Source organism: Salvelinus alpinus, chromosome 24 (genome assembly GCF_045679555.1).
Source record: "Salvelinus alpinus chromosome 24, SLU_Salpinus.1, whole genome shotgun sequence".
NCBI classification, from domain to species: domain Eukaryota; kingdom Metazoa; phylum Chordata; class Actinopteri; order Salmoniformes; family Salmonidae; genus Salvelinus; species Salvelinus alpinus.
In genome coordinates, this window is record NC_092109.1 from 2,580,453 (window position 1) to 2,641,400 (window position 60,948).

At 43.5% G+C, this 60,948-nt stretch overlaps 1 long non-coding RNA gene across 1 annotated transcript; it reads right to left on the minus strand.

Moving 5' to 3' along the window:
- Positions 1-24,346: 24,346 nt before the first annotated feature.
- Positions 24,347-55,853, minus strand: LOC139552006 (uncharacterized). The gene is made up of 4 exons (XR_011670363.1): positions 55,428-55,853; positions 39,220-39,595; positions 26,522-29,439; positions 24,347-26,406 (listed from the first exon to the last, which is right to left on the minus strand). It is a non-coding gene; the product is annotated as an uncharacterized lncRNA (long non-coding RNA).
- Positions 55,854-60,948: the final 5,095 nt, after the last annotated feature.

Sequence of the window (60,948 nt, forward strand, 5' to 3'; positions counted from 1 at the left end):
TCCCCGAGAACCCCGCTTACCACCTCCGGAGCGATATTCTGGGGATCCTGGAACCTGCCGGGGTTTTATATTATTACGCTAATGTCAGGAAGGGCGCTCTCCTGGGCTACGGCAGTTTGGGAGCAACAATCCTCCATTTGTCGTCATCTGGAAGATTTCATGACAGAGGTGAGGAAGGTGTTCGATTCTCCGGTATCTGGGAGAGAGGCGGCCTGAACTACTTGAGTGACGTCAAGACTCCCGTAGTGTGGCAGTGCCTGGAATCCGGAGTCCCTATTCGATACCTTTCTTCACGGATTCTCAGAGGAAATAAAAGACGAGCTAGCAGCTCGGGAGTTACCGCTGGACCTTATCGCCCTTACTCTTAGGATTGATGGGCGTCTACAGGAACGCAGGAGTGAGAGGAGGCCTTGGGCACCTTCGTTCATCCGATGCTGCTCATTCATCTCCAAAGGAATCCGTAAGTCCTCGAAGGCTGTATTTCCAAGAAGACACGAAGCCACCCGAGTTCCCTCGAAAATCATCGGCGACGGGTGAGTCAGATACACCGGAACCTATGCAACTGGGCAGAGCTAGATTATTGCCTAGGGAACGTTCACATAGACTAAGTTCCAACAGTTGTCTGTACTGTGGGGCTGCGGGACATTATATAGCCACCTGCACAGTTAAGAGAAGTATTTATTTAGTAAGTACAAGCACTCTGGTGAGCCAGACTGGGAATCCACTAATTCCCATCAACCGCACTCCTTTTTTCGTGATACTGCTGTGGGGAGAGCAGTCTAAGTCTCTCCGGGTGCTCATTGACTCTGGAGGATGAAAGTTTTACGGACGCTACCCTAGTTTCTGAATTAGGTATCCCCACTCAACTCCTCTCTGTTCCCATGGTTGCTAGAGCACTGGACGGCCGCTCCATTGGTAGTTACCCACAGCACTGTTCCTGTTAATCTGCAGGTTTCAGGAAATCACAGTGAGGTTATACAGCTTCTCCTCATTGAGTCCCCCCATGTTCCTGTTGTGTTAATGACATAGCGATCAAGAATTGTTACCCTACCACTCCTCTCCTCGGCTTTCAAACCTCTCCAGGGGGCTACCATCTTCTCCAAGCTGGACCTTCGGAATGCCTACCACCTGGTTCGGATACATGTAAGGGATGAGTGGAAGACAGCCGTCAACACTGCCAGTGGACATTATGAGTACCAGGGCATGCCGTTTGGACTCACCAACGCCCCTGCGGTCTTCCAGGCCCTGTTAAACAATGTGCTCCGGACATGTTAAACCGTTACTTGTTCGTTTACCTCGACGTTTACCCTCCATATTCAACAAATCCTTCAGTGCCTCCTGGAAAACCAGTTACTTGTGAAAGTGAAGAAATGCGAGTTCCACCGTTCTACCCTCTCCTTTCTGGGATATGTCATCGTTGAAGGAAATGTGCAGATGGACCCGGAAAAGGTGAAAGCAGTAGTGGATTGGCCCCAACCTACGCCCAGGGTGCAGCTACAACGTTTCATGGGGTTTGCCAATTTCTACCGGCATTTCTTTCGAGGCTACAGCACCCTGGCGAGCCCCCTCTCGGCACTCACCTCTCCCAAGGTACCATTCACATGGTCCCCAGCGGTTGACAGAGCCTTTGTGGACCTGAAGCGTCGGTTCACTACGGCCTCCATCCTCGTCCATTCGGTTTGTGGTTGAAGTCGATGCTTCTGACGTTGTAATGGAGGCTATCCGTCCAGGACCAAAAGCTCCATCCCTGTGCCTTCTTGTCCCTTCGTCTCAACTCTGCAGAAATAAAGTACAACGTCGGTAACTGAGAACTCCTGGCGGTCAAGATGGCACTGGAGGAGTGGAGACACTGGCTGGAGGGAGCAGAACATCCGTTTTTGGTTTGGATCGACAACAAGAATTTGGAATATCCCTGAATAGGCAAGCGCTTTAACTCCAGGCAGGCCCGGTGGGCTCTGTTATTCACCAGATTCAACTTACATTTACATTTAAGTCATTTAGCAGACGCTCTTATCCAGAGCGACTTACAAATTGGTGCATTCACCTTATGACATCCAGTGGAACAGCCACTTTACAATAGTGCATCTAAATCTTTTAAGGGGGGGGGGTTAGAAGGATTACTTTATCCTATCCTAGGTATTCCTTAAAGAGGTGGGGTTTCAGGTGTCTCCGGAAGGTGGTGATTGACTCCGCTGTCCTGGCGTCGTGAGGGAGTTTGTTCCACCATTGGGGGGCCAGAGCAGCGAACAGTTTTGACTGGGCTGAGCGGGAACTGTACTTCCTCAGTGGTAGGGAGGCGAGCAGGCCAGAGGTGGATGAACGCAGTGCCCTTGTTTGGGTGTAGGGCCTGATCAGAGCCTGGAGGTACTGAGGTGCCGTTCCCCTCACAGCTCCGTAGGCAAGCACCATGGTCTTGTAGCGGACGCGAGCTTCAACTGGAAGCCAGTGGAGAGAGCGGAGGAGCGGGGTGACGTGAGAGAACTTGGGAAGGTTGAACACCAGACGGGCTGCGGCGTTCTGGATGAGTTGTAGGGGTTTAATGGCACAGGCAGGGAGCCCAGCCAACAGCGAGTTGCAGTAATCCAGACGGGAGATGACAAGTGCCTGGATTAGGACCTCCGCCGCTTCCTGTGTGAGGCAGGGTCGTACTCTGCGGATGTTGTAGAGCATGAACCTACAGGAACGGGCCACCGCCTTGATGTTAGTTGAGAACGACAGGGTGTTGTCCAGGATCACGCCAAGGTTCTTAGCGCTCTGGGAGGAGGACACAATGGAGTTGTCAACCGTGATGGCGAGATCATGGAACGGGCAGTCCTTCCCCGGGAGGAAGAGCAGCTCCGTCTTGCCGAGGTTCAGCTTGAGGTGGTGATCCGTCATCCACACTGATATGTCTGCCAGACATGCAGAGATGCGATTCGCCACCTGGTCATCAGAAGGGGGAAAGGAGAAGATTAGTTGTGTGTCGTCTGCATAGCAATGATAGGAGAGACCATGTGAGGTTATGACAGAGCCAAGTGACTTGGTGTATAGCGAGAATAGGAGAGGGCCAAGAACAGAGCCCTGGGGGACACCAGTGGTGAGAGCACGTGGTGAGGAGACAGATTCTCGCCACGCCACCTGGTAGGAGCGACCTGTCAGGTAGGACGCAATCCAAGCGTGGGCCGCGCCGGAGATGCCCAACTCGGAGAGGGTGGAGAGGAGGATCTGATGGTTCACAGTATCGAAGGCAGCCGATAGGTCTAGAAGGATGAGAGCAGAGGAGAGAGAGTTAGCTTTAGCAGTGCGGAGCGCCTCCGTGATACAGAGAAGAGCAGTCTCAGTTGAATGACTAGTCTTGAAACCTGACTGATTTGGATCAAGAAGGTCATTCTGAGAGAGATAACGGGAGAGCTGGCCAAGGACGGCACGTTCAAGAGTTTTGGAGAGAAAAGAAAGAAGGGATACTGGTCTGTAGTTGTTGACATCGGAGGGATCGAGTGTAGGTTTTTTCAGAAGGGGTGCAACTCTCGCTCTCTTGAAGACGGAAGGGACGTAGCCAGCGGTCAGGGATGAGTTGATGAGCGAGGTGAGGTAAGGGAGAAGGTCTCCGGAAATGGTCTGGAGAAGAGAGGAGGGGATAGGGTCAAGCGGGCAGGTTGTTGGGCGGCCGGCCGTCACAAGACGCGAGATTTCATCTGGAGAGAGAGGGGAGAAAGAGGTCAGAGCACAGGGTAGGGCAGTGTGAGCAGAACCAGCGGTGTCGTTTGACTTAGCAAACGAGGATCGGATGTCGTCGACCTTCTTTTCAAAATGGTTGACGAAGTCATCTGCAGAGAGGGAGGAGGGGGGGGGGGGGAGGATTCAGGAGGGAGGAGAAGGTGGCAAAGAGCTTCCTAGGGTTAGAGGCAGATGCTTGGAATTTAGAGTGGTAGAAAGTGGCTTTAGCAGCAGAGACAGAAGAGGAAAATGTAGAGAGGAGGGAGTGAAAGGATGCCAGGTCCGCAGGGAGGCGAGTTTTCCTCCATTTCCGCTCGGCTGCCCGGAGCCCTGTTCTGTGAGCTCGCAATGAGTCGTCGAGCCACGGAGCGGGAGGGGAGGACCGAGCCGGCCTGGAGGATAGGGGACAGAGAGAGTCAAAGGATGCAGAAAGGGAGGAGAGGAGGGTTGAGGAGGCAGAATCAGGAGATAGGTTGGAGAAGGTTTGAGCAGAGGGAAGAGATGATAGGATGGAAGAGGAGAGAGTAGCGGGGGAGAGAGAGCGAAGGTTGGGACGGCGCGATACCATCCGAGTAGGGGCAGTGTGGGAAGTGTTGGATGAGAGCGAGAGGGAAAAGGATACAAGGTAGTGGTCGGAGACTTGGAGGGGAGTTGCAATGAGGTTAGTGGAAGAACAGCATCTAGTAAAGATGAGGTCGAGCGTATTGCCTGCCTTGTGAGTAGGGGGGGAAGGTGAGAGGGTGAGGTCAAAAGAGGAGAGGAGTGGAAAGAAGGAGGCAGAGAGGAATGAGTCAAAGGTAGACGTGGGGAGGTTAAAGTCGCCCAGAACTGTGAGAGGTGAGCCGTCCTCAGGAAAGGAGCTTATCAAGGCATCAAGCTCATTGATGAACTCTCCGAGGGAACCTGGAGGGCGATAAATGATAAGGATGTTAAGCTTGAAAGGGCTGGTAACTGTGACAGCATGGAATTCAAAGGAGGCGATAGACAGATGGGTAAGGGGAGAAAGAGAGAATGACCACTTGGGAGAGATGAGGATCCCGGTGCCACCACCCCGCTGACCAGAAGCTCTCGGGAGCTCTTCATCATTTCCTGTCACCCAGGGTCCAAGAACGTTAAACCTGATGCCCTCTCTCGCATGTACAGTCCCGCTGCAACATCCTCTGACTCCGAGACCATCCTCCCTACCTCATGCCTTGCGGCTCCTGTGATCAGGTGTATTGAGACCCTGGTCCGCAAGGCACAATGTTCCCACCCTGCCCATGGAGGGGGCCCGGCTAACCGGTTGTTCGTCCCTAATTCTGTCCGGTCCTGGAATGGGCTCTTTCCTCCAGGCTTACCTGTCATCCGGGTTCCCTTCAAACCCTGGCCTTCCTCTGACAACATTTCTGGTGGCCCACAATGATTCCTGACACATCTGCCTTCATCGCTGCATGCACCATTTGTGCTCAGAATAAGACCCTTCCGGCCTCCTTCAGCCAGTCCCTCATCGCCCCTGGACGCATATCTCCCTGGACTTTGTCACTGGGCTCCCTCGCTCTGATGGCAACACCATCATTCTGAAGGTAGTGGATCGGTTTTCAAAGTCTGCCCATTTCATCCCTCTCCCCAAACTACCCTCTCTAAAAAGCTCTGTGACACTTTAGGGCCCACTCATTCAGACTGCTCTTACTTTCTCATTTTTCAGAATACAAGCGTGAAGCAATTTCTAAAGACTGTTGACATTTAGTGGAAGGCATAGGAACTGCAATTTGAGTCCTAAGTCAATGGATACTGTAATGGCATTAAATAGAAAACTACAAACCCCCCCAAAAAAACTTCCCGAATGGATGTTTCTCAGGTTTTTGTCTGCCAAATCAGTTCTGTTATACTCACAGACACTATTTTAACAGTTTTGGAAACTTTAGAGTGTTTTCTATCCAAATCTACCAGTTATATGCATATCATATCTTCTGGGCCCGAGAAGCAGGCAGTTTAATTTGGGCATGCTTTTCATCCAAAATTCTGAATGCTGCCGCCTACCCTAGAGAAGTTAAGGGCCTGAGCTACAGGCAGTTAGATTTGGGTACGTCATTTTAGGCGAAAATTGAAAAAAAGGTCCGATGGGTTTTAAGCAATGGCTTTTTTCTGGCCACTCTTCCATCCGTAAAGCACAGCTCTGTGGAGTGTACGGCTTAAAGTGGTCCTATGGACAGATACTCCAATTTCCGCTGTGGAGCTTTGCAGCTCCTTCAGGGTTATCTTTGGTCTCTTTGTTGCCTCCCTGATTAATTCCCTCCTTGCCTGGTCTGTGAGTTTTGGTGGGCGGCCCTCTCCTGGCAGTTTTGTTGTGGTGCCATATTCTTTCCATTATTTATTAACGGATTTAATGGTGCTCTGAGGGATGTTCAAAGTATTTTTCAATTTTCTATACCCCACCCCTGATCTTTACTTCTCCACAACTTTGTCCCTGACCTGTTTGGAAAGCTCCTTGGTCTTCATGGTGCCGCTTGCTTGGTGGTGTGGCTTGCTTAGTGGTGTTGCAGACTCTGGAGCCTTTCAGAACAGGTGTATATATACTGAGATCATGTGACAGATCATGTGACACTTAGATTGTACACAAGCGGACTATATTTAACAAATTATGTGACTTCTGAAGTTAATTGGTTGCACCAGATCTTATTTAGGGGCTTCATAGCAAAGGAGGCGAATACATATGCATGCACCACTTTTTTGTTTTATTTAACCTTTTCTCAATATAGGGGGTGCTGTTTCAACGTTATCATTTATCGTTCCCAAATTAAACTGCCTCGTACTCAATTCTTGCTCGTACAATATGCATATTATTATTACTATTGGATAGAAAACACTCTCTAGTTTCTAAAACCGTTTGAATTATTTCTCTGAGTGAAACAGAACTCGTTTGGCAGCGAAATTCCTGACGGGTACTGTAAAATCTGAAAATGTTGACCCTGTTCTAGGATCAGTTTAAAACTCTGTATGTATCCTATGGGTCGACATGAACTGCACGCGCCTTCCCCTGGATGTCAGTAACCAATGAGAATTGGAATGGAGTTTCTAGGCAGATCTCAGACCTTAGAAAAGGCCATGGCATGGGGGGTGCACTCTTTTCATTGTTCGTCATTGCGCAGAGCAGGACCTCAGCATGGCGTTCGGAAAAGCTCAAGTTATCGGCCTTAGATATATCCGTCTGTGATTTAATTCGATATAGGTGTTAGAAACATCATAACGAAGTTATTTTAAACCGAGTTATATCAGTTTATGCGAGTATATTGCGATTTTCGGAATTTCCTTAGTATTGCGTTTTGAAGATTTGGGCATGTCTGCGCCACATGGCTAACATTAGCTAATATTTCCAAAGTTGAAGAGGACGTTTTACAACCGAGCAACGATTCTTTTGGACAAAGGACAACTTGCCCAAGATTCTGATGGAAGCTCGTCCAAAAGTAAGAGCTATTTATGATTTCATTCTTATTTATGTGGAAAAATGTAAAAGGATTTGTCCGCCATTAATTTCGGCACTGGTCTGGCTGTAACGCACACTGTATGTCTAGTAACGTTAATTTTAAAAATCTAACACAGCGGTTGCATTAATAACTAATGCATCTTTCATTTGCTGTCCAACCTGTATTTTTTAGTCAAGTTTACGATTATTTATCGATTAGATTAGGTGCCTCTCCAAGATGGCGCCGGCCAGAATGCCTGAAATGTTGCTACTGATTGTCACGTTCCTGACCTGTTTTATGTTATTTTTGTATGTGTTTAGTTGGTCAGGGCGTGAGTTGGGGTGGGCATTCTATGTTTTGTGTTTCTATGTTTAGGTCACTTGTAATTAGCCTTATATGGTTCTCAATCAGGGACAGGTGTTTGACGTTTTCCTCTGATTGAGAATCATATATAGGTTGGCTGTTCACACTGTTTGTTTGTGGGTGATTGTCTTCTGTGTCTGTGTATGTTGCACCACACGGGACTGTTTCGGTTTGTTTGTTCGTTTGATGTAGTCCGTTCCTGTTCGTGAGTTCTTCGTGCATTTATGTAAGTTCCATGTTCAGGTCTGTCTACGTCGTTTTCTTATTTTGTAGTTTGTTGAAGAGTTTTCGGTTTTCGTCAGTACTTTAATAAACTTCATTATGTCCAAATATCACGCTGCACTTTGGTCCAATCCCTACTCCTCCTCTTCGTCTGAAGAGGAGGAGGACACCCGTTACACTGATCACATTGTATAACCACGATTTGTGGCGCTAAATATGCACATTTTCGAACAAAACCTATATGCATTGTGTAATATGATGTTACAGAACTGTCATCTGATGAAGTTTATCAAGGTTAGTCAAATTATATATCTTTTGCTGGATTGTTACGATTGCTAACCTTTGCTGCTGGTAAATGTGGTTGTGTTTCTGGCTATTGTGGTAAGCTAATATAATTCTATATTGTGTTTTCGCTGTAAAACACTTAAAAAATCTGACATATTGGCTGGATTCACAAGATGTTGGGCTTTCATTTGCTGTACGCTGTGTATTTTTCAGAAATGATTTATGATGAGTAATTAGGTATTTGACGTTGGTCTCTGTAATTATTCTGGCTGCATCGACGCTATTTCAGATTGCAGCTGCAATGTAGAACTATGATTTATACCTGAAATATGCACATTTTTCTAACAAAACATATGCTATACAATAAATATGTTATTTCTTGGTTAGTGACTATTTATATCTTTATTTGGTCGAAATTGTGATATGCAGGAAAAAAATGGTGGGAAAAAAAAGTTGTGTCTTTTGCTATCGTGGTTAGCTAATAGATTTACATATTGTGTCTTCCCTGTAAAACATTTTAAAAATCAGAAATGATGGCTGGATTCACAAGATCTGTATCTTTCATCTGGTGTCTTGGACTTGTGATTTAATGATATTTAGATGCTAGTATTTACTTGTGGCGCTATGCTAGGCTATGCTAGTCAGCTTTTTTACTGATGGGGGTGCTCCCGGATCCGGGACCAAGTAAAAGTTAAACAAGTAATTTTTTTCATTTCACGTCACCATTTTGGACTATTTTGTGTATGTCCATCAATTTAAATGTTGTAATGCAACAAAATAGGAAAAATGCCAAGGGGGGTGAATACTTTTGGAAGTCACTGTACTTACAATCTCATGCTAATCACATTAGCCTATGTTAGCTCAACTGTCCCATGACAGATTTTTTTGTATGGAACAATGGCAATTCCTTTAGATATTTTCAACAACACATTCACTGGCATCCTGTCAGTAAGATGTCATCAATTAGTGTGAATATGGACCTTCATGAAATCATTGGTATGGACAAATATGCTGTCCCTGTGTGGTCATGAAATGAGTGTTGCTTTCAGGAACTGTGGTTTCACAATTGTGATCACGCTCTACTGTTTGAGTAGATAGTGGGAGGAGGGAGTGAGGCACATGACTAGAGTCAACAAATCAGACAACCGATCAGACTTGGTCTCAACCTTTAATAAGTTGTGATGCAAAATGTTATATTTGTGCTTTTCTAAAAACCAATTTCTGTGCTCATGCAAGTCACTGATTGAACGAATCCTCACTATCAGTATCTGGAATTTAGCAGTGCACCCAGAACCTTGTTTTGAGAATGAAAGGATATCTCCGTTTCAAGGTCTCAGATTGGAGAAAATAATCATCATGAGTTGTTGGTCTGTCACGTAAACCAGTATTGGTCGGTCACATGCATGAACCAAACTTTAATGATGTATTAATTATGAATGTTGCCTCAAAAAACAGAACACTCAAAACATGAGCACATTGGCAGCTCTTCCTTTAAAGAACTCCAGGCCTCAAGAGGGCAGATAACCCAAAAACACGGGTGGAACTAAAAAATTGAGCCAGGATTTCTGGAGGGACTACTTTTACATGCGCACCTGGCAGATAAGCATGGGTATAAAATGTTTGGGCTTAGCTTTGCTTGGGTCCTCAACATACAAACAGCTCATTGTTCAACCCTAAAGACACAACTGGTATGTAATGTTTGGAATTATTTATTATGTTGCATCCAGTGCTTAGCACAATTTACATGTTTAACTCTGGTAGGAGTGGTGACTTCTTTTTTTGTGGATATTTTCTGACTGCAGAAGTAATTGCTTGAAGTGCTAGATTAAATTGTTTAAACGTTTACTTTATTCAAAGCCATGCTTTGTTGCTGTGTCATGCATTGTTTATTGTGTAAAATAATGCATGTTTATTCTCTGTTTAAGGTTATTAACCTATTCCCTATTCCTTATTCCTCTGTCATTCAACTACTCTATTCAACAAATCAACTGTTTCAACATATTCAACAAATGGCATCAAAACCATAATAAAACACTAAAAAGGAATTGAGTTGTCACTTTGCATCCTCAAGTTTGGGCAGAGCTGAAATAATTATAACACCTAGACAACTTGACAATGAATGATGAATAAGCTAATTCATGCCTATGTAACGTGTCCATAAGCAGTATATAAGAGATCTAACGGGACTGCCCCGATAGAACTCCTGACAGATTACACATCTGTAATATGGTGCACCAAGTTTGTTGGAACCTCTTCAGTTAACTGTTAATAAACAATGATTCATTTAATATTGCATTTGAGTGTCCCTGTGTAGAATTTCCACTACAATTTGGCATCAACGAACAGGAAGATTGATTCTGCCTGCAGAACTTTCCAGTGAGGGTCTGTGAGGAAAACCGGTGGCGCATTTTATGAAGTATGAGGAAATCCCCGTCTGACCAAAAGAGGACGAGAACCTGCACAGACCAGACCCTTACTGTGAGCTGCCCAGGAGGAGACGCATCATCCGCAAACATTAGAAGGACACAGCGACCGAATTTCAGTAAGTCAATTTAAAAACTATAGATACCATAGCATTTATGACTATATAAACTATTGGGACTATGGATGCTAAGGGACTATGACGACTGTAGAGACTATAGAGGAACCGTGGCAGTGGTATATGACAGAAGAAGGAAAAGACTAGAACGAGGGCAAGTAACGGTACCATGCCCTGCTGACAGCTGTCTGTGCTATTCTATATGTATAGAATGATACATATGGTGCATAGGAAGTAACGCCAGGAGAATCGTTGAAGTTGCATATGGGGTAATAAGGGAGATTACTGAGTGTAGATATTATTACTATTAAACTACTGAGTGAAAGTGTGTGTGTTATTCTATGGGACCGTAGCATTTGTGACTATGAATGCTGTAGGGACTGATGCTATAAGGACTGTAGATACTGTATTTTATATTTTATTTCACTGTTATTTTACCAGGTAAGTTGACTGCGAACACGATCTCATTTACAGCAACGACCTGGGGAATAGTTACAGGGGAGAGGGGGATGAAAGAGCCAATTGTAAACTGGGGATTATTAGGTGACTGTGATGGTTTGAGAGCCAGATTGGGAATTTAGGCAGGACACCGGGGTTAACACCCCTACTCTTACGATAAGTGCCATGGGATCTTTAATGACCTCAGAGAGTCAGGACACCCATTTAATGTCCCATCCGAAAGACCGCACCCTACACAGGGCAGTGTCCCCAATCACTGCTCTGAGGTATTGGGATACGTTTTAGACCAGAGGAAAGAGTGCCTCCTACTGGCCCTCCAACACCACTTCCAGCAGCATCTGGTCTCCCATTCAGGGACTGACCAGGACCAACCCTGCTTAGCTTCAAAAGCAAGCCAGCAGTGGTATGTGGAGTGGTACGCTGCTGGCTGTAGAGACTATGGTGACTGTAGAGACTATAGAGGAACAAAGGCAGTGATACATATGACAGAAGAAGGAGAAGACTAGAGCGAGGGATAGTAACAGTACCATGCCCCGCTGACAAGTGTCTACATGGTCTGCAGCCACTGATAATAGCACAAGGTGGTATTCTAAATGTATAGAAAGATACATATGGTGCATAGAAAGTAACAACAGGAGAATCGTTGAAAATGCACATGGGAGTAATAAGGGAAATTACTGATTGTGTTTGGGAATAGTACTAAGTGAATGTGGATTTGAAAGATGTGTGAGTGTGGAAAGGATGTGTTAAACTGACTGAAATGTTGGATAATTGCCTGATTGATTGCAATGTGGATAACAAGAGGAGTGAAATTTGGATAATGAGAGTATTGGAATTGAGATAATAAGAGAATTGAAATGTAGATAATAAGACTAAGTACTGAGTGAATGGGAGCTGTCAGGGGACTAGTATGGGTGTGAAAGAAAAAATATAGAAGATTACTGAGTGCGTGTCGAGAATGAATACCCCAACCAGTCTATAACATTATCTAGGGGTTCCGTCCACCACTGCCCATCGTAGTCTGAGACTACACGTAGAGGTCTATAGGTATTTCTGATAATGATCTATGTGGTCTGCGACCACTGTACCATAGTTTCTCGGATGCTGGAGAACCGTTGAAGATACATATGGTGCATAGAGTGCACATTAAGTGGTACCTAGGATTTATAACATATGGATTCTGTATGTGAGATATGAAAGAAGAGCGCACTATTTCTGAATATTCTGATAAATAGAACAATCGAGTAAATATTTAAACGACCGGAAATAAATAGAACACTAGTGTAAATGAAGTATAATGGGTTACCAGAGATAAAGTAACATATGAAGAGTATAATGGGTTACTATAGATTTTTGTATTTGTATGTTGTATTTATTATAGATTCCCATTAGCTGTTGCCAAGGCAGTCACTGACCAGTCCAGACCATCTGGCCTGGACGCAGGAGGAGACTCGGGCAGCGATGACGGTTAGCTTGTCGGTGAACCCGAGCTGAGGACCTCAGGAGCGCTGAACGAGCCCTCTTCCAGGTCCGGTGGCAACGAGAGATGAGGCGTTGAGCAGAAGGGACCGCCACTTCAATGTCCTGATCTGGAAACAGGGGGGGGCTGGTAACTGTACAACACCTGGAATGGTGACAGGTTGGTGGAGGAACACTGGAGAGTGTTGTGTGCATGCTTCACCCAGGGAAGGTACTGACTCGAAGCGGCGCGGTTGGCGGACACACAGCACCGTAAGGCGGTTTCCAGATCCTGGTTCACCCACACCATTTGACCGTTGGACTGAGGTTGATATCCCAAGGACAGACTGGCTGATGACCCCAGAAGAGTACAGAATGCCCTCCAGAATCTGGAGGAAAAATGGGGGGCCCGGTTGGAGACGATGTCCAGAGGAAGTCTGTGAAGGCGGACTAGCTGGAAAAGCAGTCCACAATGACCAGGATGACCATGTGGCCCTCTGAGGATGGAAGGCCCGTTATGAAATCCACAGAGAGATGAGACCAGGGTCGAGAAGGAATTGGCAGCGGATGAAGAAACCCCAGAGGCTGCTGACGAGGAGTCCTGTTCCAGGCGCAGGTCGGAAAAGCAGCCACGAAGGTTTTAGTGTCCGCATCCGCCGAGGGCCACCAAAATCTCATTTTCAAAAACTAGCGATGAGTGAGCCCACTGAAGTACCTTTGACCGTGCTCCAATAGGGACAAAAAGTCTATTAGGTGGACAACCGTCTGGAACTGTCTCCCGACCATGCGCCTCCCTCACCACAGTCTCTATACCCCAGGACACTGGTGCAAGGATGAGCGACCTGGGGATGATGGATCCAAGCGGCCGATCCTCACTGGAGCTGGGAAACTGGCGAGAAAGGGCATCCAGCTTCACGTTCTTAGACCCCGGATGGTAAGATAACGTGAATCTGAACCGAGTGAAGAAGAGAGCCCAACGAGCCTGCCAGGGACTGAGCCGTTTAGCCTCCTGGATGTCGGCCAGGTTCTTGTGGTCAGTCCAAACCGTAAAGGGGTTTTCCGAACCCTCCAACTAGTGCTGCCACTCCTCCAAATCCAGTTTGACTGCAAGAAGCTCCCGATTTCTGGCATCATAGTTCCTCTCCGCTGGAGAGAGACGTCTGGAGAAGCCGAGCGCTGAGACAGAACCGCACCCACGCCAACGTCAGAGGCGTCCACCTCTACCATGAAGGGAAGAGAAGGATCCGCATGAACAAGAATGAATGCTGAAGAAAACCGACATTTCAGGTCCTGGAATGCCTTCTCAGCAGCAGAGGTCCAGCCTACATGCCAAGTCGAGCCCTTGGTGAGCGCTGTCAATGGCGCAGCCACAGAACTAAAGTCTCTCACAAATCTCCGGTAGAAATTAGCAAAACCCCAAAAACACTATACTTGCTTGACAGTGCTGGGCCGGGGCCAGTTGACCACCACTCCTACCTTTTGGGAGTCCATCCTTACACAGCCTTGAGACACGATGTACCCCAGGAAGGATTTCCGAGGAACGTGAAACTCACACTTTTCGGCCTTCACGAACAAGTGATGAGAGAGGAGTCTTTGAAGGACCTGGCGAACATGTTGGATGTGTTCAACCATGGTCTTGGCGAAGATGAGGATGTCATCCAGGTACACAAATACGAACTGGTGAAGGAAGGCAGCACATCATTAACCAGGGCCTGGAAAACGGCGGGAGCATTAATAAGTCCAAACAGCATGACCCGGTACTCATAATGTCCATTAGGGGTGTTGAACGCTGTCTTCCACTCGTCTCCCTGTATGATGCGCACCAGATTGTATGCATTCCGTAAATCCAATTTTGAGAAAACCGTAGCTCCCTGGAGCTTCTCGAAAGCTCAAGACATAAGAGGAAGAGGGTAACGGTTCTTGATGGTAATATTTTTAAACCCCGGTAAGCGATACAGGGACGTAACCCCCATCCTTCTTCCCAACAAAGAACAAACCCGCTCCTGCAGGTGAAGTGGACGGCCGAATAAAATACGCCGCCAGCGCCTCCTTAAGATAACTGTTCATGGCTGCAGTCTCTGGACCTGAGAGAATACAGCCCTCCCCTCGGAGGAGTGGTGCCGGGCAGGAGGTCGATTGCACAATCGTAGGGCCTGTGAGGAGGTAGTTCGCTGGCCCGTCGTTTGCTGAAAACCTTACCAAGATCCCAGTAATCCCCAGGTACGCAAGAAAGATCAGGCTTGTCATCCCCAGTCGGGGGAACAGGAGAGTTGGAAGCCTCCAGACGAGCAGGGCCGGAAAGGGGTGGAGACAGTTGCTGGCAGGTGAACTGGCATGAAGGATTCCATCCTAGAACTCTTCCCGAGGGCCAGTCAATTTGAGGATTATGGGTGGAAAGCCACGGATGTCCAAGAACCAGGGGAAGCTCAGGGAATTGCACCAGATGTAACTGGATAAGTTCCACATGGTAATCCAGAACTCATAGCTGAATAGCCATGGTGAGTTGCTTCACCTTCCCAGACCCTAGGGGTTGACCATCCAGCGCTGTGATCGACAACGGAGTGTCCAGCTTAGTGAGAGGCAACCCCTGTTGGCGAGCAAATGTGCGATCTAGAAAACAGCCGGTAGCCCCAGAGTCTATGAAAGCAGGAATGTCCAACTGACGATTGTCCGACTACAAGTTGGCCGGAAGCAAGGTGCGTACCGTGTCGGCAGCTGGAGACTGTATCTGACTTGCCAGTATTCTCCCATATACTGACGAGTCATCCCGTTTCCGTCAGCTCGGGACAGGATGCATAGAAATGTCCAGACTGTCCACAGTAAAGACAACGTTGCTCATTAATCCTGCGCCTTATTTCCAGAGCGGACAGTCTGGTGCATCCTAATTGCATCGACTCCTCTGAAGGATATGAAGGAAGCCCAGAGACGAATTGAAAACCCCAACGGCGTACAGAACAAGCATATGCAGCATAAGGCAGTGTAACCAACAAAGAATCGACTCCCTCAGCAGAACCCGAAACACTGGAACCAATACGGAACTCCTCCGTCCTCTCCCGACGACGTTCCCGACACCGGTTGTCAATCCAAATGGCCAGAATGATAAATTCATCCAGAGTGTAAGGGTTGTCCCGGGAAGCCAATTCATCCTTGAGAACCTTGCTGAGTCCATTCAGAAAGGCTGAGTGAAGTGCCTCTGTATTCCAAACGCTCTCAGTGGTGAGCGTCCGAAAGTCAATGGCGTAATCAGCAATGCTCCGGTTGCTGAAGCGCAATGAGTCTTTGGGCAGCATTCCTACCACTGATGAGGTGATCAAAAACCCTGTTCATCTCCTGCCTGAAGCTTTGCCAATTGAAACAAATGTGTGATTGTTGCTCCCATATGGCCGTGGCCCAGGCCAGAGGCCGTCCTGAGAGCAAGGAGATGACGTATGCCACACTGGAACGCTCAGTGGGAAACGTTGATGCCTGCAGCTTGAAGACCAGCTAACATTGGAGCAGGAACCCACGACACCTCTCAGGATGCCCCTCAAAGCGCTCCGGTGTCGGGAGATGAGGCTTCCGAGGGGAGGAAGACAATGAGCTGGTAGGAGTGGAGGGTTAGGAACCACCACAGGTGTAGCAGCCGTTACTCCTGTCTGTTCTGTCTGCAGAGCGGACACAAGAGTTCTTAATTCCTCTGACAATGTCATGGTGGTTGAGAGCCGACCGTAAATGGTGGAGCTCGGAGTGTCCCTCGGATGACGGAAAAATCTCTGCTGGGTCAATTGTGGCTTAGGTCTACTGTGACAATAATGCTAGTATGAACTCGGACCCAGGCACAGAGAAACACAGCAGGCAGAGGTAAGGGTAAATCCAGAACATTTACTAAGGTTTTTACAGAAAAAAACAAAGCAATAGCACACGAGCACACTATTCAAAATATGAGACCCAAGCAAAGATCCTTGCCCACAGAAGAACCTAAATAGCGAGGCAACAGGTGAACCGAGAGGGCAAACAACCATAGGTGAAACCAATAATAACAATCAGGGTAACCTGGACACTAGAAACAAAGTAAGGGTGCCCTCCAGCGGTAACCTAAGGGAGCACACTCAAAAATGAAACAGAAACTGTGACATGCGTGGGTGTCTGAGCTGTGTGCTAGTCGTTTAAACAGACAGCTCGGTGCTTTCAACATGTAAATACCTCTCACAAATACAAGTAGTGATGAAGTCAATCTCTCCTCCACTTTGAGCCAGGAGAGATTGACATGCTTATTATTGTTTGCTCATCCAAGAGACAGCTGTGCTGCCCTGTTCTGAGACAATTGCAATTTTTGTAATTCCCTCTTTTTGGCACCTGACCACACAACTGAACAGTAGTCCAGGTGCAACAAAACTAGAGCCTGTACGACCTGCCTTGTTGATAGTGTTGTTAAGAAGGTAGAACAGCGCTTTATTATGGACAGACTTCTCCCCATCTTAGCTACTGTTGTACCAATATGTTTTGACCATGACAGTTTACAATTCAGGGTTACTCCAAGCAGTTTAGTCACCTCAACTTGCTCATGATTAATTACAAGATTTTGTTGAGGTTTAGGGTTTAGTGAATCATGTCCCAAATACAAAGCTTTTAGTTTTTTAAATATTTAGGACCAACTTACTCCTTGCCACCCATTCTGAAACTAACTGCAGTCATTTCAGTCGCTGTAGTAGCTGGCGTGTATAGTGTTGAGTCATCCACATACACAGACACACTGGCTCAAAGCCAGTGACATCTCGTTAGTAAATAAGTGGCCTAGACAGCTGCCCTGGGGAATTCCTGATTCTACCTGGATTATGTTGGAGAGTCTTCCATTAAAGAACACCGTCTGTGTTCTGTTAGACAGCTAACTCTTTATCCACAATATAGCAGGGGGTGTAAAGCCATAACACATACTTTTTTCCAGCAGCAGACTATAAACAATAATGTCAAAAGCCGCACTGAAGTCTGACAAAACAGCCCCCACAATCTTTTTATCATCAATTTCTCTCAGCCAATCATCAGTCATTTGTGTAAGTGCTGTGCTTGTTGAATGTCCTTCCCTATAAGCATGCTGAAAGTCTGTTGTCAATTTGTTCACTGTAAATTAGCATTATATCTAAAAACTTAAAGGTTGGTAACAGGCTGATTTGTCAGCTATTTGAGCCAGTAAAGGGGGCTTTACTTTCGTAGCGGAATCACTTTTGCTTCCCTCCAGGGCTGAGGGCACACTTTCCAGTAGGCAAATAGGAGTGTCAATATTTTCCGCTATTATCCTCAGTCATTTTCGATCGAAGTTGTCAGACTCCGGTGGCTTGTCGTTGTTGATAGACAACTCATTTTTTCACCTCTTCCACACTAACTTTACAATTTTTGTCTTTTGGAATTTGGTCAGCTATACTTGGATGTGTAGTGTCATCGTTTGTTGCTGGCATGTCATGCGTAAATTTGCTAATCTTGCCAATGAAAAAATCATTAAAGCAGTTGGCAATATCAGTTGTTTTATGATGAATGAGCCATCATATTTAATGAATGAAGGTGCAACAAAGCTTTCTACAATCATTCTTTATATAATTTACCTTTGTTTAATAGTCTAGTTTCTAATTTTTTTCATTTTAGTCACATAATTTCTTAATTTGCAGTACATTTGCCAATCGATTGTACAACCAGACTGATTTGCCATTCCTTTTGCCTCATCCCTCAAACAAACAAACATTTTTCAATTCCTCATCAATCCATGGGGATTTAACAGTTTTTAAAGTAATTTCCTTAATGACTCCAACCTAAGTGTATGCAAACATCCGACTTCAACTGTATGTGATTTCAACAGATAGGTATATTTTCTGGGTGATTTATATATTGACATTCATCAAGCTGCCCACTCAAGAAAATGCTTCTAACTGGAACCAGTGCCTTTAACCTGCTTCAAGTTATCAGTCAACCTACCAGGGTAGTTACAAATAGTATAGGAATGAACTCATCAACATGTATTGATCACATCTTTACTAATGCTGCAGAAATGGGCTTGAAAGCAATATTTAGAACCATGTGCTGCAGAAATCAAAATATAGTAGCCATATATTAGGCTACTATTAGGCTGGGCCTAATATACTATATAAGAGGTTATACAATAAGTTTTGTAGTGATTCCTATGTTGTTGGTGTGAAAATTATTTGTTGGTCCGTGGTGAGGAGCAAACAGACGTTGCACTTGACACATTTATGAAATTGCTTATCCCAGTTACTAATAAGCATAAACCCATTAACCTTTCAGTGATACCCATCCCGGATCCGGGATCCTCCTCATCAAAAAAGCTGACTAGCATAGCCTAGCCTAACGGGACAGGGATATCATATAATATAATTTTCATGAAATCACAAGTCCAATACAGCAAATGAAAGATAAACATCTTGTGAATCCAGCCATCATTTCCGATTTTTAAAATGTTTTACAGCGAAAACACTATGTATTTATATTAGCTAACGACAATAGCCAAAGACTCAACCGCATATTTTCACCATGTTTCTACCGCATAGGTAGCTATCACAAAACCGACCAAATAGAGATAAAATTAGTCACTAACCAAGAAACAACTTCATCAGATGACAGTCTTATAACATGTTATACAATACATTTATGATTTGTTCAAAAATGTGCATATTTGAGGTGTAAATCATAGTTTTACATTGCAGCTACTATCAAAAATATCACCAAAGCAGCCAGAATAATTACAGAGAGCAACGTGAAATACCCAAATACTCATCATAAAACATTTATGAAAAATACATGGTGTACAGCAAATGAAAGATAAACATCTTGTGAATCCAGCCAATATTTCCGATTTTTTAAAGTGTTTTACAGCGAAAACACAATATAGAATTATATTAGCTTACCACAATAGCCAAACGCAATTATTCACCGCAAAAGGTAGCTATCGCAAAAAACAGCAGAAGATATAAAATTAATCACTAACCTTGAACAAATTCATCAGATGACAGTCTTATAACATGTTATACAATACAATTATGTTTTGTTCGAAAATGTGCATATTTAGAGCTACAAATCCTGATTATACATTGTGAATACGTAGCATCGATTCACCAGAATCTCCAGAGATATTTTGGACACTCACCTAATCTGACCAAAGAACTCATCATAAACTTTACATAAAAATACTTGTTGTATGGCAAAGATACACTGGTTCTTAATGCAACCGCTGTGTTAGATTTTTTTTAAATAACTTTACCAAAACATACAGCTTGCGTTATTGTGAGACAGCACTCACCAAAACGGCGGAGAATAGGACTCAACAATTTACACAGAAATACGAAATAACATCATAAATGTTTTCTTACTTTTGTTGAGCTTCCATCAGAATGTTGTACAAGGAGTCCTTGGTCCAGAATAAATCGTTGTTTGGTTTTAGAATGTCCATTTCTTCTGTCGAATTCGCGCCACAATGCTAGCCAATGTTACTAACATTCCCACCCTCTCTTGGCGCAAAGAACGGAAAACTCCAAAAGTCCCAATAAACGTTGAATAAACTGATGAAACTCGGTTGAAAAAACCTACTTTATGATTTTTTTCTAATATGTATCAAATAAAATCAGATATTCGCCGTGTAAACCGAACGCTTTTCAGAAGGTAATGTCGAGGTCCTTCTCGCGCCTTGGAAAACTGACAAAATGGCTGACCTGCCACTCCAGGGGGCAGCATTTTCACTTTTGGATGAATAGCGTGCCCAGAGTAAACTGCCTCCTACTCAATCCCAGATGCTAATATATGCATAGTATTATTAGTATTGGATAGAAAACACTCTGAAGTTTTCTATAGGAAGTGCAAAATAACCCATTTCCCACTATCTTCAATAGGGAATGAGTTGAATAACAACCAACCTCAGATTTCCCACTTCCTGGTTGGATTTTCTCACGTTTTTACCTGCCATATGAGTTCTGTTATACTCACAGACATCATTCAAACAGTTTTAGAAACTCCAGAGTGTTTTCTATCCAAATCAACTATTTATATGCATATTCTAGCTTTTATGGCTAGGTAGCAGGCAGTTTAATTTGGGCACTCTTTTCATCCAAAATGTGTGTGTGCAAGTGTGTGTGCATGTTTGATAAATTCACACCCGTTAATAGAAGTGCCACCTTTATTATGATAAAGTGTCTGGTTTTAAAGTGTTGACTGCCCTTACTTCAATAGAAGTATAGAACCTTTTGATAGAAGCTATAATCTAATGCGTACTTTAAATGTAATGATAATTATCATAGATTGTGTGAAATGAGGAGGGAATGTGATGGAACATTTTATGTTTGTGCTTTTCTAATAACCAACTTCTGTGTTCATGCAAGTGACTGAATGAACGAATCCTCACTATCAGTATCTGCAATTTGTCAGTATGCCCAGAACCTTCTTTTGAGAACGAAAGGATATCTCAGTTTCAAGGTCTCAGCTTAGAGAGAAGAAGCTTCGTGAGGTATTGGTCTGTCACATGCATGAACCAGTATTGGTCGGTCATGCATTCCCCAAACGTAAATGATGAATTAATTATGAATCATGAATAAGGTAAATCATGTCACGTGTCTGTAAGCAGTATATAAGAGATCTAACGGGACTGCCCCGATAGAGCTCCTGCCAGACGTGTACTATGGTGCATCAAGTTTGTTGGATCTGCTCCAGCATGCTGATAATTAAAGATTCATTTAAGATTGATTTTGAATGTCCATGTGTAGAATTTTCACAACAAAGTCTTTACTGAAGACTCATCTCTTCAGTAGGTCCTATGATTGAGTGTAGTCTGGCCCAGGGGTGCAAAGGTGAACGGAAATGCACCGGAGTGACAAACCACACTTACTGTCTCTGCCTGGCCGGCTCCCCTCTCACCACTGGGATTCTCTGTCACTGACCCTATTACGGGAGCTGAGTCACTGGCTTGCTCGTGCTCTCCCATGCCCTAGAAGAGGTGCATTACATCGTGCCATGCTTTTTTCGCTATACTCGACTTGAGTGGGTTGAGTCACTGATGTAATCTTCCTTGCCGGTTTTGCTCCCCTTTGGGATAGTGCAGTAGGGGAAAACTTCGTGGGCTATACTCGGCCTTGTGTCAGGGTAGTAAGTTAGTGGTCTGTTAGTATCCCTTTGGTGGTGTGGAGTCTGTGCTTTGGAAAAGTGGGTGGGGTTATATTCTGCCTGACTGGCCCTGTCCGGGGGCAACTTTGGACGGTGTCAGTGTCCCCTGACACCCCGTCTCAGTCTCCTGTATCTACTATGCTGCAATAGTCTATGTGCCGGGGGGATAGGGTTAGTCTCTCCTATCTGGTGTAATTCTTCTGTCTTATCTGGTGTCCTCTGTGGTCTTAGGTATGCACCCTCTAATTCTCCCATCTCTCTCTATCTTCTCCCAAAGGATGTGAGCCATAGGACTTCCTGGTCTGATGACTCCTTGCTGTCTCTGTCCTCAGTCCACCTGGCCGTGCTGCTGATCCAGTTTATGCTGTTCTGTCTGCGGCTATCGAACATTGACCTGTTCCACGGTCATGCTACCTGCTGTTTCGTCTCTCGCTCTCTCTCACCTGCTCTCTAGATCTGAGTGCTCGGCTATGAAAAGCCAACTGACATTAACTCCTGAGGTGCTGACCTGTTGCACCCTCTATAACTACTTATTATTTGAGCCTACTGGTCATCGACGAATGTTTGAACACCTTGAACAACAATCTGGCCTTAATGGCCATGTACTCTTAGAATCTCCACCCGGCACAGCCAGAAGAGAACTGGCCACCCCTCAGAGCCTGGTTCCTCTCTAGGTTTCTTCCCAGGTTCCTGCCTTTTTAGGGAATTTTTCATTTTTTTTTTATACATCTGCATTGTTTGCTCTTTGGGGTTTTAGGCTGGGTTTCTGTATTAGCACTTTGGGACAACTGCTGATGTAACAAGTGCTTTATAATTACGTTTGATTGATTACTTTCTTAGATGAGGTTCCCCAATGAACACTTACTCTTAGAACATTTGTAACAATCTTGTACAGAAACATGGATCACACTTTACATTACAGTGCCCAAATGACTGTGTTATTATTCATGCAAGTACAGTGTATTGTAATAACATAATGTTAATATACTTACAGGCCTACTTTAGGTTAGGGCTAGACTAGGGATAGTGCTACTGCTGTTGGTACATTAAAACAATGAGTTCTTACAATGTACTTACAGGAATAATTACACAGTATAAGAACACTCATGTAAAGTGTAACCAATGTGTAACTGATCTGATGATAGACAGTGTTCCCCCTCAATCGCTACAGTGATGTAGATAGATTATTTGTTGTAAATATAGCAGTGTATATGGACTATGTCTGTACTCCACTCGAAGAAAAGTGTTTTCTTCCTGGTATGAGAAGTTGTTTCGCAATGTGTATTGTACTGACTTTAGACCCAGTAGCAGAAGGATGACATCATGTTGGTTGGTAAGTCCCTGAATGTTGCTGAACTGGTTTTAGCCTTGTTCACCCTGCTGTTGACTGTGTGGGTGTTATACTGTGTGACAGACAATGCCTTACATTCAGAATGTATTTGCTATATTATTGGAAGTGTGATCCCTGCAATTCTAATCAGGATATATGAATATTCTCAATGTGTGTTTTACAACTGTACGTTGTGGCACTTATACCAGTGTAATAACGCAGTAGTAGTAACACAGTAATATACTATACACAGTAAGTAATTTGAAATTGCAAATCATTACTATTCAATCATTGTTCTATGCAGGGGTGCAACTTTCACTGGGGAGGATATGTCCCCCCACATTCTGAAATTGCATTTTTGTCCCCCCCAGTTTTATCATTGGAATGTGATACGAGGCAAAGGTGTGCTTAAGGACCATGCAGACGATAATATTATGCCCCCCCCCCCCCACTTCTATGTATCGTATCTGCAGTTACCATAGACAGTTGATTGTCATTCTAGGTACCTCAGTAGTTACAGATTATAGAGTAATACTGAGGTACATCAAGATGTGTGAAATCATTTTGGCTTAATATGACCATACAATCAAGAGCGTGGCCATCTCTGAACTGATTTGAAATAATGAATCTTTAACAGTATCAAAAAAAATTTGGTGAGCTTCCATAAGAACTGCGACAAACAATTGTTCAGAGTATTGTTAAGAAAATTATTGACCATGTTTGTGGGGAAATTGTTTTTCTCCGCTGCTTTAATTAGGCGTACCAGTGCCACAATTTTGGAGGGATGAAAACGCACCAACCCACTAATTAAGCTGAAAGGCTTAGGCTGTCTCTCACGTGTCATCAGCTGGCACTGACAGTCTGAAAATCCCAGGCCTAAGCATGATGTCAGACCATGAGACACTGACTCAATCTCAATTAGTTTTCCTGCGATTCCTTGCATCTTATCTCCTTGCCTCCTTCTGAACTGTATTGGAGGAGACGGTCCAAGGTCCCTCCTGGACCTTCTTCTTCAGTTATTTTTGAATAGGAGACAAGAAGAGAGGATGCAAGGAATCAAGGAAAGAAAGATGAATTGAGGAAGAGACACTACCTACCAAAATGTAGCGAATGAGGGGGCTTTCGTCACTTTAGGCAAAGATCAGAACCTTCTGTGGCTAGGTGCCATCGGTCTTGCACTGTAGAGTGGTCTTACATATGTTCTTAATTAGACAAAGTGATAGGTCTATGGACCTCATATCTGGGGATTGACATAGGTGTAACACGTAGTATTTGTCAAAAATCTGAAGCAAACCAAGATCACTGCACAAATGTGGCTATATAAAACCAAAATTACCCATTCATTTTAGGGGATAGATCAAGTACAGAAGCATGAGACATGCAGTTTGATTTAAGTTTTAGAAATTCACACTCACAGTATATTTGAAAATATACATTTATTCACAAAACCTTCAGTCAAATACAGGTTTTTCACACATACCTCATAAGAGTGGAAGAAATAGTAGTTATAACATAGTAAATATGGGCAACAATGTATTTTGCGTTTGGAAAAGCATGTTGACTAAGACTAAAGAGACTTGGGCTTTTAAGGATAGCTCAGAGCTTACAGCTGTTTTCTATCCTTCTCTTCTTGTGTGGCAGAAGCTGAGAAGGTTAAGCCAAAGTGTCTACTCTGGCCGTGTCTAGACTTGACAGTTCATGCAGCTTTTCTATTCTGATCACAGAGTTCCGATCATGGAATTCCAAACACGTTATACATCTACACCTACATTTAAATGTGTCTACCATGTCCACAGTGTGTCAGGATTCCCTTTTCCCACGCTATATTCAAATGCTATTATGCATTCTACAAACGGTGGAATAGGCTAAATATGATAACACAACAACAACTGACGGCAGTAGCTAACTACTGTAGCTAACTAGCCAGCTACCCTCTGTAGTTAGCCAGAAAGCTAGCAAGCAACGCTAAAGGGATTGCAAACAGGTTAGCATAACTCTAGCCCCAAAAAATTCTAATCGAAATATTAGCTGGCTAGCTAGCATTTATGAGGCCAAACACATTCGTCACACGCTAGGAATTATTTCCGCCAACGTTATAATGAAAGGAGTGCTGTGTGGGAGGAGTGCTGATGATGTCGCCCACTGTATGCACTTTCGGTAGCCTGATTGCATCCAGACTGAGGAGAAACCTGCATACAATGCATCCCTGAACACCTCCTGAAGTGGTCAGCCAGATTTTCAATGCGATCTTCATATTCTGATAGCGGGAAGTCACATGTACATCGCATTCGGAAAGTATTCAGACCCCTTGACTTTTTCCACATTTTTGTTACGTTACAGCCTTATTCTAAAAAGGATTCACTTTTTCACTCATCTTTCAAGTAAACTTCCGGAAGTGAATGAAGGGATGGGAATGATCGTAGACGACACCCCCCCCTTCAACATGCAAACTGCAAACAGACCAAATTAATTTTGTCTCCTCTTTATTATCTTTGGTTGACACAACAAAAAACTTGGCGGCGCACACAAACTACCCATCGTTGGATTCCTTTCGTTTTATAGAAAGTATTTTACTCAATTATTTTGATCAATGGTGAACTCATCCATGATGTGATGAATTATAAATAGTAATTGTTATTAGATAACTAATATTGTGGTTTCTGTCACCCGAGAGTTATTTATTTAAATATGACGGCTGTGTTATGTCAATCTTTCCTCAGTTAGCTCTAGGACTAATGTAGCCTAGATGTTCCAGTTTGGATGATTGTGTATGCTGTTGCTACATTTCTGAATGTCTGAACATTGCATGCAAACATAAACTGGTCACATTCAGGACATAACTATGTAAGGACTGTGTTTGTGCTAAATGTTTCTGTGAAAAAACAGTGTGGCCAGCTCAAACACTGACTGTTGCATCAATCGAAACTGAACGTTCTAAATAAGTGTTCTAATCACACCGGTTTGAGCGTACGCTGCAGTGACAACTGTAGAATGATCACACTCGTTTGTTGGTACGTGTGAAAAGGTTAAATAAAACATTTCTCAATCTACACACAATACCCCATAAAGACAAAGCAAAAACTGAAATATTGCATTTACATAAGTATTCAGACCCTTTACTAAGTACTTTGTTGAAACACCTTTGGCAGCGATTACAACCTCGATTCTTCTTGGGTATGATGCTACAAGCTTGGCACACCTGTATTTGGGGAGTTTCTCCCACTCTTCTCTGCAGATCCTCTCTAGCTCTATCAGGTTGGATGGGAAGCGTCGCTGCACAGCTATTTTCAGGTCTCTCCAGAGATGTTGGATTGGGTTCAAGTCCGGGCTCTGGCTGGGCCACTCAAGGACATTCAGAGACTTGTCCCGAAGCCACTTCTGCATTGTCTTCGCTGTGTGCTTAGGGTCGTTGTCCTGTTAGAAGGTGAACCTTCACGATCATTGCAGGTAAAACAAAACAAAAAAAGGTTTGCACTGCCCTGCAAAAAGCATATCGCTATTAAAAATCTGAAAATACCAAATACATACAACATTTCATTGCCATAAGTAATATTTCATTAGTAAGGCTAACAAAAATACAGGTTGAGTACTCACAACAGCCCCGTAGACACATGTGGGCCTGGGTGCACCCACTGGGAAGCCAGGCCCACCCAATCAGATTTTCTTATGCTCTCTACTTCTCACTGTTACAATTGGGGCATTATTTGTATTTTACCTGCAAACATCATCAGATAGAATAAATAGCAAGCAGTGCACTGGAATGACATTCAGTCCTACAAGATGGGTGGCCAAAAATAACAAACTGAAAGTCACACCCCCAATAAGCCACAAATATGACCACATTGAGGCAAGTCACTGTGCTTCTATGGCTATACATATAATTACTTTGTTCATTTAGCAGCTCATAATCCAGTGCCTGTATCACAGTCAACACACACCTACAGTTGAAGTTAGAAGTTTACATACACTTAGGTTGGAGTCATTAATTAAAACTCATTTTTCAACCACTCCACAATTTTCTGGTTAACAAATTATAGTTTTGGCAAGTCGGTTAGGATATCATTTTTCTAACAATTGTTTACAGACAGATTATTTCACTTATAATTCACTGTATCACAATTCCAGTGGGTCAGAAGTTTACATACACTAAGTTGACTGTGCCTTTAAACAGCTTGGAAAAATCCTGAAAATTATGTAATTCCTTAGAAGCTTCTGGTCGGTTAATTGACATCATTTGAGTCAATTGGAGGTGTAGCTGTGGATGTATTTCAAGGCCTACCTTCAAACTTAGTGCATCTTTGCTTGACATCATGGGAAAATCTAAAGATATCAGCCAAGACCTCAGAAAAAAATTGTAGACCTCCACAAGTCTGGTTCATCCTTGGGAGCAATTTCCAAATGCCAGAAGGTACCACGTTCATCTGTACAAACAATAGTATGCAAGTATAAACACCATGGGAACACGCAGCTGTCATACCGCTCAGGAAGGAGACACGTTCTCTCCTAGAGATGAAGGTACTTTGGTGCGAAAAGTGCAAATCAATCCCAGAACAGCAAAAACCCAGGGAAGATGCTGAAGGAAACAGGTACAAAAGTATCTACATCCACAGTAAAACAAGTCTTATATCGACATAACCTGAAAGGCCGCTCAGCAAGGAAGAAGCCACTGCTCTAAAACCTCCATTAAAAAAGCCAGACTACGGTTTGCAACTGCAAATGGGGACAAAGATTGTACTTTTTGGAGAAATGTCCTCTGGTCTGATGAAACAAAAATAGAACTCTTTGGCCATAATGACCATCGTTATGTTTGGAAGAAAAAGGAGGAGGCTTGCAAGCCGAAGAACACCATCCCAACCATGAAGCACGGCGGGTGGAAGCATCATGTTGTGGGGGTGCTATGCTGCAGGAAGGACTGGTGCACTTCACAAAATAGATGGCATCATGAGGTAGGAAAATGATGTGGATATATTGAAGCAACATATCAAGACATCAGTCAGGAAGTTACAGCTTGGTCGCAAATGGGTCTTCCAAATGGACAATGACCCAAAGCATGCTTCCAAAGTTATGGCAAAATGGCTTAAGGACAACAAAGTCAAGGTATTGGAGTGGCCATCACAAAGCCCTGACCTCAATCCTATAGATCATTTGTGGGCAGAATTGAAAACATGTGTGTGATCAAGGAGGCCTACAAACCTGACTCAGTTACACCAGCTCTGTCAGGAGGAATGGGCCAAAATTCACCCATTTAATTGTGGGAAGGTTGTGGAAGGCTAACCGAAACGTTTGACCCAAGTTAAACAATTTAAAGGCAATGCTACTAAATACTAATTGAGTGTATGTAAACTTCTGACCCACTGGGAATGTGATGAAAGAAATAAAAGCTGAAAGAAATCATTCTCTACTATTATTCTGACATTTCAAATTCTTAAAATAAAGTGGTGATCCTAACTGACCTAAGACAGGGAATTTTTACTAGGATTAAATGTCAGGAATTCCCTCCCTCCCTCAACCTACTGTACCTCTCCTCCCCCTTTCTCTGGCTGTCTTGGAGATGTGGGCGGGTCCCTGGCCAACAACGCACCCACAGTGGCAGGCAGGCATGTAGATGAGTCGGAACAGGTCACAGGAAAAACAAATCTACATACCATCCTGGCCACTGCCTGCCTGCCTAGGAAAGTAGCAAACACAGGAGAGCACTGTGGAGCACTCACAAAATACACTCACACTCAGTCAAAATACATGAGCAAAGATATAAACAAACACACACATTGCATACTGATACATGTACAAATAAACACGTATGCACACGTACACATGGACACACACAATAAAAAACAAATACATGTACAAACTAACAAGTATGTGCAAACACACCCACACACACACACACAAATGGTTGAAAAATCTGTGTTTATTTCTGTTGTTCACAAGTACAACCTAGATTATATGAGCTGAGCTAGTTTAGGCGTAATGATGACATCTATATTGTTGCAGTATTATGCACATCCAAATGGGTTACACCAGCATTACACCAACATGTTTGTGTCACCATGTCAAATTAACAGAAAATGTAGCCTATGCTAAATCAGTGCAGTGGTGTTATTTCAATAAAAATCATTATGGTGGGCCTCCCGAGTGGCGCCACGGTCTAAGGCACTGTATCTCAGTGCTTGAGGAGTCACTACAGACCCAGGTTCGATCCCGGGCTGTGTCGCTGCCTGGCTTCAACAGGGAGACCCATGAGGCGGCACACAATTGTCCCAGCGTCGTCCGGGTTAGGGGAGTGTTTGGACAGCCGGGAGGTCCTTGTCCCATCGCGCTCTAGTGACTCCCGTGGTGGGCCGGGCACATGCACATTGACATGTTCGCCAGCTGTACGGAATTTCCTCCAACAAATTGGTGCGGCTGGCTTCCGGGTTGAGCGAGCAGGGTTGTGTCTCGGAGAACGCATGGCTCTCGATTTTCACCTCTCCCGAGTCCATACGGGAGTTGCAGCAGTGGGACAAGACTAACTACCAATTGGGGAGAAAAAGGGAGAAAAAGTTTTTAAAATCCTTATAGTGTGTGTGTGTGCAAGATATTTACAAGAACTTTACAGTGTCAAATCAAATGGGAATGTTTTATTAATTTTCCTTTATTATTCGAAAATTTGCGTGAAGATTAGATTTAAAAAATCTATTTAGTGAAGGTTATTTCCCTCCATGTATTTCTCACAAAGGTAGGCCTAGGTGCACATGTTTTCCACATGTAATCATTCCAGTGCTTTAACCAAACAAAATTGGCTAGATTCTGCTGTCTTGTTTTCTATTTCCTTCCCATATGGACAGTGTTAGGAGAAAACGTATTTACGACCATTGCCTCGGCACACTTTACGGGAACTGGAAAATGCTTCCAGCTATGGAAATCTATGAGTGACTTCATTCAATCTTACATTTCTTATGGGCAGATGATAAATCAATATCATGTTTGCGATTGCCTTTGCTAGATGGGTGTGCATTTTTTTGTGACAAAATTCAAAGTATCATTTTCACGATTGACTATCCATAATGCCTGCCAATTTCAAAAGAAATAGCAGTGTGTTAAATATTGAATTTCCATGGTGCTATCCAGTACAACACCGACACATTTAAAAATTAAATGTCAGTAATGAGTCAGTAATGCCCAGAGCACGCCTGACCTTCTACCGGCGAACAATGAACTGAAAACTCGAAAGAGTCATGATTCTCTCGTTAACATGTCGTTCACCATAGCGGGCTTATCGCGCGAACTGCAGCCCCTCAAACAATTCGTTCTCGAGTTCAGGTGTGTTGTGCAGAGGCTATACTGTATATGTTTTGGTTCTACAAAGCTGTGTTCATCGATAACATTCAATAACCAAATATTTGCATTCACTATTGCACCATGCAATCAATTATCAGTTCTAAACATGTTTTTTCTTCTCTATGCTCATGATCTATTTCCCTGCGTGCATATGACAGACAGTTGATGGTCGGAGCATGTCTCTGGAGCCGGAAGAGCCGGAAGAGCGTGTATTAATCCTGCTGTAGGAGGTCAAACGAACAACTAAAATTAATGAGTCACTCAGAAAAACTATTCACAACTCTCGAGTTGGTAAAAAGAGTTGTTCAAAAATAATGATGCTTTCGCGAACTGCACATCACTATCAGAGAGAAATTGGTGAAGCTGTACTATATACTGAATAACTCAGATCATCTTTGCTATGCTGGCAACGGCAGCCAGTGAGCAAGAAGTTCGCGGGGGGAGACAGATCGGGCAAGGTGCTTGCTGCAAGCTACTAGCAATGATGGCTAGTATATGTAGCTAGCTAGCTTAGACACTTTAGCTAACTAGCTAGCTAGCTGGCTATGCTGAGAGGCAAGTCAACACATTAAGAGATGAGTAGATGGAAATAACCAACTAAAATCATTCTGGTCTAACAAATTATATGTATATATACACTGCTCAAAAAAATTAAGGGAACACTTAAACAACACAATGTAACTCCAAGTCAATCACACTTCTGTGAAATCAAACTGTCCACTTAGGAAGCAACACTGATTGACAATAAATGTCACATGCTGTTGTGCAAATGGATAGACAAAAGGTGGAAATTATAGGCAATTAGCAAGACACCCCCAATAAAGGAGTTGTTCTTTAGGTGGTGACCACAGACCACTTCTCAGTTCCTATGCTTCCCTGCTGATGTTTTGGTCACTTTTGAATGCTGGCGGTGCTTTCACTCTAGTGGTAGCATGAGACGGAGTCTACAACCCACACAAGTGGCTCAGGTAGTGCAGCTCATCCAGGATTATTGCATAAACCAATGGCATATAAATTTACGTGGGAAAAATGTCCACATAGTAATAAACTTGTCTTTAAAAAAAGTTGTTTAGTCTCTTAGCTGTATGCAGCTCCGCTCATTAGTGAATCGTAGCAGAAATTAACTTATGAAGGAATTATCAGTTAGCTAAATGCAAAGGAGCAACATGGCAAGCATTGGCAAGCCAGAACTAGAAGACGCCCCAGTATCATTGAGGTCTGCCGTCTGGGAACATTTCAGTTTCCCTGTAAACTATAACGGGGGTTGCCAACAGTGGTGGATAAAACTTCAACATGTACGCTCTGTTCATTGCCGATAGCCTATTCGAGTGGCAATATGAGTAACATTTTTTTTTATTTAACCTTTATTTAACCAGGTAGGCAAATTGAGAACACGTTCTCATTTACAATTGCGACCTGGCCAAGATAAAGCAAAGCAGTTCGACACATACAACAACACATAGTTACACATGGAGTAAAACAAACATATAGTCAATAATACAGTGAAAAAAATAAGTCTATATACAATGTGAGCAAGTGAGGTGAGATAAGGGAGGTGAAGGCAAACAAATATATGTATAAATAAATAAAAATATAAAGGCCATGGAGGCGAAGTGAATACAACACAGCAAGTAAAATAAAAACTAAAAACACTGGAATGGTTGGTTTGCAGTGGAAGAAAGCACAAAGTAGAGACAGAAATAATGGGGTGCAAAGGAGCAAAATAAATAAATAAATAAATACAGTAGGTAAAGAGGTAGTTGTTTGGGCTAAATTATAGATGGGCTATGTACAGGTGCAGTAATCAACATGACTACTCATTCGCGCCAACATCACCCCAAAGTGCCAATCGGTGGGACTAGGCAAAAAAATGAAACGGCAACCACTTCTCCCCACAGCCTTCAGGCAACAATATGCAGCTGACTCCGATAGGGCAAATGAAATCAACGCAGCGACAGCAAAATTCATAGCGGAAGATATGAGACCCTTCTCTGTGGTAGAGAATGCAGGGTTCAGAAACATGTTTAAAGTGGTCGAGCCGCTTCAGTATTCCTTCCTGTACACATTTTTACCGCAGACACTGATACCTGCCTTATACAAAAAAACTAAAGAACAACTTGAGAGTGAGTTGTCAGAAACGGGGTCTGTTGCTCTAACAGACAGTTGGACGTCTAGAGCTACAGAGAGCTTCCGTGCTGTAACGGCTCATTTCATTACGGCAGAGTGGGAGATAAAAAGCCATGTCCTTCAAACACGTCCCCTTGAGAGTAGTCACACCATTGCACACTTTGGGTAAGAGCTACGGGAAGTAGTTGCAGTGTGGAGGTTGGAATAATGTAACGATTCCTGTGACCACTGACAACGCTAGAAAAACTGTAAATGCAGTTGCACTAGCTGGATTGGGGCCACAGATAGGATGCTCTGCTCACGTTATTAATCTAGCGTCTCAAAAAGCAACGTCAGTGAATCCAGTCTCTCGCCTCTTAGCGAAGATCAGGAAGGTGGTATCCTGCTTTCATAAAAGCACAACTGCTGCACATGTTTTCAAGACAAATCAGGAGATGCTGGAGCTGCCAAACCACAAACTAATCCAAGATGTCTCTACTAGATGGAATTCACGCCATGACATGGTTGAGCGATACCCTGAGGAAAAAGTTGCAGTGTATTCTACACTGACTGATCAAGCTGTGGGGAAGAATGTCAAAGATATTGTGACTTTGTCTGAAAATGACATAAGACTAGGAGAGGAAGTTATTAAAGTGTTCAAACCTCTCAAAACAGTCACAACACTGAAATGCACTGAGAGCATTCCATCAGTTTCCATGATCCTGCCTATGAAAACAATGATCCTGAAATCAATGGTGGCATCTGATGAAGATGAACCCGCAGTAAGGGATGTCAAGACTGTTGTCAGAGTTAACCTGGAGCCTAGATATGCTGACCCTGGTGTCCAATACTTCTTACACAAGAGCACCGCTTTGGACCCCCGGTTCATGTCCCTGTTGCACCTGGATGCTGCTGCTCATCTGAGAGTCTACAATAAACTCACAGCAGAGATTGTGACCAATATACAACAGGTATTGTATTTATTTTGTTAATGTGACATTTATTATTTTATTAATTAGTGATTTAACAATTAATTATAAAGTAATAATTGTAATTGTTCTAATAGTGTCTGATATATATTTCTAACAACAAATCATATTTTTAAAGCCACTTCAGAGATAGTAATTTTCATCTAATTTAATTCTGCAGGGTCAAGCCACAGATACCACAGGAGCCAACCCTTCTCCAGAGACGGCAGACGACAGTGGTTCTCCTCCAGAAAATAAGTCACCCATGGCTGAGCTTTTTGGGGAGTTGTTCATGACCCAGGAGCAGGGAACCAAGTCAAAGGTCAAGGTCATAAAGGAGGAGGTGACCTCATACAGGGAAGTGAACTGTATTCCCCTGGATGCTGATCCACTTACATGGTGGAAGACCAAAGAGTTAATATATCCTCATGTTGCCATGTTAGCAAGGTGCTACTTGGCTGTGCCTGGGACCTCTGTCCCTAGCGAGAGGCTATTCTCCACAGCAGCTGACATTGTCACAGCTAGCTGATCTGTGCTCACTGCAGATGTGGATAGACTAATCTTCTTAAAGAAAAACTTGAAAATCTGATAAAAATGCTTTAATTTTGTACAAGTAACCAGTCCCAAGTGGTCCAATTTTGTTGCCTTACAACCTGGAATTAAAATAGATTTTGGGGGGGTTTGTATCATTTGATTTACACAACATGCCTATCACTTTGAAGATGCAACATATTTGTTCTTGTGAAATAAGCAATAAGACAATAAAACTGAAAACTTGAGCATGCATAACTATTCAGCCCCCCTAAAGTCAATACTTTGTAGAGCCACCTTTTGCAGCAATTACAGCTGCAAGTCTCTTGGGGTATGTCTCTATAAGCTTGGCACATCTAGCCACTGGGAGTTTTGACCATTCTTCAAGGCAAAACTGCTCCAGCTCCTTCAAGTTGGATGGGTTCCGGTGGTATACAGCAATCTTTAAGTCATACCACAGATTCTCAATTGGATTGAGGTCTGGGCTTTATCTAGGCCTTTCCAAGACATTTATATGTTTCCCCTTAAACCACTCGAGGGTTTAGGGTCATTGTCCTGCTGGAAGGTGAACATCCGTCCCAGTCTCAAATCTCTGGAAGACTGAAACAGGTTTCCCTCAAGAATTCCCCTGTATTTAGCCCCATCCATAAATCCTCCCATTCTGACCAGTTTCCCAGTCCCTGCCGATGAAAAACATCCCCACAGCATGAGGCTGCCACCACCATGCTTCACTGTGGGGATGGTATTCTCGGGGTGATGAGAGATGTTGGGTTTGCGCCAGACATAGCATTTTCCTTGATGGCCAAAAAGCTAAATTTGAGTCTCATTTGACCAGAGTACCTTCTTCCATATGTTTGGGGAGTCTCCCTCATACCATTTGGGGAACACCAAACGAGTTTGCTTATTTTTTTCTTTAAGCAATGGCCTTTTCTGGCCATTCTTCCGTAAAGCCCAGCTTTGTGGAGTGTACGACTTAAAGTGGTCCTATGGACAGATACTCCAATCTCCACTGTGGAGCTTTGCAGCTCCTTCAGGGTTATCTTTGGTCGCTTTGTTGCCTCTCTGATTAATGCCCTCCTTGCCTGGTCCGTGAGTTTTGGTGGGCGGCTCGCTCTTGGCATGTTTGTTGTGGTGCCATATTCTTTCATAATGGATTTATAATGGATTTAATGGTGCTCCGCTGGATGTTCAAAGTTTCAGATATTTCTTATAACCCAACCCTGATCTGTACTTCTCCACAACTTTGTCCCATACCCGTTTGGAGAGCTCCTTGGTCTTCAGGGTGCTGCTTGCTTGGTGGTGCCCCTTGCTTAGTGGTGTTGCAGACTCTGGGGCCTTTCAGAACAGGTGTATATATATACTGAGATCATGTGACAGATCATGTGACACTTAGAGTGCACACAGGTGGACTTCATTTAACTAATTATGTGACTTCTGAAGGTTATTGGTTGCACAATATCTTATTTAGGCAATGGTGGGCCGTCAGGGCCTGCAAGGCCTTCTCTGCTGGCCTAAACATCATCAGAATATATATATATTTTTTAAAATATATTTTCCCACAAATATGTATTAAATTATTCCCCAGAGTAAGAGTTATACTCTTCATTTCATAGCTTTCCTCTTGGTTGCACTGCTTCCAGCCCCAGGTTGAGATTTGGAGTGCTGGTCTTTATGTTAGATCTTTTATCCAATCATATTCAGCCATCATGTGTTGCCAGGGGTCTAAAATCTGCCCTCAGGCCTTCAGAATCAACAGTGTGGGCGCTTGTAGCTTATAGTGAATGGAAATGAAAATTTAGTGTCAACCAATCAGCTTTAGAGTTGGCTATTGTACGCCTGCTAGCTGGCTCCAGTGTTACACAGGAGCCAGCTAGCAGGCGTAGTGCGTGCACGTCTTTTGATTGGATTACCAATATTGAGAGGCAGGTCCTATGGGCAGGTCTATGCAGATCTAGGAAACTGAATTTGATAAACGAATTAATTCGCGTACTACTAAGCTTTTTTTTCAACCCACAATGGCGGAAGGAGAAGATATCGATTTGGTCGAGGATATAATTATAACGCCATTCTCAAGACGAACTTTTCAAGAAAAGTTAGACATTGTAAGGAGAGGTCGCCCGACGCCACAAAGCCTGTCACAGGCGGAGAAAGCCACTTTCAAAGTTTCAACTACGAGCGCTGTCAATGGCTCACAGGCTCCGAGAAGCACTGCAAACTGTACTGCTGGGAATGCCTATTATTTGCAAGTGATCGATTTGGTGTTTGGAGCCACACTGGCTTTGCACACTTGAGTTGTCTAACCAAGGCAGCAACGAGACACCAGAGTACGGCTGGGCACTTACAAGCAATTGTGCTTTTGAAAACTTTTGGGGACACCGGAGTGGATCTGCAGCTCAACTAACAAGCGCGCAGGGCAACGGAGCAACGGAGCTGCACAATGAAAAGGTGAAGGGAAATATTGAAAAGACTCATTGATTGTGTCATGTTTTTGGGTAAACACTGTTTACCCAAAAATTTCAATTTGTCAATTTCAAGGTGACGCAATGCCTGGTTATACTGCGTTTCTGTCTAAATGTATAGTGTCTAGACTCTAGAATTAATCCACCTCTTATTACCATCATTATGATGACATGGCTCTAGACTCTAGAGCCATGTCATCATAATGATGGTAATAAGAGGTGGATTAATTCGGGTGGGACTGTGTAGTACCTCACTGAAGGCCCAGGCCCCAGGCCCACGGCACGCCACTGTATTTAGGAGCTTCATAGCAAAGGGGGCACGAACCACTTTTCAGTTTTCTTTTTTAATGAATTTTTTAAAACAAGTTTTCTTTCTTAATTTCACTTCACCAATTTGGACTATTTTGTGTATGTCCATTAAATGAAATCCAAATAGAAATCAATTTAAATTACAGGTTGTAATGCAACAAAATAGTAAAAATGCCAAGGGGGATGAATACTTTTGCAAGGCACTATAGATATATACAGTGGGGAGAACAAGTATTTGATACACTGCCGATTTTGCAGGTTTTCCTACTTACAAAGCATGTAGAGGTCTGTAATTTTTATCATAGGTACACTTCAACTGTGAGAGACGGAATCTAAAACAAAAATCCAGAAAATCACATTGTATGATTTTTAAATAATTAATTTGCATTTTATTGCATGACATAAGTATTTGATCACCTACCAACCAGTAAGAATTCCGGCTCTCACAGACCTGTTAGTTTTTCTTTAAGAAGCCCTCCTGTTCTCCACTCATTACCTGTATTAACTGCACCTGTTTGAACTCGTTACCTGTATAAAAGACACCTGTCCACACACTCAATCAAACAGATTCCAACCTCTCCACAATGGCCAAGACCAGAGAGCTGTGTAAGGACATCAGGGATAAAATTGTAGACCTGCACAAGGCTGGGATGGGCTACAGGACAATAGGCAAGCAGCTTGGTGAGAAGGAAACAACTGTTGGCGCAATTATTAGAAAATGGAAGAAGTTCAAGATGACGGTCAATCACCCTCGGTCTGGGGCTCCATGCAAGATTTCACCTCGTGGGGCATCAATGATCATGAGGAAGGTGAGGGATCAGCCCAGAACTACACGGCAGGACCTGGTCAATGACCTGAAGAGAGCTGGGACCACAGTCTCAAAGAAAACCATTAGTAACACACTACGCCGTCATGGATTAAAATCCTGCAGCGCACGCAAGGTCCCCCTGCTTAAGCCAGTGCATGTCCAGGCCTGTCTGAAGTTTGCCAATGACCATCTGGATGATCCAGAGGAGGAATGGGAGAAGGTCATGTGGTCTGATGAGACAAAAATAGAGCTTTTTGGTCTAACTCCACTCGCCGTGTTTGGAGGAAGAAGAAGTATGAGTACAACCCCAAGAACACCATCCCAACCGTGAAGCATGGAGGTGGAAACATCATTCTTTGGGGATGCTTTTCTGCAAAGGGGACAGGACGACTGCACCGTATTGAGGGGAGGATGGATGGGGCCATGTATCGCGAGATCTTGGCCAACAACCTCCTTCCCTCAGTAAGAGCATTGAAGATGGGTCGTGGCTGGGTCTTCCAGCATGACAACGACACGAAACACACAGCCAGGGCAACTAAGGAGTGGCTCCGTAAGAAGCATCTCAAGGTCCTGGAGTGGCCTAGCCAGTCTCCAGACCAGAACCCAATAGAAAATCTTTGGAGGGAGCTGAAAGTCCGTATTGCCCAGCGACAGCCCCGAAACCTGAAGGATCTGGAGAAGATCTGTAGGGAGGAGTGGGCCAAAATCCCTGCTGCAGTGTGTGCAAACCTAGTCAAGAACTACAGGAAACGTATGATCTCTGTAATTGCAAACAAAGGTTTCTGTACCAAATATTAAGTTCTGCTTTTCTGATGTATCAAATACTTATGTCATGCAATAAAATGCAAATTAATTACTTAAAAATCATACAATGTGATTTTCTGGATTTTTGTTTTAGATTCCGTCTCTCATAGTTGAAGTGTACCTATGATAAAAATTACAGACCTCTACATGCTTTGTAAGTAGGAAAACCTGCAAAATCGGCAGTGTATCAAATACTTGTTCTCCCCACTGTATATACACATATATTTGTTGATACAGTGACTGTGTGTGAGAGAGTGAAAAGGACCCCTTTGGCCATTAGCCTTTGAGTTCGTTCTTGGTGGGAGAGTATTTACAAAAACTGCTGGTTGTTACATATGTCATGGCACCATCGGTTATCCCAACAAGAGATAAGAAGCCCACATGCTTGCTCTGCCTCTTCAGTACTGTGGCAACATATTCTATTGAGCAGTAAAGCTATGCCTTGACTCAATACTGTTAAAGCTGTAAGCCAAAGTAAGTAAGAGGGTAGCTTTGCATGAGCCTTAGCTTGTGTGAGACACAACGGCTCATAGGAGCAGGAGCATATCTCCTCCTGTTTCTGTAATGTGAGGCAGCTTGATGTACAAGTACACCCCATGGATAGGACGCTAGTCTCATCAGTACAGCTACTAATATTAGCAGTATCATTGGGGATGATATTCCTTCTCGGTTTCTATCAGCTATGGCGACAGGTCGTCAGCCAGAACCGCCTGTGAAAAAGGAGCACATATTATGCAAAATGGACAGCATGGACGGAAACCTAAAACACAGATGATCAATGTACAACTCATGATGAATATGTATGAACTTTCCAATTTGTAAGTCGCTCTGGATAAGAGCGTCTGCTAAATGACTTAAATGTAAATGTAAAAATGATAAGTAAACTAGTCACAATTCAATTCACGTCTGTTTTTTACTGTTCACATTAACTGTGTGCTCCGGTTTAGTGCATGTTGTCGTAACCAATCACTCATTCACTCCATTTACCCAAATGTGGTCTTATAGAGTAGTTCAATTAGGTGTTGCAGCACAAGTAGGGATGACAATGTTCACACTGTTGTCCATTAGGCAAGAAAGAGGAGCACTGAACTAGATTAACCAAACGTACAATTCCATTGCTCTTTAGTCCATTCTATGAAGGGGAGTAGCCAGTGCAGACCACTGGAAGGAGGCAGGGGATCGGGGTATCAAGACATCTTTCAGCCATGTTGGTGCCCCTTCAGCCCTTGCTTCCTATGGGAGAGCATCCTTCCCTGTCAGATGGTGGACGACTTGGTCAACAGCATCTGGAAGACAGGAGGAAGCAGCTTCTGCTGGAGGACCTGTTGGGGTTGCTCGTACACAGAAATGACATCACAGTTTCCTGAGGGTTGGAACACAAAATAGATTAGTTGAAAGGCACACTGTCAGGTCTGGGGAAAATTAGCTAATATAGAAAAGGCTTTTCTTCCAAAAAGACCTTTTGTAGCCTTCAAATCAGACAACAGGAACTCATAATCAATTTCTGTCATAGATTATCTGCCCTCTTACAGTCTCTGTTACTGTCCCCTGTGGGATATTATAATTAAATACTGTAACGTTGACGTTTACTGGCATGCAAACGAAAGCTTGAAATACAATACACAAAATGTAACATACAATAACTCAGTGGGGGAGGATCATGGGACTACAAGACGAATAGAATTAGATTTTTATTATACTGTGTACACTACCATGTCATAGAGTAGAGTTATATTGAGGGAGTTTAATTCAACTGGACTGGGGTGCACGAGGCTATGGCTCGTGACATGGCAGAGAGCGAGGAGGAGCGCCCTACTCAACACGAACAGTAATCTGCGTCATATCGTCAACAAGACATCATGGTTCATTGTTCAGAAACATGCAACATGTATTTTCCATAAAGTATATGATAGAATTTTACTAGTTTTACTTGGGAAGGCAAATAAGGTAAATATATATATTTTTTTTTTACCAAGAGCAAACAACACTCTGAATCCTAAATCATTACTCCACATTCTTGACAAACGTCACTTTGTTTTGAGCCGACTTCGCCAGGGCACCCGGCTCACACCTGGGAGCCCGATTTTCAAAACAATCACTTTCACCTGGTGCAATCTCTGCCCACGCAGGCCAGCTTAATCGAATCCCCTCATTGTAATATCGCTGTAACCCTCAGCTACAGGAATAGGCGTATAGGTGGTTGAGCGAGTGCATGAGGGCTACATCCCAATTCTCCACCCTTGTCTTATGGTGTGTACTTGCAAACTCCTCATCATGGAAGTTTGAAAGTGCACACTTTGGTAGAAGGGAGGACAATTAGGACAAAAGTCCAACTCATTGAGTACTGGTCTGTTCACAGTGTGACACAATGTGTCTTTGGGTTGCACAATCACTGCCAAGTAATGACTTGTAAGGACTTGCAAACGGTATTTAAAAAAATAAAAAATAAATGTACCCATATTTTACCAGGTAAGCTGACTGAGAACACATTCTCATTTACAGCAACAACTTGGGGAATAGTTACAGAGGAGAGGAGAGGGGATGAATGAGCCAATTGTAAGCTGGGGATGATTAGGTGACCGTGATGGTATGAGGGCCAGATTGAGAATTTAGCCAGGACCCCGGGGTTAACACCCCTACTGTTACGATAAGTGCCATGGGATCTTTAGTGACCACAGAGAGTCAGGACACCCGTTTAACATCCCATCCGAAAGACGACACCCTACACAGGGCAATCACTGCCCTGGGGCATTGGGATATTTTTTTTTTAGACCAGAGGAAAGGGTGCCTGCTACTGGCCCTCCAACACCACTTCTAGGAGCATCTGGAGGAGCATCCAACCCTGCTTAGCTTCAGAAGCAAGACTGCAGTGGGATGCAGGGTGGTATCTACCTCTATGCTTGCAACCTCTGCCTCTGATCTAGCCAAGTAATAGTACCTAATATGGGATACTTACTTCTACAATGTCTTGTTGTGAAGGTAACTAGCTAGCTAGCTACTGTAATGTTAGCCAGTAACGCCTCTTCATAGCCAATTAGGTACTAGCAAGCTAGCCTTTGATCACGACTCTGATCTATCCAAGATGGTGTAGCAGTCAGACGTCTTTGTCTTCGTCCTGTCGTGTCCCTTATATATACCTTTTTACATCTTTTTCTCAGCATATCTTTTAAAAATATTTTCCTAAACCTCAACTTCTAAATACTCTCCTGCAACCCACCTCACCCAATGTGGCGTGGATCTGCTTTTTTCTAAAGTATTTATATTTACTTCGGATCTGGAATCACTCAACTGAAGCTAGCCAGCTAACTACCTACCAGCTATCAGTTAGCAAACCATTGCTAGTGGTCATCAGCTAACCTTTAGCTCGGAAAGCTCTCGCCAGTTCGAACAACGGGACTCAAACTAGAGCATAACGGACCTATTTCTCTCCATATCCCCGGATTCCTACCGCAAACTCTGAACATTTTCATCTGGATCTTCGCAACTAGCTAACCGCAATCCCGGGTGACCACTCCTGGCTAGCGTTTCCATCCCGGAGCAAGCACCAATTAGCCTGAAGCTAGCCCGGCCAGGGCTCCTGTGCTACCACCGAAGCCCACTCCTGGGCTACAATATCCGGACCCCTTCTACTGCCGGTACGGGGCACGGAATCCCGCAGATCCTCTATGAATAGAATATCGACATAATCTGCCCGAGGACTCCAACAGGCCCCTCAGGCGCGACACCCGCTGAAGGCCCATTCTGCTATCCTGCTAGGCCTGCTAGCTACCCAGAACCTTACTAATTTCACCGCACGAAGAGGCAAAAACAGACTTACCCCATCGCGACGTCCCCCAAAGGCTAACTTGCTAGCCCCGGTCTGCTAACTGCTAGCTTGCCTGCCCCGGTCTGCTAAATGCTAGCTTGCCTGCCCTGGTTTGCTAACTGCTAGCTTGCCTGCCCCGGTCTGCTAACTGCTAGCCCCTGCTAACTGCTTGCTTGCTAACCCGGTCTTCACCATCTTAAATTAGCATGCCCCATTCAAAAAAACATAGAACTAGGAATAGATATAGTCCTTGGTTCACTCCAGACCTGTCTGCCCTTGACCAGCACAAAAACATCCTGTGGCATTCTGCATTAGCATCGAATAGCCCCCGTGATATGCAACTTTTCAGGGAAGTTAGGAACAAATATACACAGGCAGTTAGGAAAGCTAAGACTAGCTTTATCAAACAGAAATTTGCATCCTGTAGCACAAACTCCAAAAAGTTCTGGGACACTGTAAAGTCCATGGAGAATAAGAGCACCTCCTCCCAGCTGCCCACTGCTCTGAGGCTAGGAAACACTGTCACCACCGATAAATGCACTATAATTGAGAATTTCAATAAGCATTTCTCTACGGCTGGCCATGCTTTCCACCTGGCTACCCCTACCCCGGTCAACTGCCCGGCACCCTCCACAGCAAAAGCCCCCACCATTTCTCCTTCATCCAAATCCAGATAGCTGATGTTCTGAAAGAGCTGCAAAATCTTGACCCCTACAAATCAGCCGGTTTCAGAGCTGGTCATGGGTGCACCTCAGCCACGCTCAAGGTCCTGAATGACATCATAATCGCCATCGATAAGAGACATTACTGCGCAGGCGTATTCATCGATCTGGCCAAGGCTTTCGACTCTGTCAATCACCACATTCATATTGGCAGACTCGACAGCCTTGGTTTCTCAAATGATTACCTCACCTGGTTTACCAACTACTTCTCTGATAGAGTTCAGTGTGTCAAATCGGAGGGCCTGTTGTCCGGACCTCTGGCAGTCTCTATGGGGGTGCCACAGGGTTCAATCCTCGGGCCGACTCTCTTCTCTGTATACATCAATGATGTCGCTCTTGCTGCTGGTGATTCTCTGATACACCTCTATGCAGACGACACCATTCTGTATACTTCTGGCCCCTCTTTGGACACTGTGTTAACTAACCTCCAGACGAGCTTCAATGCCATACGCAAGTAAAACTAAATGCATGCTATTCAACCGATCACTGCCCGCACCTGCTCGCCAGTCCAGCATCACTACTCTGGACGGCTCTGACTTAGAATATGTGGACAACTACAAATACATAGGTGTCTGGTTAGACTGTAAACTCTCCTTCCAGACTCACATTAAGCATCTCCAATCCAAAATTTTATCTAGAATCAGCTTCCTATATCACAACAAAGCATCCTTCACTCATGCTGCCAAACATACCCTTGTAAAACTGACCATCCTACTGATCCTCGACTTCAGTGATGTCATCTATAAAATAGCCTCCAACACTCTACTCAACCAACTGGATGCAGTTTATCACAGTGCCATCCGTTTTGTCACCAAAGCCCCATACACTACCCACCATTGCGACCTGTACGCTCTCGTTGGTTGGCCCCGGCTTCATACTCGTCGCCAAACCCACTGGCTACAGGTTATCTACAAGTCTCTGCTAGGTAAAGCCCCGCCTTATCTCAGCTCACTGGTCGCCATAGCAGCACCCACTCGTAGCACACGCTCCAGCAGGTATATCTCACTGGTCACCTCCAAAGCCAATTCCTCCTTTGGTCGTCTTTCCTTCCAGTTCTCTGCTGCCAATGACTGGAACGAACTGCAAAAATCTCTGAAGCTGGAAACACTTGTCTCCCTCACTAGCTTTAAGCACCAGCTGTCCGAGCAGCTCACAGATTACTGCACCTGTACATAGCCCATCTATAATTTAGCCCAAACAACTACCCCTTCCCCTACTGTATTTATTTTGCTCCTTTGCACCCCATTATTTCAATTTCTACTTTGCACATTCTTCCACTGCAAATCTACCATTCCAGTGTTTTACTTGCTATATTGTATTTACCTCGCCACCATGGCCTTTTTTTGCCTTTACCTCCCTTATCTCACCTCATTTGCTCACATTGTATATAGACACATTTTTCTACTGTATTATTGACTGTATGTTTTGTTTATTCCATGTGTAACTCTGTGTTGTTGTATGTGTCGAATTGCTATGCTTCATCTTGGCCAGGTCGCAGTTGCAAATGAGAACTTGTTCTCAACTAGCCTACCTGGTTAAATAAAGGTGAAATAAAAATAAAACAATTAAATAAATAAAAACTCTCAGTTCCAATTACATTACACATTGGACAAAGGTGCTAGGCCGCAGCGCCAGACAGATTACCAGGACGTGTACTCCATGCATGCGCCGACTAACTGGCAAGTGACTTGACTGACATTTTCAACCTCTCCCTGTCTGAATCGGTAATACCTACATGTTTCAAGCAAACCAACATAGTCCCTTTGCCCAAGAACATTAAGGTAACCTGCCTAAATGACTACGGACCAGTAGCACTCACACCTGCAGCCATAAAGTGCTTTGAAAGGCTGGTCATGGCCCATATCAACACCAAAACCCTAGACCCACTCGAATTTGCATACCGCCCTAAAATACCCATACACGATGCCATCTCTATTGCACTCCACACTGCCCTTTCCCACCTGGACAAAAGGAACACCTACGTGAGAATGCTATTCATTGACGACAGCTCAGCGTTCAACACCTTAGTGCCCTCAAAGCTCATCACTACGTCAGGACCATACGTCAGGACTACCAGCATGATGACTCCTTGCTGTCCCCAGTCCACCTGGCCTTGCTGCTGTCCCAGTTTCAACTGTTCTGCCTGCGGTTATGGAACCCCTACCTGTCCCAGACCTGCTGTTTTCAACTCTTAATTATCGACTATGAAAAGCCAACTGACATTTATTCCTGATTATTATTTGACCATGCTTGTCATTTATGAACATTTTGAACATCTTGGCCATGTTCTGTTATAATCTCCACCTGGCACAGCCAGAAGAGGACTGGCCACCCCTCATAGCCTGGTTCCTCTCTAGGTTTCTTCCTAGGTTTTGGCCTTTCTAGGGAGTTTTTCCTAGCCACCGTGCTTCTACACCTGCATTGCTTGCTGTTTGGGGTTTTAGGCTGGGTTTCTGTACAGCACTTCGAGATATTAGCTGATGTACGAAGGGCTATATAAAATAAACTTGATTGATTGATTGATCACTAAGCTAAGGACCCTGGGACAAAACACCTCCCTCTGCTACTGGATCCTGGACATACTGACGGGCCACCCCCAGGTAGTAAGGGTAGGTAACAACTCATCCTCTATGCTGATCCTCAACACGGGGGCCTATCAGGGGTGCATGCTCAGTCCCCTCCTGTACTCCCTGTTCACTCATTACTGCATGGCAGGCATGACTCCAACACCATCATTAAGTTTGCTGATGACACAACAGTTGTAGGCCTGATCACAGACAACGATGAGACAGGCTATAGGGAGGAGGTCAGAGACCTGGCCATGTGGTGCCACAAGCTCTCCCTCAATGTGATCAAGACAAAGGAGATGATTGTGGAATACAGAAAAAGGAGGACCGAGCACGCCCCCATTCTCATCGACGGGGCTGTACTGGAGCAGGTTGAGAGCTTCACGTTCCTTGGTGTCCACATCACCAACAAACTATCACGGTCCAAGCACACCAATACAGTCGTGAAGAGGGCACGACAAAACCTATAGATTTGGCATGGGCCCTCAGATCCTCAAAAAGTTCTACAGCTGCACCATCGACAGCATCCTGACTGGTTGCATCACTGCTTGGTATGGCAACTGCTCGGGCTCTGACCGCAAGGCACTACAGAGGGTTGTGCGTAACGACCCAGTACATCACTGGGGCCAAGCTTCCTGCCATCCAAGACCTCTATAACAGGTGATCAGAGAAAGGCCCTAAAAACTGTCCAACTCCAGCCACCTTAGTCATAGACTGTTCTCTCTGCTACAGCACGGCAAGCGTTACCGGAGCGCCAAGTCTAGGTCCAAAAGGCTTCTCAACAGCTTCTACCCCAAGCCATAAGACTCATGAACAGCTAATCAAATGGCTACCCAGACTATTTGCATTTACTCCCCACCCCCCTCTTTTACGCTGCTGCTATTCTCTGTTTATTATCTATGCAGTCACTTTAACTCTACCTACCTGTACATATTACCTCCATTACCTCAACTAACCTGGGCCCCTGCACATTGATTCTGTACGGGTACCCCCTGTATATAGCCTCGCTATTGTTATTTTACTGCTGCTCTTAAATTATTTGTTACTTTTATTTCTTATTTTTTACTTATCTATTTTTTACTTAACACGTAATTTTCTTAAAACTGCATTGTTGGTTAAGGGCTTGTAAGTAAGCATTGTTTTCAGCGCATGTGACAAGTACAATTTTATTTTATTTGATATTGATTTATAATTTGCCCATGTGCCTTTCCAATTGAGTTTCGGCAGCTAAATGTTTCCATACCCAGCTAGAGACATCTCCATGGAAACGAATCCATTGGCTGAGGGTGGATGGGATGTGGAGGGATATGAAGAGGTCAAGACATGCAGTTTCCTTGGAAACTGCGCACATTGCTCTGGCCTTGTGCCCGCCCTTTCTCCGACTGGCGCTCACAAGGGGGGGTCAGGTTTTTTTAATTGGCTGAAATTCTGTCTCTAGGCTTGACACCTCCTCTGTGACAGAGTCTCAAGCTCTTAAAGGGGAAAGGAAAGGCAATTCTATCCCGTTCATTAAATTTGGGTCAAGTCAATCGATCAATAATATAAAAATGAAATATATGGCAAATAGAAATAAAACAATGGATGGTGTGGGGTTGAGTGGAGCTGAAGGGTGGGACTAAATACAACAAATTTACTGTGTCCATAAAATGTATATAGGTTCAGACCTTTTGTGAAACAGCACAGTTAAAAATATATGGCAAATAGAAATGTTACTGGATGTTCTTCAGACATAGATGGGAGGGATTGAATGACGGGATTGAAAACAAACAGAAAACAACTATTGTAAAATATATTGTGTCTATAAAATGTAAATAGTTTGTATAGGCTGGAAGTAGAAGCCTAAGTGTTGTTGTTAGGGCAAAATAATAAAGAAAATATATAAACTCAGCAAAACAACTGTTAATTTTCAGCAAACTTAACGTGTGTAAATATTTGTATGAACATAACAAGATTCAACAACTGAGACATAAACGGAACAAGTTCCACAGACAAGTGAGTAAGAGAAATGGAATAATGTGGCCCTGAAAAAAGGGGTGGTCAAAAGTAACAGTCAGTATCTGGTGTGGCCACCAGCTGCATTAAGTACTGCAGTGCATCTCCTCCTCATGGACTGCACCAGATTTGCCAGTTCTTGCTGTGAGATGTTACCCCACTCTTCCTCCAAGGCACCTGCAGGTTCCCGGACATTTCTGGGGTGAATGGCCATCACCCTCAGATCAAACAGGTTCCAGATGTGCTCAATGGGATTGAGATCCGGGCTCTTCGCTGGCCATGGCAGAACACTGACATTCCTGTCTCACAGGAAATCACGCACAGAACGAGCAGTATAGCTGGTGGCATTGTCATGCTGGAGGGTCATGTCAGGATGAGCCTGCAGGAAGGGTACCACATGAGGGAGGAGGATGTCTTCCCTGTAACGCACAGCGTTGCGATTGCCTGCAATGACAACAAACTCAGTCTGATGATGTTGTGACACACCGCCCCAGACCATATCGGACCCTCCACCTCCAAATTGATCCCGCTCCAAAGTACAGGCAAGTACTCGGTGTAACGCTCATTCCTTTGACGATAAACGCAAATCCGACCATCACCCATGGTGAGACAAAACCGCGACTCGTCAGTGAAGAGCACTTTTTGCCTGTCTTGTCTGGTCCAGCAACGGTGGGTTTGTGCCCATAGGCAACGTTGTTGTCTGGTGATGTCTGGTGAGGTCCTGCCTTACAACAGGCCTACAAGCCCTCAGTCCAACCTCTCTCAGACTATTGTGGACAGTCTGAGCACTGATGGAGGGATTGTGCGTTCCTGGTGTAACTCAGGCAGTTGTTGTTGCCATCCTGTACCTGTCCCGCAGGTGTGATGTTCGGATGTACCGATCCTGTGCAGGTGTTACACGTGGTCTGCCACTGCGAGGACGATCAGCTGTCCGTCCGGTCTCCCTGTAGCGCTGTCTTAGGCGTCTCACAGTACGGACATTGCAATTTATTGCCCTGGCCACATCTGCAGTAGGCAAATTATATTTTATATTTGAGACACTTCAAAGTTGGCACCCTTTGCCTTGATAACAGCTTTGCACACTCTTGGCATTCTCTCAACCAGCTTCATTAAGTAGTCACCTGGAATGCATTTCAATTAACAAGGTGTGCCTTGTTAAAAGTACATTTGTGGAATCACTTTCCTTAATGTGTTTAAGACAATCAGTTGTGTTGTGACAAGGTAGGAGTGGTATACAGAAGATAAACCTATTTAGTAAAAGACCAAGTAAATATTATGGAAAGAACAAGCTCAAATAATCATAGAGAAAAGACAGTCCATCATTACTTCAAGACAAGAAGATCAGTCAATCTGGAAAATTTCCAGAACTTTGAAAATTTCTTCAAGTGCAGTCGCAAAAACCATCAAGCGCTATGAGGAAACTGGCTCCCATGAGGCCCGCCACAGGAAATGAAGACCCAGAGTTACCTCTACTGCAGGGGATACGTTCATTAGAGTTACCAGCCTCAGAAATCGGCAATTAACTGCACCTCAGAACTGCACCTCAGAAGTAACAGACACATTTCAACATCAACTGTTCAGAGGAGACTGCATGAATCAGGCCTTCATGGTCAAATTGCTGCAAAGAAACCACTACTAAAGGACACCAATAAGAAGAAGAGACTTGCTTGGGCCAAGAAACACAAGCAATGGACATTAGACCGGTGGAAATCTGTCCTTTGGTCTGACACATCCAAATTTGAGATTTTTGGTTCCAACCACCGTGTCTTTGTGAGACGCAGAATAGGTGAATGGATTATCTCTGCATGTGTGGTTCCCTTCGTGAAGCATGGAGGAGGAGGTGTGATGGTGCTTTGCTGGTTTCACTGCCAGTGATTTATTTAGAATTCAGGGCACACTTAACCAGCATGGCTACCATAGCATTCTGCAGTGATAAGCCATCCCATCTGGTTTGCGCTTAGTGGGACTATAATTTGTTTTCAACAGGACAATGACCCAACACACCTCCAGGCTGTGTAAGGGCTATTTGACCAAGAATGTGAGTGATGGAGTGCTGCATCAGATTACCTGGCTTCCACAATCACCCGACCTTAACCTAATTGAGATGGTTGGGATGAGTTGGATCACAGAGTGAAGGAAAAGCAGCCAACAAGTGCTCAGCATATGTGGGAACTCCTTCAAGACTGTTGAAAAAGGATTCCAGGTGAAGCTGGTTGAGAGGGTGGCTACTTTGCAGAATCTAAAATCTAAAATATATTTTGATTTGTTTTGCACTTTTTTGGTTACTACATGATTCCATATGTGTTATTTCATCGTTTTATTATACAATGTAGAAAAAAATCCTTGAATGAGTAGGTGTGTCCAAACTTTTGACTGGTACTGTATATTTTAGAAGCTGCATTTTAACTGTATTTAAAATTGTATGACAATATTTTAGGTTGACAATATGCTATTACTCAATTTCTGATATATCACATTGTCACGTTCCTGACCTTATTTTTCCTTTGTTTAACTTTGTTTAGTTGGTCAGGACGTGAGCTGGGTGGGTAGTCTATGTTTTGTGTTTCTATGTTGGGGTTAATGTGTTGCCTGATATGGTTCTCAATTAGAGGCAGATGTTTGACGTTTCCTCTGATTGAGAACCATATTAAGGTAGGGTGTTCTCACTGTTTGTTTGTGGGTGGTTGTCTCCTGTGTCTGTATGTTCGTACCACACGGGACTGTATCGTTTGTTTGTAGTCTATACCTGTTCGTGCGTTCTTCGTTATATGTAAGTTCTCAAGTCCAGGTCTGTCTACATCGTTTATTTGTTTTGTATTTCTCTAGTGTTATTCGTGTTTCGTCGTTTTCATTTAATAAATTATGTCTACCTTCAACGCTGCGCTTTGGTCCAATCCCTACTCAGAACGACCGTTACACACATGCCATACTTTCATTTTCCTGCATAAATAAAATCAGGATTAAGCCTCTACTGCCATTCATTCCAATAGGTCATTATCAATAAAATGTCACAATACGGTGCATAGCGTTCGATTTGGCTGCTGGGGGCCAAGGAGCCCCCTGCTAAAACCATTGGCCAACTACGTGCCTTTTTCAAGTAATTGTTAAATATTTTCAAGGGATTGTTAAATAAATGTTAACTGTTAGGTTTTAGGTTATCAGTAAACATTAATTGGTCATGAAATTTCAGATACGTGATGGTAGCCTATCCATTTAGTGCTTCTCCTATCCATTTGGCAAACAACATGTATTGAGCTTGCTTCATCCGAGATTAGGCTTTTGGAACGAGCTTGACATCGGCAAGTCCTCATCCTGGTAAAGTTGTCATAAAGACTACTGTCATCACCACTACAGATGGCAAGCAAATCAAACAATATTTGGATATAGCCATCCAGTTCAGGGGTAGGCAACCCTGGTCCTACAGTGCAGCAGGCTCTTCATCTTTTCGAAGTAACCAGGTGTTTTAAATGTAGGCAATCACTGAATTGATCAATTGGCTCAGTTGGTCAGGTGTGGCGCCTAGTTGGGACAAAATCCTCCAATACCTGCAGCACTCAAGGAACAGGGTTGCCTACTCCTTATCTAGTTTATCCCCTGAAAGTTCTCTTGTTAACTAGCCATATTGAGGTGATCTGTTATTAGCTAGCCAATTTGACGTGGTCCATCACTCAATGTAGCCTATCATGTCTGTCAGCAGAAATCATGATTAAACACTTCAAAACAGGGTTGAAAAGAGGATAATGTTAGCTACCTTCACTAGGTAGGCCTATGATGGTTGGAGAAAAAAGTACATTAAGTCTACTTACCACTATGTTTAGCCAACTGTAGCTACAAAGCTTTTACCGGTCGCTTGCCTTGCAAAGTAAACATTAGCAGCTAACAGTACATCGGCAAATGCGCTCTTCTACTGCTTGACAGGCAGAGCCCACAGTGGATGGGAAATGAACCTAAACCACTAATACTTGTCAGGTATAATTAACTTTTATTTTATATCACTCATATCCAATTAATGGTGGCCAATATTGAAAGATATCATGAGGCTACCCTAACATATCTGAAATTACATAATCATTTGATGTTTACTGATCATGAAACTTATGCTCGCTGTATAACTGATTTATAGAGCTAAATGTGCGCAATTGTTTTGAATGGAATAATCTGAAATGTGTAGTTCTGACTATGCTCTTCAAGAGGTGATGATATTATAACCAAATTGTTATAATGTGTTGTTGTTTGTGTCGCACTGCTTTGCTTCATCTTGGCCAGGTCGCAGTTGTAAATGAGAACTTGTTCTAAACTAGCTTACCTGGTTAAATAAAGGTTAAATTAAAAATACATTTAAAAAAAACATTTATTTAACAATCCCTTGAAAACGGCATGCAGTTGTCAATGGTTTTAGCAGAGATGGGGGTCTCCTTGGCCCCCAGCAGGAAAATCGAACATTCTGCACCTTATTGTGACGTTTTATTGATAACGACCTCTTAGACAGGTTTGGATTTCTCCCTGACCAATATGGCTGCCATTTTACCCCATTCTGGAACTTTGAGGGTTTATGACATAGCCCCTCTAGTAATTTAGTAGTGTGTACTAAATGTGTGTGCACCACTGCTCCACACAAATATTCAAGTTGGTTTCATTCCTTTAATAGTGGCTAATGTTATATGAAGTTAGCATGGGCTAAAATAAATGGAGGCATAAACCCATTTCAACCTATATAGCCTAATAAAAAAGTATCTAGTGCCCAATACAAAAAATATTCCCTATAATGAATTATAAAGGACAATAAAGTTATTGTTTCTTGATCATGTTGTCTGTATTTAATCATAGGCAGTAGCATATAAAAAGCACAACGGGTAATATATAGGGAATATTGCTGTGTTCGTAACCAAGTGTAGATTTACCTAATAAGACTGGGAAAAATCCACTCGAACGGCCCTCCAATTGCTAGTGGGAAACTAATTAATCTATCATCCTGAGCAGGAACTCAAGTCCTTTTGTTCACCTGACCTAGGATTCCTTACTATCAAATGCCGACTACATTATCTTCCAAGAGAATTCTCTTCGATTATAGTCACAGCCGTGTATACCCCCGCCAAGCAGATACCTCGTCGGCCCTGAAAGAACTTCACTGGACTCTATGTAAACTGGAAACCATACATTCTGGGGCTGCATTTATTGAAGATGGGGACTTTTAACAAAGCTAACCTAAGAACAATACTTTCTAAATTCTATCAGCATATTGAATGCGCAACACGAGCTGATAGCATTCTTGATCATTCCCACTAACTTCTGCGATGCATACAAAGCCCTCCCCCGCCCTGAATTCAGAAAATCTGACCATGACTCAATTGTGTTGCTCCCAGCCTATAGACAGAAATGAAAACAGGAAACGTATGTGCTCAGGTCTATCCAACGCTGGTCTGACCAATAGGATTCCACGTTTCAAGATTGCTTCGATCACGTGGACTGGGATATGTTCCAGATAGCCTCAGACAATAACATTGATGTATACGCTGACTCGGTGAGCGAGTTTATAAGCAAGTGCATCGGCGATGTCATACCCACTGTGACTATTAAAACCTTTCCTAACCAGAAACCGTGGATTGATGGCAGCATTCGTGCAAAATTGAAAGCGCGAACAATCGCTTTTAATCATGGCAAGGCGACTGGAAACATCATCGAAAACAAACAGTGCAGCTATTCCCTGCGCAAGGCAATCAAACAAGTAAAGTGTTAGTATAGAGACAAAGCATAGTTGCAATTCAACGGCTCAAAAACAAGACATACTCTACGTGGCAGGATCTACAGTCAATCACCGATTACAAAAAGAAAACCAGCCCCGTTGCGGACATCGACGTCTTGCTCCCAGACAAATTAAACAACTTCTTTGCTCACTTTGAGGACAATACAGTGCCACTGACACGGCCCGCTACCACTGACACGGCTCGCTCTCCTTCTCCGTGACCAACGTGAGTAAAACATTTGCCGACCCAGACGGCATCCCTAGCCGGGTCCTCAGAGCATGCGCAGACCAGCTGGCTGATGTGTTTATGGACATAATCAATCCCTATCCCAGTCTGCTGTCCCCACATGCTTCAAGATGGCCACCATTGTTCCTGTTCCCAAGAAAGCTACGGTAACTGAACTAAATGACTATCGCCCCATTGCACTCACTTCTGTCATCATGAAATGCTTTGAGAGAATAGTCAAAGATCACATCACCTCCATCCTACCTGATACCCTAGACCCACTCCAATTTGCTTACCGCCCCAATAGGTCCACTGACGATGTAATCGCCATCAAACTGCCCTATCCCATCTGGACAAGAGGAATACCTATGTAAGAATGATGTTCATTGACTACAGCTCAGCATTTAACACCATAGTACCCTCCAAACTTGTCATTAAGCTCGAGACCCTGGGTCTCGACTCCGCCCTGTGCAACTGGGTCCTGGACTTTCTGACAGGCCAACCCCAGGTGGTGAAGGTAGGAAACAACATCTCCACCCCACTGATCCTCAACACTGGGGCCCCACAAGGGTGCATTTTCAGCCCTCTCCTGTACTCCCTGTTCACCCATGACTGCGCATCACTGGGGGCAAACTACCTGCCCTCCAGGACACCTACAGCACCCATTGTCACAGGAAGGCCAAAAAGATCATCAAGGACAACAACCACCCGAGCCACTGCCTGTTCCCCCGCTATCATCCAGAAGGCGATGTCAGTACCGGTGCATCAAAGCTGGGACCGTGAGACTGAAAAACAGCTTCTATCAGCCATCACTAACATAGAGAGGCTGCTGCCAACACTCAGAATCAAATCTCTGGCCACATTAATAAATGGACTTAATAAAGGTATCACTAGTCACTTTAAATAACACCACTTTAATGATGTTTACATATCCTACAATACTCATCTCATAGGTATAAACTGTATTCTACTGCATCTTGCCGATGCCGCACAGCCATTGCTCATCCATATATTTATATGTACATATTATTATTCATCCCTTTACATTTGTGTGTATAAGGTAGGTGTTGTGAATTTGTTAGATAACTTGTTAGATATTACTGCATGGTCAGAACTAGAAGCACAAGAATTTCGCTACACTTGCATTAACATCTGCTAACCATGTGTATTTATTTTATTTATTTATTTTACCAGGTAAGTTGACTGAGAACACGTTCTCATTTGCAGCAACGACCTGGGGAATAGTTACAGGGGAGAGGAGGGGGATGAATGAGCCAATTATAAACTGGGGATTATTAGGTGACCATGATGGTTTGAGGGCCAGATTGGGAATTTAGCCAGGACACCGGGGTTAACACCCCTACTCTTACGATAAGTGCCATGGGATCTTTTAATGACCTCAGAGAGTCAGGACACCCGTTTAACGTCCCATCCGAAAGACGGCACCCTACACAGAGCAGTGTCCCCAATCACTGCCCTGGGGCATTGGGATATTTTTTAGACCAGAGGAAAGAGTGCCTCCTACTGGCCCTCCAACACCACTTCCAGCAGCATCTGGTCTCCCATCCAGGGACTGACCAGGACCGACCCTGCTTAGCTTCAGAAGCAAGCCAACAGTGGTATGCAGGGTGGTATGCTGCTGGTGTATGTTACCAATAAGATTTGATTTGAGCTCCCACCTCTCCCACATGCGTCTGACATCCCCTACTAAGGAAATTACATTTTATTTATAAAAAGTAATCTATTAATTTGGTTTTTGAACACAATCATTTGTTTACAAGCATGATAGCTATATTTATAGTTTATGGTTTATGCAGCTTATCAGCGTTTCTCGACAGAGTTTAGAGCATGTGAATGCATCCAAATGGTATTTACAACCTCACAACCGGTAAATTCCTTCCTCCAACATAATTATAAACACAGCATTAATCACAGCTGGGGTGTTACAGGGCATAACCTTATCAAAGCATTATCTATCAACTAGCACAAAGCATGACATATGTATAGGCCAAAAGAGCTTGTTGAAATCTTTTTCGATTCAGACATCACAAGAGGATATACATTGTGCAATATATATTTATTTATCTAGTAGGCACTTTCCACAAAACATGAGTTGATTAATATAGAGGATAGAACTTACCATACCGTTACAACACATCATCGTCATAGGCTGCAACGCATCGGCTAAAGGCTATACATCTAGCCAAAAAAACAACCAAAGAACTGTGCTATTTTGGTCAATAACGTGACTTTTGTCTGATCTATCAAAAATCAGTCACATAGATATCAGATACGAAGCAAGTCGTGAGAAAATACGCATCTTCTCAGCAAACCCCGTGAAGCGTTTTCCGTCCAAAATTACCAGAAATAACGGAGGCGAGCGGCTCTCTGAAGCAGCAACTGGCGATTTATGTTAAGTTTATTACTTTGCCTTTAAGTTCAGAAGGCATCGATCTACCAAGCACCGAAAGCTCCGCCCCTGATATTTTACCTTCAAATCACTCCTGCCACTGGACTGCCTGCGAATGTCTCGGATAACAAAAATCACAATTTCAATTCGCACAATGCAGTCATGTGACGTATTTTAGCCTACTTGTCTGACTTAATTTGAGGGACTTTTGATGGATGAGGCATATTATATCACAAGAATATTCCATGTTGCATCACTTGCAAGAGTTTGCATTTACACGCGGTACGTTGTTTCTGAGCATGTATGTCTGGAGTTGTGGTTACAAATCAATAATGAATATGAAGCAGGAATTCTATGAGTTAGCCTAATCAATTTAAAAGCATTGAATAATATTTAATTACGAAAGCAATGGACATTATTTAGCTTAATGTTACCTCCAAACAGTTTTAACAACTTGTTGTTATATATTCAAATATAATGTAATTGCAATGTCCTGATAGGGTATTTAATAACCATTTTACTTTTGCGCATGAAAACGTTCCGTTGTTATATTGGAGTAGGCCTAAAATTATGTATCTATAAAAATGTTGAAGATTACATTTGTTGCATGAGAGATGTCATGCATGAAAGGCACACCTGAAAAAAAACATGTCTGTCATTGTTGTCAATAGTCGACTGACGTGACGTGTCAAAAGACAGGAGTGCTGTTCCCGAAAGTCCACCATTGGCGCGTGACACCCTTTACCGCTGACAGATCCTTTAATTGGACCATCTACCAAAAACTGCTGTTCTTTGCTAGGCACTGGAAAACTTCACCAGTCTTTGTGGTTGAAATAAATGTATATTTGAGTTTGTATTTTATATGATTGGTTAAATCAAGCCATCTGAAACACAAACACACAAACTAGAAAGACAAGTGCACTGCACATACATTAACTAAATGCTTAAAACACATACACACACACACACACACACACACAGACTGACACACACAGGGCCAGTTCTAGCCTTTTGGGGGCCCGGAGCAAGATTCGTTTTTTGGCGGGGGCACCTCACTGCAAAACATTTTAGTAGCCCCTCTCTTGAGGTTTATTTCCAGCAATTCTACTCATTTTGCTATGGGGCGTAGAGAAAATGTTGCAGTTTTAAAGCAAGTTTTCTGCAATTCTATATATTGTGCCATGGGGCGGAGAGACATTTTTGCAGTTTTAAAGCGAATTTCCTGCCATTCTACACACTTAAATAATATATATATATTATTATCATTAAAAAAAATCTGTATTATTTCCCGCAAACCCTACCACCCCTCTCCCTAATTGGAGTAAACTAATAAACAACACTTAGGCTTCTACTTCCAGCTGATACATACTATATACATTTTATGGACAGAATCTATTTAACCTCTCCAATCTATTTCTGATGTCCATCCAGTTAGATTTCTATTTGCCAAATATTTTTAACTGTGCTGTTTCACAAAAGTTCTGATATAAGTTATAAGTTATATTTGTTATCATGTTGTTATTAGTCCCACCCTTGAGCTCCATTCAACCACTCCCATCTATCTCTTAACACCATCCATATTGGATTTCTATTTGCCATATATTTTTCAACTGTGCTGTGATGCTTGACAAAAGTACTGAACCTTTCTATTCTCATAGTTTCTAGAGATTGTAAATGAAAGAAAAATATTTTGCTAAAAGTATTATTATATTTTTGATCGATTGACTATGGCTTTTCAAATCACCCAGTATTGCTATCTGCAGCATTAGTTCCAGGTATATTTTGCAATTCTTCAGCGAATCCTGGACTTGTAACCAAAAACAAGCTACATATGGACAGTACCAAAATAAATGATCTAATGAATCTGTCTCTTCACAGCAAATTTTGCAGAGCTGGGAAGTTTGTATCAACCATAAATATCACAATCTATTGGTGGCAAGATTTACACATTTTTATTTATTTACCCCCTTTTTTCCCCCAAATTCGATCTTGTCCCATCACTGCAACTCTCCAACGGGCTCGGGAGGCGAAGGTCGAGTCATGCGTCCTCCGATACATGACACGCCAAAGCTCGCTTCTTAACACCCGCCGCTTAACCCAGAAGCCAGTGGCACGAATATGTCGGAGGAAACACAGTTCACCTGACAGAGGTCAGCCTGCAGGTGCCCTGCCTGCCACAAGGAGTCCCTAGAGCACGAAGAGTCAAGTAAAGCCCCCCCGGCCAGTGGTGTAAAGTACTTAAGTAAAAATACTTTAAAGTTCTTATTTTTGGGGTATTTATACTTGACTATTTATATTTTAGACAACTTTTCAGTGCGTTCTTAAAGAAAATAATGTTCTTTTTACTCCATACATTTTCCCTGACACCAAAACATACACCTCCAATTGACCTAAATGAATGTCAATTAGTCTATCAGAAGCTTCGAAAGCCATGACATAATTTTCTGGAATTTCCCAAGCTGTTTAAAGGCACAGTCAACTTACTGTATGTTAACTTCTGACCCACTGGAATTGTAATACAATGAATTATAAGTGATATAATCTGTCTGTAAACAATTGTTGGAAAATCTACTTGTGTCATGCACAAAGTGGATGTCCTAACCAACTTGCCACAACTATAGTTTGTTAACAAGACATTTGTGGAGTGGTTGAAAAACAAGTTTTAATGACTCCAACCTAAGTGTATGTAAACCTCCAACTTCAACTGTATCTTTACTTTCACTCAAGTATGACAATTGGGTACTTTTTCCACCACTGCCACCGCTGGGACAATTATGCTTCGCCCTATTGGACTCCCGATCATAGCTGGTTGTAATACAGCCCCGGGATCGAACCTCGGTCTGCAGTGGCGCCTCGCCTTAGACTGCTGAGCCACTCGGGGGGGCCCGGTTGCAAGAATGTTATATAATAATTTAAATGAAAAAAATATAAGTTTTGGATCAGGCGTCGTTTTGCATATCAGCTCATAAAAACCCAAGACCCAAAACAATTTGCATACCGCCCCAACAGATCCACAGATGATGCAATCTCTATTGCACTCCACACTGCCCTTTCCCACCTGGACAAACGGAACACCTATGTGAGAATGCTATTCATTGACTACAGCTCAGCGTTCAACAACATAGTACCCTCAAAGCTCATCACTAAGCTAAGGATCCTGGGACTAAACACCTCCCTCTGCAACTGGATCCTGGACTTCTTGACAGGCCGCCCCCAGGTGGTGAGGGTAGGTAGCAACACATCTGCCACGCTGATCCTCAACACTGGAGCCCCCCAGGGGTGCGTGCTCAGTCCCCTCCTGTACTCCCTGTTCACCCACAACTGCATGGCCAGGCACGACTCCAACACCGTCATTAAGTTTGCAAAGATACAACAATGGTAGGCCTGATCACCAACAACGACGAGACAGCCTATAGGGAGGAGGTCAGAGACCTGGCCGGGTGGTGCCAGAATAATAACCTATCCCTCAACGTAACCAAGATAAAGGAGATGATTGTGGACTACAGGAAAAGGAGGACCGAGCACGCCCCCATTCTCATCGACGGGGCTGTAGTGGAGCAGGTTGAGAGCTTCATGTTCCTTGGTGTCCACATCAGCAACAAACTAGAATGGTCCAAACACACCAAGACAGTCGTGAAGAGGGCACGACAAAGCCTATTCCCCCTCAGGAAACTAAAAAGATTTGGCATGGGTCCTGAGATCCTCAAAAGGTTCTACAGCTGCAACATCGAGAGCATCCTGACTGGTTGCATCACTCTGGTGCGGCACTACCTCGACCTTCAACCGCAAGGCACTACAGAGGGTAGTGTGTATGGCCCAGTACATCACTGGGGCTAAGCTGCCTGCCATCCAGGACCTCTACACCAGGCGGTGTCAGAGGAAGGCCCAAAAATTGTCACAGACCCCAGCCACCCCAGTCATGGACTCTTCTCTCTATTTGCACTGTGTGCCTCCCCTCCCAACCCCTCTTTTACGCTGCTGCTACTCTCTGTTTATCATATATGCATAGTCACTTTAACTATACATTCATGTACATACTACCTCAATTGGCCCGACAAACCAGTGCTCCCGCACATTGGCTAACCGGGCAATCTGAATTGTGTCCCGCCACCCACCACCCGCCAACCCCTCTTTTATGCTACTGCTACGCTCTGTTCATCATATATGCATAGTCACTTTAACCATATCTACATGTACCTACTACCTCAATCAGCCCGACTAACCGGTGTCTGTAAGTAGCCTCGCTACTTTTATAGCCTCGCTACTGTATATAGCCTCACTACTGTTATTTTTCACTGTCTTTTTATTGTTGTTTTTATTTCTTTACTTAGCTATTGTTCACCTAATACCTTTTTTGGACTATTGGTTAGAGCCTGTAAGTAATCATTTCACTTTAAGGTCTACACCTGTTGTATTCGGCGCACGTGACAAATACACTTTGATTTGATAAACCATGTGCCATGGAATGGGTACATCGAAAATTTCTTCACCACTATTTTGCAATCTATATGGCACAGCAGTCAATTTTTTGGTCCTTAAATGAAACTGGTAAAAAAAAATGATCACCATTTTTATTAATGCAGGGCAGACAGAGAAGTTCCTTACCTTTTCCCCCTTTCTCTTGCCTCTTCCTTTTTTGCGGTAATGCTGTAATTGTTGTAATTGTTGTAATTTTGGGTAGAGCAGACGTTTCCATATATTTTTGTTAGCTGCATGTGTGGCATAGTGCCACCAGTCCGATTTATGACATAATTTACGACGATTCTACTTTTTTTTTAGGTTATTGAAAATAACGTTTTTTTATCAATTAGTATATTTGAATTTAACCACAATATTCGTTGTATTATTTGTTCAGTCTTTTCTGGTGGATTAAGCTGAAATTGCAACCAACTTTCTATGGCTTGTTTTAAAAATAATGATATTTTGGGGATAATTTAGTTTTCTAATAACCGAAAGTGAGAGGTTGTAATCTGAATAAAGGGAAAAAGGCGATTCTTAAACATGTGGTGAGACATTCTTACTAATTTGCGTAAGAACCAGTTTGGATTTAAATATAACTTTTGTATGACTGACACCTTTAGTGAGAGGTCTAATGCTTTACTATTTAATCATTGCTGCCACCCGAATTCATATTCATTATATAAATAGGCCCTTTTCATTTTGTCTTGCCATTCCAGGTAAAATTGAATATTTTTTTACCCATATAATTAAAAAAACAGGTCGGTAGGTGTAGCAAGACCATAGTCAAATT